This window comes from Pinus tabuliformis, chromosome 2_2, assembly GCF_031772625.1.
Source record: "Pinus tabuliformis cultivar Carrire ecotype Pingquan chromosome 2_2, CPIR1, whole genome shotgun sequence".
Taxonomy (NCBI): domain Eukaryota; kingdom Viridiplantae; phylum Streptophyta; class Pinopsida; order Pinales; family Pinaceae; genus Pinus; species Pinus tabuliformis.
In genome coordinates this window covers 859,131,208-859,203,296 of record NC_142300.1, presented here as the reverse complement: position 1 = coordinate 859,203,296, position 72,089 = coordinate 859,131,208, and the positions used below count along the sequence as shown (strand labels likewise).

The following is a 72,089-nucleotide window of genomic DNA, read 5'->3' as shown; positions in this document are numbered from 1 at the left end:
CTTAACCAAGAAAGAGAAGAGGTTCAACACAAATTTCTCCAGTATCAGGATAAGATGAAAAGTTTGTTTTATAGGAAATCCAAAGAAAGAGACTTCAGGAAAGGAGACCTAGTTCTTAGATGGGATGCAAGAAGGGAAGACAAGGGCAAGCACGAAAATTTTGATAATATTTGGCTTGGTCCTTTTAAAATTTTCGAAGTCAAAAATAATTATTCTTTCATTCTTCAAAACTTGGAAGGAGAATATTTCTCATTGCCAGTCAATGGGTAATATTTGAAACATTACATTCAATACTAAACAAGTTTCTTTCTTTTTCATTGTAAATAATCAGTATGATTTAGTTTTCCAAAGCAAGTGTGAAGTTTTATTATGACATTAACTTCATAGTCTGAGGTGAAGGCACATGGATCTGTTGGTTCTCTACATCCCATAGGGGGAGGTAGTGCCTAAGTGGAGCTGATGTTGTAACATTTTTTTGTTACAATGGAAATTTCAAAGTTTTGATTGAGAAAGGCCAAAAAAAAATCATTTTTATATGCAATTTGTAATAATCTTATGCGCAAATATTATAATGCCGCATATTTTATTTTTTATTTTTATGAATAAATGTCCCATCGTGCTTTGATTAAATATCGTTCACTTTTCACCAACGGGAATTGTCCCTACAGTGATTAATGGTCAATTTTAAATTGTGGGACCCCCTATATGCTTGACATGTAACCCAGGGGTATCTGCAAAGGATGGTTTCCCCAAGCCACAAAGTCTTACGTGGCGAGTGCTGGAGAATTGTACACCCCCCTCCATTAAATTTTCTTACCGCCCATACCCCCCACCTCGCGAGCAAACTTCCTCTGGTTTTCTTAATCCCTCTGCCAAATTTCCCTTTCTCCTATCCTTCCACTATAACCACCGCCACCCAGTTAAATTTTCCATAATTCATTTCCAACTAGCTATTACCGCTAATACACGCACATTTACTCACCTACCAACGCTAATGCTTGTTCATTTAATTGGAAACGGATAGTTACTCTCGCATAAAACTACAACATTTCCCAATTTCCATATAAGCTTTTTTATTATGTCAAAGAAATTATCTTCAGCTTCAGTTCTCAAATAAACCAGGGCTATCATTTCTAGAGTAGCAAATCATCTGTGTCTATTCTGGTATTCTCAGTTTCCTCATTTCTTCTATATAATTCAAAATGACCATGCAGAAAGGGAAGGGGAAGTCATTTGAAAAACATGTGTCATCTGCAATTCCTAAAATTGATGAATTACCTTTGATAGATTTAGATGCCAAGATTATAGAAACTAAGTGTGAATTTGATTTGTATGAGCTACACAATTGGGCCTTTCAGAATTTTGAATATAACAACGACAAGTTTAGCCTATGGGAATCTTTGTTACCATAGTTTGTTTTTCCTTAAACCTATCATTTCCCTAAATTTGTAACCTGGTATATAGATAGATATCTACCTAGTGGAAGAGAAATTATAGCTGGAAATGGCGAACCGCTGTTCTACATAACCCCTGAATCCATTCTCCAAGATTTTCATATAAGTGTCCCAAGTTCTCTACATGTCTTTTCAGATGAATCCCTATTAGAATTTTATCAAAGACTCACATTCCAACAAAGGGGTTTCATTTTTTAGTCTTTCTTTCTAGAAGCATCTAAAATTCCTCGTCAAAATCCACCCTGTCCTTCAACTATGTTTCCTGAGATGTCTAGGCAAATTATTTCCATGCTTTGTTTCCTTTTAGGATATTAGAATGATGAATTGGTTGATGAAACTATTTTGGGTTTTCTGTTAGTCTTTTCATTTCGAAAGATACTTGCTCGTTTGTTCGATTTCAGCGAGTTTATTTCCAATTACATTAATGAGCAGTTTTTAAGATTTGGCAATGAAAGGGCCTTTAAGCATCAATTCATTTTGTTTTACTTATTTCTATATCATCAGTTTAGAAAGATTTAGGATACCATTACAGAAGCATGATATGTAGGGTAAGCATAAGTTTTTCATTCACTGGACTTCATTGGTCAGGAAAAATTCAGATCAATTTTCCTTAAGTGATTTTGTTGATCAATTCCTGTATGTTTCACTCTGTCTTCTCAGTAGTGATGTAGTTCCAAGGATTTCAAATGAAATCAAAAGAATTCTACAATTGAGTGAACAAACCAAGGTTGGAGATTGGTATTTGTACCAAAATTTCACAGAGATCAAATTTTACGGTTGTGAGCTCCCACCATATAAATTACCAATATTTCTCCTAATGAAAAATTTTTCCCTTGAGTTCATAAGGCATAACTTAAATGTTGATGAAATTCATTTTGCATCAAGGAAGCAAAAAAACTCAATTCAAACTTAAGGCTCAAGTTGGTCCATTTATTGTTAATATTAGAGCTGCTAATAAAGAGGTGAATAATTTGTTAACGCATATGAAGTTCAAATTGAGTTTCAATTGGCTCTATGACCCAATAAGGAAAATTTCAACAGTAAGGGTTGAGCAAAAATTTTCTCCGTATATTCATGTGCCTAAACTAGAGATAGATAAGTTCACTAATAAAGACACCTGGGAAGAAAACACATTGCAAGAATTGGCAGAAGATCAAACAATGGGACAGTTAATGGGACCAAAGGTATTAGCTACATCTCAGGTGAAGGAAAAGGAGCTCAAGAGAACCGTGCAAAGTGTATTATAGTCATAGGTGGACCAGTTCAAAGTATATAAGAGGCAGAAAACAAAGAATGTGAAGGGAACAATGTCATAAGATGGGTCTTCTGATATTTCTTCAGCCACTACTCTGGTACTTTCAGATGAGACTGTATTCAGACTGCAAGAAAGAGAAACAACATATGAACAATCTTCTTCTTCTTATAACCAAAACATATTATTTGAATTCTTTGGAAATGAAGAAAAAAAAATGAATCTTTGAAAGCAGTAACTTATACTCAATTTTGGAAGCAAACTCCTTCCAAAAAAAATAGGTTGCTTTCAGCTTTAGATATTGAGAAAGGTTAATTTAAATTAGCATTTCTTGAAGGTAAATTTGTTGGAACTAAAGTGTTGAAGATTTTAAAACCTTTGTACATTCTTTTGATACAAAACAAATTCACCCAATAGAGCATATAGATTTGCACAGACAAACATGTGAGATGATTTACTCAACTCTAACTAGTTCTGCTATCAATATGTATAATTTACAGAATTCTTTAGTGAATATTCAAACAAAACTTAAGATGGAAAGAACATCCTCTCTTGCAAAGGATACCAAGATTAAGTCTCTTGAAGATATTGTGACTAAATTAGGCTTGAATCCTAAAGATATTAATGCAACTCAGTAGATTATCAAAAAGAAGAATGAAGATATCCAAGCACTCAGGAAAAGGTTGAAACTGCCTACAATAAAGTATCCACAAACACAGGAAATAAGTTAATTAGAAAAAGTGAAGCAAGCTTTGTTATCCTTCATAATTGAACAAAACTTGCAAATACAAAAAATGGAAGCAAATATGGAGGAATTATTAAAGGATAAATAACAAAGTGGAAGTACAATAGCTCCAACGGTAGAGACAGTTTTAGCAGGAGATGATACTTTAGAAAAATTGTTTGAAGCACTAACTTCTTTTACCCTAAAGAATGTAGATATTGACAGATTGAAATAAAACTGGATATAGTAGAACAAAATAAAATCAAGTTAGATAATGCTTTAGTGGTTGAGATACAGAGAATTTCTAATTTATATAAACAACTAGAACATTATTTGAGTAATTTTAACAGTGTTTAGTGTTTGACACAAGAAAAAGAGAAAATTTGGATGGAGATTATGTCATTTGTATTTGATTTATGGCCTTATATTGAAATCATATGGAGCAGGAGGAATTAATGGAAAGAACAAAGGAAGCCATTAATGAGATAAAAACTGAACTGAGAAATAAGCTTGGATTAGCAAGTCAATCATTAAATATTTGAACACAAATTCAAGAGAAGAACTGGAAGAGTTAGGAATTGAAGACAGAATTGATGCAATCATTCAGACCAGGAAAGTGCTCGGAAAGAAAACTCTTATGTTTTAGACCAAAGAAATGTGTGAGAATTTGCAGATGCGAATTAATTAATTCTACAGAAAATTTTCTATTCTATAGCAGAAAGGTCTTCCCTTTTTCAAGAATGCACAAGCGAAAATGGTAATAGAGGAGCAATATCAAAGACTGTTGAATAGGGAAGCACTAGACAGGTCAATGTTTGTTGGAATAAAGGGGGAACTAACTGGTCAAAATCTACTTTAGATGTTAGCTAATGATTTGTTTATTTGCTATGAAATCAAGCATTTATTCATAGTAAAACTTTCTTTCGAAAAATATATTGAAGTAGATGAATCATACATGCCAATGATTGATCTATGTAACTTATCCAATAGATGAAGAGTGGGATCAGTTAGTTAAACTAATTGGATAAGTTCAGATTTTTATTGCAGCATAATAACAAGAAATTGAAGCAGTTATTGATTTCGAGAAGCAGAAACAGAACAAATTCAGATGCAACGAACCCAATTCCAGATTTCAGAGGCAGATGCAAACATTATAGGAGTTGATTTCTATTTTTATCAAGTTGTTATTTTAATTATCCAAATACTTTGGATAATAGTTATTTTTCATTGTAAATTTGTGATAGATTAGGTATTTTGCAAAGAACTCTATATATACCTTTAATTTTTAATGAAAAAAGGTTGATACATGGAGAAAATTTTTGTAATACTATTGTAATACTTTCGACTTGCGAATAATCAAAGGGTTCTGGTTTCTACTGGTGATGACATTGTGTACTTGTGAGTGTTTCCAGTGATTTCATAATTTGTTTCTAGATATATTTGAGGTAGTATACGACATTGGGAAGGGCTAAGTTGAGTATCAACCTCCCTGGCCTCCCTCCGCAAAGTTATTTTCCATACAGAGTAAAAGATTGAACAATTTGTTTATTTGGTCGCCCAAAATTCATTAAATTGTTGGTTCTATGCTATACTTAGATGTATTTTTGTTCACTACAGAGGTTAATCTATACGTTTCTTCTCATCCTAGATGATTAGATATTCAGGGAAGATGTTTAATATTCTAATTTCTTCTTAATTCTTCTTTCAAAGAACTTATAATGAATGTATGTTGTTATTATGGAACACCAACACTTTTGATTGGTCTTAAGGAATAAAAATTATAATCATAAATAAGTATTTGTATCTTTGGGTCTTCCATTCCATACAAACCCCTTACATTGATGCTTTGGCACAGTTATTTAGTCAAAGATTTTCTACAAAGATACAACTCCCTCTATTTCAATACATTTTCATTGTGGTTTTCTAATCCCCCCCCCCCAACTACCCCCCAAGTGTCCTCAACCTTAAAATCCATGATGAGCCAATGAGGACCTCTTCCTTGCTATGTACTTGCGAATTTCTCACCACTTCACTTTGGGAAATATTATCCTCATGGGGGATGTCAACACTTGTATTAAGACTTCACATAGTTTAAATCAAGATTTGAGGATTCCCTTTGTCTTTAGAGGATCAATTCAATGTCAACGGGGCCCCATGGGTTTTAGATGAAGGCTTTGAGCCCCTTACAGTGTATAAGAGACATGTTCAAAATGGAAGATCTCATGACCTACTCTCCTAAATGGTCACTCGTGTTTTCTCGACTCTAACAATATCACTTGTTTCCCTTATGACGATAGTGCTAATTTTGGTCATTGTGTCTTGGAAAACTAGTATTTTCCCCTTCACATTTAATGCCTTGATTTCATCATCATCTCCCTCGTAGGGCATGCTTCATCATCATCTCTTGAAATGGTCCCCTCCTTCTCTACCCATTGTGTTCCACCATATCACCCTTGTACTATTGCACACTTTGACGAGGGGTTTAACAACACTTAGACTCCATTCTCTAGTTGGTCATCCATCTTCCCCGCTTTTCATCCCTTGATACCACAGGTGCAAAGGATGCGCTGCTCTCTAAGACCCTTTGAAATGTTTCCCATGATTGCTACCCCACACCATGAGGCACCTCTCCCATGTCCCTAAACCCAACCTCTTCCCCATGAATTGTTGTTATAATGAGGGGATTAAAGTCCTCCATAAACATCTTTGTTCCATTCCTTCATATTATCTCCCTTCCATTCCCAATCTCCAAAATGATTCACAAGGTATCCTTCATTATAAAAATAAAGAATTCATTTCCATTAGGAAGCATGAGCTTTGTAAAAATATTTCCCATTCTCCTTATGACTTTTGGCATACTTTTTTCCCTAAATAACTATTCTTGCCAATGATTTAGATCCTTGGTGTATCTTCTCACATGCTACTCCCTTTATAATGATGTATCAGGGCAACCTCCAATTCCTATTGCATCTCTCCACTCCTCTTGTTGTATATTCTCATTGCAACATTAGAAGAGCCATTAAGGTTATGAGCACTAGTCAAGTTGCTAATGAGGAAGACTTTCAAGCCAAGTTCCTCGAGCATGGTATTCACTCTCCCAAATTCCACAATGTTGATTTATTTAATTATAATATTTGTGCAAGCTTCTCTCAATCATTTTTCCACCATATCATCCACTAGATTTTCAAATAGATAATTAGTTCAAAGTTGAATAATTATATTGCAATTATTATTGGACACTCAATTGCCAAGCTTTGCTACAATTCTTCACTAGCATGTTTTTGACAACCTGAAGTAGAGGCTCCTCAGACCTAGAGGACAAGCAAGCTTTAGGAAAATATTAAGCACCATGCAGTAAGCCAGCCATTGGCTCATTGCCTTTCCATATTGTCCATTGGATGAGAATAAAGTGATGTTCAATGGATAGGATGAAAAATCAGTAAGCCAATCATTGGCTTACTGCATGGTGCTTAATATTTTCCACAAGCTTTATGCTACAATTCTTCACATGCATCTTTTTGACAAGTTGGATTAGAAGCTCCTTGGGCCTAGAGGACAAGCAATATTTCACTTAAAGTATCATAACATTGATTACATCTTCAAATTCCATGTCATTAATTAGGAGTAATACCAATGCCCTTTAAAAGTCCTACGTTGTTTTGGAAACTTTCAAAAGTTGTTTAATTTAATCCCAAGAAAGGCCTAGTTCAAAAGGTTACAAGACATTAGCATCTTGAAGACCCTTCTCACTACAAGGTCGATACTTTACTAGTTTGTTTCTGGTCATCTCCACAACAACCATCGCCCCTTAGACTTCATCAAAAATCTATTGATTTTTCCTAGTAATTTAGATCAGGTCTATGTCTAATCATGATCATAAACGCATTGAAATACACACAACGTCAAGCATTTGCACAGCATAAATGCAACAACAGTGAATCAACAAAGTACATGAGAATTTGTAGACCTAAAACTTGTTTTTATTACTTCCTTAATAAAACAAAAAAAGGGCTCTCGTACTAGCGATCGTAGCCGTTACACAACCCTAACACAAGGAAAAACTAGGGCTTGAATTCAACAACTTATGACTGTTAATCAGCGCAAGACAAGAAAAAAAATTAACTTGTTGAAGATGCCCTTATAAATCAACCCTTTCAGACCACTTTGTCTTGACACCTGGCATGTCCTTTACCTCCTTTCTCACAAAGAAATTTTATCCTTCAGTATCTCTGCACACAATTGCTCACAGTGATATTTACCGTTCAAGAACCATTGGATATATCAACTCGGAACAAGGTATGCTACTCAGTATATTAGTATATTTACCCTCAAACAACTGTCCAAACACACCTTAGTTGAACAAACATCAACAATACACTTTAGCACTCAACCTACCTCAACATACAAGCCCTCCACAATGTCCTCTCTTTGCCTAAGACAACTCACAATCTTTGCTCCAAATCTAAGGCTTATTTGGCCTCTTTTAGAGCTTGAATATACCTCAGAATTCCAACACAACTTCCTGAGGAAATTCAACCCTCACAACAAATTCAACTAGAGGCTAGTTAAGCCTCTTTCTAGGGCTTGGTCTTCTCCCTATGCACAAAACAAAAACAACTTTCAAATAGAGAATTTCAGTGGCTTATCTTGGCTTGGACAGAGTTTTGTTAGGGCATGGATCACACTCAGTACTTCAGTGGTCCTTTCCTCCTTACCTTGGTTTGAACAAAGCCCTAAGTAGGGCATATAACTTCCACAAAGATTCGTCCTAGCTTCCTGAGCTAATCTTGACTTCTCTTCCAAATAAGGCAGACCATAAACTTAACCTGTCTCAAGTTTCGTCTCTTCTTGAGTTTTGAGTCTCCTTCTTGGCTTGTTATGCTTCTTTATATGAGATGTGATGATGTGTTAAGACCTCTCATAGGTATTTTTTATTTATATCTCTCTAATTGATTGATAGAGGAGCCCTTAACTCCATTCAAGGTGTCCTCTTACATCAATTAGAATAAACAATAATTTGCTTTGGGTCTTTAGCCCACAACTTTGGGTCTAAAACCCATCACTTGGGTACATTGCCCACAAAAACTCATTTTCGTGGGTTTTCTTCACACAACTTAGTACCCCAAGGGTTGTGGGAGTACCTCCCAAGTTACAGTTTCAACACTTCCTCTTAGCAAGGGAGGTACTTCCACATCTCGAAAGTAACTGGTCAACAACAGTAGCCCAATATCTGGTGTCCCCACTACAACATACCCTATAGAATGAACAACACTATCCTCGGTAGTGTCCCTGACACCAGAAGTCTCACATTGCTTCTTCTCATGATAGACCTTCAACCCATTCCACGGTTCCTTCCTACTAGTTGTAGAAGTCTCCTTACTCCCCACTGACCATGCGCTCTTGTTGGGTTGTAGATTCTCCCTCTGAATCTGCAAACTCTCACTCTCACTTGACTCCCTCTGAGTCTTAGGAACCTGCTTCTTCCCTTGATTTATAGGCTTTCCCATCATCTTGTATAGACCACTCTCCCTAACTCCAATGATTGCTCCAACAGAGTTAGAGCCTTTGGCCCTGAGTATCACTTTCCCATCTCTAGCAGAGTTAGAGCCTTTGGGCCTAAGCATCACTTTCCCATCTCGAAATATCACCTCAAAACCCTTTGCCTTGATCACTAAAACAAACAACATACTACACTTGAGCTCCAGTAGCCACAATACATCTTGAACTCGTAACAGTCCACCTAACTCCACTATGAATGTCACAACACTTGACCCTCTGACAATATTCTAACTCTTATCGCCAACTTTCATGTGAAATTTTGCATCCCATTCAGTTAGATACTAAAAAACTTCCCGTGATCCTATCATATGCTTTAATGCTCCACTATCAGTGAACCATGGACCCTTGTCAATGGTACCCTCAGTGAAATGAGAAACCAGAGAAACGTATTCCTTGAACCTTCTTCAGAAGTCATCCAGCTCAGCTGAAGATGTAGCAGTCATTGCTATCTCCTTCTCATTATCTCACTTCTTTCAACGCAGACACTTGCATAATGACCATGCATGCCACATGTGTAACATTTCATCTTACTCAATTCATTCTTTGCTTTGCCCTTCATCTTTCCTGCGAGAGTCATGTTCTCTTCATTAGATTTCTTCTTACGAAGATACTCCTCCCACAATTCCTCTTCGATGAATTCATCCCATAATCTGTTCCAATCTAGCAACTTATCTCGAGAAACAATTCCTTTGATAAATGGCTTCCAATCCTCGATAAATCCCTTCAAATAAATCCTCACTAACTCATAATCTGGAACGTTGTCTCCAATGGAAGCTAGCTCATCACGAACTTGATAAATCCTTGTCAGATACAGAGCCACATGTTCGCCATCCAACATATTGGTGTTCTTGAGCTTTTCTCTCAATACCAATAATTGATTCTCGTTCTTATTCTAGAACAAGTATTGAATAGCCTTCCACATCTCTTGTGCAGTGGTCTTCCTAGTTAAATGAGGTATCAAGTGAACCTTGACAACATCTAGGATAATGAGCTTAGCCTTCACACAAAGTCTTCATATACTTCCAACTCCTTAGGGTCTGTTGGTTTTTGAATCTCCTTGTCAACAAACTCCCATATCTTGTTCACCAACAAGACTAGCCTGATCATTTCCTTCCAAGGACTATAGTTGGACAACCCATCCAACCTATCCTCATATCTCATACTAGTAATCAACTTGGCCATGCTACTAATCCTTCAACAACAAGGCAACCAACTCTCCCTTGAGTTGTTTGTTGTGCACACTCTGATTCAACTATCCCTACAAACTGGCTCTAATACCATGTTTATTTTTCCTAGTACTTCAAGTTAGGTTTATGTCTAATCATGATCATAAACACACTGAAATACACACAACTTCAAGCACTTTACACAACATAAATGTAACAATAGTGAATCAACAAAATACACAAGAACTTGCAGACCAAAAACTTGTTTTTATTACTTCTTTAATAAAACAAACATAGGGCTCTCGTAGAAGGGATCATAGCCCTTACACAACCCTAATACAAGGAAATTATAGGGGTTGAAGTTAACAACTTATGGCTATAAATCTACCCAAGACTGTTAAAATCTGAAAGTTCTATGCAGAAATTTAAAAATTATTTCAGAAAATTGAAAGTTCTATGCAGAAAATTGAATGTACTTGCAGAAAATTGAATGGAGTTAAATGTACTTTGCAGAAAGTTGAATGTACTTTGTAAAAAATTGAATGTATTTTGCAGAAAGTTGAATGTACTTTGCAGAAAATTGAATGCACTATGTTGTTGCAATTACTTAGAATGCATATTTCTTCTTCACAACTTTTCATAATAGCAATTGTAGATAAAACATAAACTTAATGATCATATGAAGACAATCAAGCACAAATATGAGACACTGAGAGTTAGGTCCAATGACCAGGGAAAAACCCACAAGGGGCAAACCCAAATGATTATTCTTCTATTAGATTTCTTCAATTGTTTAGCGGAGTATAGAGAGAGAGAGTGAATGAGAATGAACAAAGTCACCAATGTTTGATCAACTTGCAACTGAAGTTCTCTTACTCTTTGCTGGAAAATCTCCTCCTTCTCTTGATTAGATCTTGTCTTTCACACTTGCTCCAACTCTTCCCTTACTCTTACTCTTCACTTTCTCTCACACTTCTCTTGCACACACTCAACTCTAGCTCCCCTTCTTCACAATGAACATATTACTCTCAACTCTCACGTGTTCTTGCTTAAATAGATGAGATATAAGAGTTAAAAAATGAATTCATTCCATGAGCAAATAATAGGAAAATTGAATTCCATGAGGGAGGAGTTACTTGAGGAGAAGTGTAACTCATCTCAATAATAAAGAGAGGTACACTTGTTTTGAAGAGTCACAAATCGAATTGAATGAGAGAATTACATGTGCATTTAATGAGGAGTTACACTTTTGTCATACATTGAATTAGTGAGGGAGAGTTAGATTCTCTTGAGTGTGGATTTACTATTTTATTCCAAGAGAGAGGTTCAATTCGCCAAGAGATTCTCAATTTATTTACTTATTTCATGAGAGAATTCGTTTTTATTAATCCATTAAAGGTGAATGGTTTTAGACTATTTTATAAATAATAGTATCATAATAATAATAATACTATTAAGAATAAAAATATCAATTCTTGACTTGTATAATCATGATTGATTTGATATAAAGTGGATTCCATATGTCGAGATCATCCGTGATCATTTAGACATAACTTTCTATTTTTGGAAAGTCACTTCCAAATTGAGATGTATTTTTGGAAAGTCATATTAGAATTGTTAGAAATGAAATTTTATTATAGGTGGTTCAAACGGAACTGGAATATATGATTTCTTCTAGGAGAAATCCATCCATGAGCTGTCAAATTTTAACACTCCCTCTCAGCTAGGGAGGAATTTCTTTGTGCATCAAAGATCTCTGCTTCCTATGATCTTTTTCATTCATTTCAATGCAACTCTGTTGGTAACATCTGTAATAATGAAGTTGCAATTTGAAGAACCATCCACTTGACACAAATTTGTAAAGGAAAAAACCATCACATGTCACATAAACAAAGACTATACTCAACCAGTTTTCATCTCAAAAAAATAGGTGATAAAACACAGATATCATATAGACAAGACTCAAACAAGTCACACAGACAAGAATCAAACACAACCAAGTGTCAAGTGGTGGAACACTTGCATCTTATACAGGTCTCACTAAACCTATTGGCCAAATAGGTGGCTCTTCCCGCATCCCACACTGTGGGTCTGATGCATACTTAGGCCTACTCTTGTGGCATACACTACATAAGAGGTCCCTCATCCTCAAGAGATTTTTGGCATCATTTCCTAATCCTATGAGCTCTGACAGGGGGGAAGCAGCTCAGTGTTCTCAATCAGTTGTGACCACCTCCCGGAAGGGTCATGTCCATAAGTCCAAGTTGCTCTCTAAAAACCAAGAGCTTCCCTTTCGGTAAAGGCTTGGTAAGAATGTCAGTTATCTAATCATCAGTGTAGATGTGATGGAAACTCACTGCTCCTCTATGCACCATATCCTAGATATAGTGATACTTGATCTCAATATGTTTGGACTTGTCATGAAACACTGGATTTTCTGCGAGACGAATCTCGCTCTTATTGTCACATATATAACTATTGCATCTAGAACTTGTTCAAATAGTTCCCCAAAAATATTTCTCAGCCAAATTGCCTCACAACTAATCATGCTAGCAGCAATGTACTTAGCTTCAATTGTACTTAGTGCCACAGACTTCTGCTTTCTACTCATCCAAAAGATCATAGTAAATCCCAAGCTAAAGAAGCACCCAAAAGTGCTCTTTCTATCAACAGAGTTACATGCCCAATCAACATCAGTATGTCCATGAACTCTTACATTTTTAGCAGTATATTTCAATCCTAGATTTATAGTTCCATGAAAGTATCTAAGCACATGTTTTGCAGCAATCTAGTGGACATGAAAGGGATCAATCATACGCTGACTTAGAGTGTTTACAGCAAAGCATATATCAGGCCTAGTGTTTACCAAAAACATCAAAGCATCAATGAGTTGCCTATACTCTGTGGGATTTGTTAGACAGGGCCCTGCAACTTTGCCACATAATTTTTTAAAGTTCATTTCCATAGGAGTATGCATAGACTTACAATTCTACCATAGTAAATATTTCAAGAAGCTTAACAACATATTTTCATTGAGAAAGATAAATTTCACCAGGTCTTTTCCAGACCTTTAGTCCCAAAAAGTAATGCATCAAACTAAGGTAATTCATTTCAAATTCAGAAGCTAACTCCCTCTTACATTAGAGAATAAGAGGTTCTCCTCCTGTCAAGACTAAATCATCAACATACAATACCAAAATCAAATGTATACCTTGGACTGTCTTGAAGTAGAGGTTTGGTTCTGCACTGCTTCTTGTGAAACCAAACTTTATCAAGTAGTTGTCAATGTGAGCATACCAAGCTCTTGAAGCTTGCTTCAACCCATATAAGGCTTTCTTCATTTTGCATACATGAGTTTCACTATTATGCTCTTCATAGCCTTGTGGTTGTTCCACAAATACCTCTTCCTTGAAGAAGCCATGCAAGAAAGTAGTTTTCACATCCATTTCGTGAAGATTCCATCCCTGGCCAGTAGTTAAAGCAACAACAGATCGAACAGTAGTATATCAAATTTTAGGTGAAAAAATCTCATCATAATCTATTCCCTCTTTCTAAGAGAATCCTCTAGTTACAAACCTAGCCTTATATTTTTCAATACTACCATCTTCACCATGTTTAATCTTAAACAACCATTTGGAAGTGACAACAGATTTACCTTGAGGTCTAGGAACCACTTCCAAGACATCATTTTAGATAATGAACTCGTATTCTTCAGTCATGGTATCTTTCCAGACTTTTCTTTTGCGACTTCTTCAAAGGTGCATGGTCCTGCCTGAATGATGTTGTTCATGGCAACAACGTACCCTTGAAACTGATTTGGCTTCTTACTTTCTCTGAACATTCCTCTTGGGGCAGCATGTTGTTCAACATATTGCAAGGTATCTCGCAGCCATAGTGGTCTCTTTCTGGTAGGAGGATCATGTGGTGGAGGATATAGAGGATCCATGGAACCCATTGGATTATCAGCAAGCTCATTCTCAGGTTCCGATTCAGACTCAGATGCAAGTTCTTTTTCATTAACAACTTGTCTTTCAGCAATGGAAGGAGGAGGAGAGTCTCTTGCTTTTCTAAGAGTTGCATCTTCATCAAATGTTACGTCTTTGTAGAACTCAATAGTTATTTGGCCAGGTACATAAATTCTATAAGCTTCTGAATTATCACAATAACCAACAAACATACATTTCTTACATGAAGCTTCTAGTTTGTTCTTTTTCTCTTTTGGCACATGGAAGTACACAGGACAACCAAAGATTCTCAAGTGACTCACCTCAGGGATTTTAGCAATGAAGACTTCTTCAGGAGTCTTATTGTCTAAGGCTTGATGATGAGTTCTGTTTTGGACATAAACAACAGTATTTGCAGCTCCTCCCCACAAAAACTTTGTTAGATTTTGATCATGCAACATGGCTCTAACTGCTTCCATAATGGTTCTATTTTTCCTCTCAGCGACACCATTTTGTTGTGGATTATACGACACAGTGGTTTCTTTCTTTATTCCAACGTCTCTACAAAGATCATTAAACTCGTTGGAGGTGAAATCTACCCCATTATCATATCAGAAAGCTTTGATTAGATTTCTTGTTTGATTTTCAATCAAAGTCTTGAAATCTCTTAACATGTGAAATGCTTCCTATTTCTTTTTCAAAAAGAATATTCATGTCTTGCGAGAAAAATCATCAACAAAAATCATGAAATACAAGTAACCACCAAGAGAAGTAACAGGCATAGGTCCACAGAAATTAGAATGTATGAGCTGAAGTACCTAACTGTTTTTGTTCTCCTTGAAGGGAATGGTCCATTTATATGTTTTCCACTTGCACATCCTAGGAAAACTCCTTTATGATCCATTCTGATCTCAAGCATCCCAGAAACCATCTTCCTTACATGAGGTAAGGCTTTGTAGTGTAAGTGAGCAAATATTTTGTGCCATAACTCACACTGAAGATTGATATCGTGGACCAATGCATGAATGGATTTACCATTGACTTTGTAAAACTCTTCACATCTTGATCCAAGAGTAAAAGCTTTTCTCATACTTGAGTTCAAAGACCAAGTTAGAACTTTTCCATTAATAAAAACAACTTTCATTCATTTATCTTTTAGAGCAGATATGGATACAAGATTCTTTTTTCAAACCAAGTACATACAAAACTTCTTGCAAAAAAATAGATTTTTCATCATCTAATTGAAATGAAACTGAACCATAACCTTTTACTTGGTGAGTAGAATTATCTCTGAGGATAACATTTAAATTAGTCTCTCTCTCAACTATATTAGAGAGAGCTTCTTTGTAACCAGTGAAATGTTTGGAAGCACCACTATCAACTAACCATCTATCAAATGAATTAGCAAAAGAAGACCTAGAAAGAGAAGAAATAAGAAAATATTCTGATTGAGTTTCTGTTGCATTATTTCTATATCTTGGATTTCTTGTTTTCTTAGGATACCCTTTTCTTTGATTTTCAAAAGAGTCTTTTCTATAATCAGGTTTTCTCTTGAATCTAAGTGTTCTTCTTTCTTTATAGTCATGAGAAAAATGGCCATGTTTTTTTACAGTTAAAGCATCTAAATTTTGACATGTTTAGATTCGCTTTACTTGATTTGAAAGCAAATTTCTTTTTAATACTTTTCTTTTTCTTATCATAGGCTGAAAATGCAGTAGGTTCTCCTTCTTCATGATGTGAAATTCTTACTTTGGAGATCATTCTAACCTCCTCTCAGATACACTTTCCCAATGGCTCATCAAATGTGGGAATAGTGTTGATGTTGCTGATGGTGGTGATAAAAGTCTCCCAAATAGGAGAAATGCCCCCAAGCGCAATCAACACCATTTCTTTGTTGGGTACAACTTCACCAATTGTTGACAGTTGATTCATGATTTTAGTCATTATCAGGAAGTATGTCTGAACTGTCTCCCCTTTATTCATCTTGATGTCTTTCCACTGATTCTTCAAAGCAATAATCTGGTTCAAGTTACTAATTGCAAACATGCCAATTATTGTTGGAAATATTGAGAGGGGGGTGAATCAGTATTTCTTTTAAATTGTTATTATTACCAGTTTAGATTCTTTACAATTTCAATCAAAAAATTATTTTATTAAAATATAGAAAAAGATTGAATACAATATCTGATAAATTTTGCCAAGCACCAACTTGGACTTTGATAAGGCTCCAACCTCTAAGGCTTCGACCCTATCTTACCAAGGCACCAACCTTGAATTTAGGAGCACCAACTCCAAGGACACCAAACCTTCCAATTCTGAGGCACCAACCCCAAGGGCTCTGACCCTATAGTTTTACTCAAGCAATAAATGTTTGATTGTATTATATTGCTCCCTATTTTTGTGATCTTTGTAACAGATCGTTGTTTGCACTACATAACCGCTTCAGGATTGACTGCTTCTTCACGAACTCTTTTAGAGATTAACCCAACTAACAAAGTTGCTCGACCTTCGGCTTCCTTCCTTTTGTTGGACCTTCGGCTTTCTTCTTCAACGCTGGATCTTTGGCTTCCGTCTTCAACCTTTGGCTCTCTCTATTTCTTTAAGTTCACGAGTTGTGAACTGTCGATTCTTCTGTGTGCCCGATGTCGAGATCGATGCCTTTAGTGAAACGTTTTAACTCGTATTTATACGAGTTTCACTAATGACTGAGAGACACGTTTATTGGAGGGAGGCCGACTTGTATATTATTCATTCAATTATTCATTGACTTGTTTATTTAGGAAAAACCATAAAGGAGAGGTTATAACCATATTATAATAGAAGTCTGGCGGTCCCCACATGCCACGTCACCGCTAATCGCAATCGCAACTTTCGGAGGTCTCTTATTACACAATATATCGGAGAGGCCCTTTTTAATATTCATCCAAGGCCCACATGGAGGTCCCACATGCCATGTTATTAACTTTAATCCCACAATCGCAACTTCATGAAAATCAGAGGTTTTACAAGTGTGCACATGCTCTGTCTTCCGATGGAGCGGATGCAGTATAATATGTAAATAGTCATTAATAATTCTGTGGTCCACAACCTCTATCGCAATCGGCGATCCGACGGTGACAACCCTTTATTATTTGCGTAAACTCTAATACCTGGACGCGATATTACATAAAGGTGTATTCTAATGGAGCTGTCGGGTCCGCATATTATATTGCAATCCGCGTTTTGAGTGGAACATGATTATGCGAACATAATGGTTTGTGATTATGCGATAGACGCGATATTATATTGAGTTGTATTACAATGGTGCAGCAGTCCTCAATGATATCACAATCGTAGTTTTCAAGTGTGACATTCCTTTGTGATACATAACTTCCGATGCGGCAGTTCCAATATGGCGGATGCGATATAACCATAGAGCATATTGTTATGGAACCATTGGGTCCGTAATACATATTGCAGTCGGGGTATTCAACGTGACACATAATAAAGCGATAAAAACCACCGATATTGATTTCTCCGATGCGTTGTGAACTTTTATTATATGCGTTGGGAATTTTAATGGGTTTCCATGGTTTAATACTCCCTCCGCTTATTTCTTCAATATTATTGTTAACTCCTCTTAATTATTGTTTTATGCTCCTCCGTTGTGTGTTCCTATTTGCTCCTTCCGATGAACTTCTTCCTCTTACTCTTTGGCTTCACGATGATTTCCAATGGCTTTCCTAATGGATTTCCTCCTTGGCTTCTTGCTCCTGTTGCTTCACGGATCTGCTCTGCTTGGCTTCACATCATCATTTAGTATCCAGAATATTGCCATATTGACATCAATGACAATCTAGATCAGCAATCTACCCCTTTTTCATTGATGGCAATATTCTTCTTCTCTCCCCCTTTGACATCAATGGCAAAGGAATGCACAGGGACTCCCCTTGTCGAACTACTCCTCTTGTCAAACTGCTCCCCTGTCATGCGGCATTTTAAGAACCGATTTAGTGTGATGCTAAAGCAATAACACCCGTGTTTTGACAAAGATATTCAAATGCTTGTCGAGGAAGAGGTTTGGTGAAAATATCTGCAATATGTTCCCTATATTCTAACTTGATGTTTTGTCCAGCCACATGTTCACGAAGAAAACGATACTTGATTGGTATATGTTTGGTTTTTGAGTGCATCATTGGATTTTTACTGAGACTGATAGCACTTGTGTTATCACAATAGATGTTGATTGGCTATTTAGTTTCTATGTTGACATCCTTCAAAGCTTCCTTCATCCATAGTATTTGTGTACAACAGTCAGTTGCGGCTATATATTCGGCTTCAGCTGTAGAGAGAGATATAGATGATTTTTTTTATGAGCCAAGCTACCAGGCAATCTACCATAAAAAATGCATTTCCATTGGTGCTTTTATGATCATCCATGCTTCTAGCCCAATCAACATCGGTATAAGTTGTCACTATAGTATTTGTGCTTTTGGGATACCAAAGACCATAGTCAAGAGTTCCTTTCAAGTATCTGAGAATTCTTTTCACAACCAACATGTGGGATTGCTTAGGAACTGATTGAAATCTTCCCACCATTCCCACTACTTGCATAATGTCAGGCCTTGTAGCAGTTAAGTATAAGAGAGCTCCAATTATTGACCTGTAAAGAGTTGCATCTATCAAGGGGATTGATCATCTTTGCTTAATTTGCAGTTTGTGGTCATCGGTGTGTTCATAGGTGCACATTCTTCCATTCCATATCTTTTAAGCATGTCTTTGAGATATTTTGTTTGAGAGATAAACATAACTGCTGTGGTTTGCGATACTTGTAGTCCAAGGAAGTAGGATAGCTCACCAATCATTGACATTTCGAATTATTTTGACATATTTTGAGAAAACTCATGGCTCATTTCACCATTATTGCTAGAAAAAATCAGATCATCAAAATGTACAAGGGTGATTAGTAATTTATCCTCATCCATCTTCATGTAGAGATTACTTCCTACCACCCCCTTTTTGAAGTTTTGTTATTGTAGATAGTGAAACAATCTTGTGTACCATGCTCTAGGAGCTTGTGTCAAACCGTATAATGTCTTTTTTCAACTTACATACAAAGTCTTTTCCTTCTGCTAGATCAAAGCCTTCTAGTTGCTCCATGTAGACTTCTTCCTTGAGTTCCCCATTCAGAAATGTTGATTTTACATCCATCTAATAGACTTTAAATCCTTTTGAGCATGCAAATGCCAAGAACATTCTTATAGCTTCCATACGAGCTACCGGTGCAAAGGTTTCTTCAAAATCGATTCCTTCAATTTGTGAATAACCCTTACAGACAAGTCTTGCCTTATTTATGATGATTTGTCCATATTTATTCAATTTTTTTTTAACACCCACTTAGTTCCAATTATATTTTTATCTTTTGGATGAGGTACCAGCTCCCATGTCTCATTTTTCTCGATTTGAGACATTTCTTCTTCCATGCCTTCCACCCAATGAGGATCCTTGCTTGAGAAAAAGTTTTTGGTTCTATCATAGATAGGAGAGCAACATCATTTCTCTTTGGTGTATTTATCATCCTTCTTCGGGTTTGTATTCTTTCATCTACATTGCCATTAATCTGCGCTTCTACGTGATTTTTTTGGAGGAATTTCACTTTTGAAGGAGTTTGAGATGGTTGTTTTTGTTTTTGTTTTTCTTGATCTTTTTCTTCCTTTTCAAGTTCTTCTTAACTTTCTTCAATAAAGGGGTCAACTTCATGATCTTCAATTTTCTTTTCTAGAAGCCCTTCATCAATCTTCACATCAATACTTTCCACTATTTTCCGTAGTCGATTATTGTAGCACTTGTAAGATTTGCTTCTGGTAGAATACCCAAGAAATATTCCTTCGTCAACCCAAGAATCAAATTTTCCTAGTGAGTCATCATTGATCTTTATGAAGCATTTGCTTCCAAAAATTCTTAAGTATTTTACTGAACCAGGTCTACCTTTCCATAATTCATTAGGAGTCTTCTCATTATTTGGTCTTAGTCGAGTTTGATTCAAGGTATAAACTGTTGTCCCAACTACTTCCTTCCAAAATTTTAACTGCAATTCAGCTGCTAGTAACATAGTTCTTTCCATTTCTTGAATAGTTCGGTTTCTCCTTTCAACTACCCCATTTTTCTTAGGTGTTCTAGCAGCGAAGAGCTCTCTTTCAATTCCATGTTCTTTACAGAATTCATCAAATTATTTTGATGTGAATTCTCCCCCTCTATCCGTTCTAAGACATTTAATTTTGGAGTCCTTTTCATTTTCTACAAGAACTTTAATATTCTTAAAACATTCAAATGCTTTATATTTTATGAAATATACCCACATCATTCTAGTATAGTCATCAACAAATAAAGAAAAATACCTTTCTCCTTGGAGTGTTGGAGTTCTGGTTGGCCCACATAAATCTGCATGAATGATCTCTAGAGGTTTTGATGTGGAGAAGTCCTTAGTCTTGTGGTTGGTTCTAGTTTGCTTGCCATGTTGACATGGGCCACATACAACTTGATCTGGTTTGGACATCTTTGGAATGTCCCTTACTGCATTGATGTTGCTGATATTAATCAAGTTATCAAAAGTTGTATGCCCTAGTTGCTTATGCCACAACCAACTTTCATTTGTTTGACTTAGATAACATTTATCTTCTTGAATTTTGTTCAGAATGTAGACGTTATCTAATGTTCTAACTCCTTCCGCCACAAGTTCTCCTGAGAAAGAGTTCCTTATTTCACAATTTTTAGCACTGAAGACAACATTATGTCCTTGATCACATATTTGGCTGACACTCAAGATATTGTGTTTGAACCCATCTACCAGCAAAGCATTTTGAGCCTTTCATTTTCCATTAATAAGGGTAACGGTTCATTTTCCAAAAAAATTGGCTGACCCACTCCCAAAGGATACATTTCCTTCCTTTTTGTTTAATGAGACAAACTTCCTTTTGTCACTTGTCATATGTCTAGAGCACCCACTATCCACAAACCAAAGATTTTCTCCACTGTGAACACATAGAGCTAGACCACATTTATCCGTATTGGGATTTTCATATTTTTCTTCTCTACTTTTGAGGGGGAAATTTTGTTTGCAATGTCCATTATCATTACATAATGAGAAAATTGGATCAAATTTGGCCAAAGGATCAAAAGAGTTGAAGGTCTTGATTTTTCCTTGCCCTTTGAGATTACATGGTTTGTTTGTCTGATCCTTCAATCTTGGTGCTTCATTCTTATGAGCCATGCAATGTTTAGCTTGATGACCAAAATTTTTAAAATAATAACAATGCCCAAGAAAGATAGTTTGGTACCTGATATAATAGCCATGATCTGAATAAACCTTCTTTCTTGGAGTTACTGTTTCTTCAATCTTTGGATTTGAGTCGAGCCTTTGATGAGATGATTTTTCTTCTTTTGGATTGTTGCAAAGTACTTCGGCATAGCTTCTTGCAATATCATTAGCACTTAATGATTCTTCTTTAAAACCAACCCCAGACTTGTCACTTTGAGATCTCTGATTGTTGAGAATGTGATCAAGTGTTTGAGAACTTTGCCAACTTCTTTTGATTTGTTCCAATACTTTCTTGAGAGATACTATTTCAACTTCATGTCTTTCATATATGGCTTCCTCCCTTCTTTTAGCTTCCTCTTTCTCTGTTTAAGTGAGATGACCTTCTTTCGTAAATTTTCATTTTCTTCAATGGCACTAATTAGTAATTCATGTGTATCTTCTTCATTTCCTACCTTAATTCATCATCTTTAGCGAATGCCATAAATAATATTTCCTTGCTTCTAGCATAGTCATTTCTTCATCTGATTCATCATTACTTCCTTTGGATGATTTCTTTTTGATGGCCACATATTCATCCTCATCAGATTCATCTTGTTTAAAGAGGAAATTTTTCTTAGTAAATTCTTTATTTTTGTATGTCCTCCCTTTTTAATCTTCCTCATCATCATTGTCATGCTTATGAGGACATTTTGCAGCGTAATGACCTATTCTTCCACATCTGAAACAGATAAGAGGGTTCTTACCTTTTAGCTTGGATCCTTTCTTTAACCTTCATACAAATTGTGCCAATTCGGATTCAACATCAGAGTCATCACCACTGGTATTCCATCATTTCCCCTTTTTTGATTTTGAGGCCTTGAATGCTACATCTTTGGAACTTGGAGTTCCTTTTATCATCTCATAGGCAATGAGGATTCCATGAAGTTCATCCATCTTGAGAGTTTCTAGGTCCTTCATTTCTTCTATAGAACTTATTTTGGAGTCAAATCTATGTGGAAGAGATCTTAAGACTTTTTGAACAACAATGCTTTCTTCAATATTTTCTCCCAGTGCTTTAAGAGAGTTGACTACTTCAACTACTCAGAGGAAGTATGATCAATTATCTTCTTCATTATCCAATTTCAGACTTTCGAATTGCCTCTTGAGTTTGAAGCTTTGCCTTCTTAACTTTGGAGTCCCCATCATATAAGCTAACCAGCTTATCCCATACTTCTTTGGCCGAGTCACAATTCAAGACTTTCATAAACTCAGAATCAATAATTCCACTGGTAATGGAATTTAGAGCTTTGGCATTTGCAATGTACGCTTTCCTTTCATCTTGATTAGTAGGAAGAGTGGGAGGGGCATTGTACCCATTCAAAACAACGTTCTAAACTTCAGGTCCAATGGACATTAAGCAGTAAGACAATCTCTTTTCTGAAAAACCAAAATTAGTACCATTAAACAAGGGAAGTCTTCCTGTGATTTCTTGATTCGGCGTTGTAACTAAGAATCCTTCTTCCAGCTGTTAGGCTGATTCTGAAGAAGCTGGCTCTGAAACCAATTCTTGGAAATACTGAAAGGGGGGTGAATCAATATTTCTTTTCAATTGTTATTATTACCAGTTTAGATCCTTTACAATTTTAATCAAAAAAATTATTTTATTAAAATATAGAAAAAGATTGAATACAATATTTGATGAATTTTTCCAAGCACCAACTTGGACTTTGATGAGGCTCCAACCTCTAGGGCTTCGACTCTATCTTACCAAGGCACTGATCTTGAATTTAGAAGCACCAACTCCAAGGACACCAATCCTTCTAATTCTGAGGCACCAACCCCAAAGGCTCCGACCCTATAGTTTTACTCTGTCAATAAATGTTTGATAGTATTATATTGCTCCTTGTTTTTGTGATCTATGTAATAGATCTTTGTCTGTACTACATAACTGCTTCAGGAGTGATTGCTTCTTCACAAGCCCTTTTAGAGATTAACCCAACCACCAAACTTGCTTGACCTTCGTCTTCCTTCCCTTTTGTTGGACCTTTAGCTTTCTTCTTCAACATTGGATCTTCAGCTTCCGTCTTCAACTTTGGCTCTCTTTGTTTCTTTAAGTTCACGAGTTGCGAACTGTCAATTCTTCTGTGTGTCCGATGCTGAGATCAATGCCTTTAGTGAAACGTTTTAACTTGTATTTATACGAGTTTCACCAATCACTAAGAGACATGTTTATTGGAGGGAGGCCGACTTGTATATTATTCATTCAATTATTCATCGACTTGTTTATTTACGGAAAAACCATAAAGGAGAGGCTATAACCATATTATAATAGAAGTCGGGTGGTCCCCACATGCCACGTTACCACTAATCGCAATCACAATTTTCAGAGGTCTCTTATTACACTATATCATAGAGGCCCTTTTTAATATTCATCTAAGGCCCATATGGAAGTCCCACATTCCATGCTATTAACTTTAATTATGCAATTGCAACTTCATGAAAATCGGAGGTTTTACAAGTGTGCACATGCTATGTCTTCCGATGGAGCGGATGCGACATAATATTTAAACAGTCATTAATAAGTTCGTGGTCCACAACCTCTATCGCAATTGGCAGTATGATAGTGACAACCCTTTATGATTTGCGTAACTTCTGATACCCGGACGCGATACTACATAAAGGTGTATTCTAATGGAGTTGTCGGGTCCACATATTATATTGCAATCCGTGTTTTGAATGGAACATGATTATGCAAACATAATGTTTTGTGATTATGTGATGGATGCAATATTATATTGAGTTGTATTGCAATGGTGTAGCGGGTCCGCAATGATATCGCAATCGCAGTTTTCAATTGTGACATTCCTTTGTGATACATAACTTCCGATGTGGCAGTTCCAGTATGGCAGATGCGATATAACCATAGAGCATATTGTTATGGAACCATTGGGTCTGTAATACATATCGCAGTCAGGGGATTCAACATGACACATAATAAAGCGATAAAAACCGCCGATATTGATTTCTCCGATGCACTGTGAACTTTTATTATATGCGTTGGAAATTTTAACGGGTTCCATGGTTTAATACTCCCTCCGCTTATTTCTTCAATATTATTGTTAACTCCTCTTAATCATTGTTTTATGCTCCTCTGCTGCGTGTTCCTCTTTGCTCCTTCCGATGAACTTCTTCCTCTTACTCTTTGGCTTCACGATGATTTCCAATGGCTTTCCTGATGACTTTGATGTATCTGGCTTCTTACTTATGTTGCTTCACGAATCTGCTCTGCTTGGCTTCACATCATCATTTAGTATCCAAAATATTGTCATATCGGCATCAGTAACAATCTAAATCAACAAATTTTTCATACATTTCTTTAGCTTTCTTCAAACTATAAACATAAGTAATGAGATGATCACTAAGAGAATCAACAATAATTTTTCTAGCTTTGATTTCACCCTTTTTATATTTGAATTTGACAACACTTTTTCATTCTCTTATGGATTAGCTATTGTGTCTTCAACATACTCCAGAACTTCGTGTTCTTCAAGAGTGATATCTACCATTGTTTTCCATGGACCAAAGTTTGAAGCATCATTTAACTTCTCTTCTATCTTAAAGTAAGACATAACCATCTCAATCAGAAAACTTTGATAGCAAGTGGGGTCTCCTCAGATGATCTTTGATCTCCTTGAACTTGTCTTCACCAAGGCTTTGATACCATGTTAAAATCTAAAAGTTCTATGTAGAAATTTAAAAATTCTTTGCATAAACTTGAAAGTTCTATGCAGAAAACTAAATGTACTTGCATAAAATTGAATGTACTTTGCAGAAAATTCTTTGCATAAACTTGAAAGTTCTATGCAGAAAACTGAATGTACTTGCATAAAATTAATGTACTTTGCAAAAAGTTGAATGTACTTTGTAGAAAACTGAATATACTATGTTGTTACAATTACCTAGAATGCAGATTTCTTCTTCACAACTTTTCAGGACAACAATTGTAAATAAAACATGAACTTAAGGATCATATGAAGATAGTCAAGCACAAATATGAGACACTGAGAGTTAGGTCCAATGACCAGGGAAAAACCCACACGGAGAAAACCAAAATGGGTCTTCTTCAATTAGATTTCTTCAATTGTTCAGTAGAGTATAAAGAGAGAGAATGAGAATGAATAAATTCACCAATGTTTGATCAACTTGCAGTTGAAGTGCTCTTGCTCTTTGCTGGAAAATCTTCTCCTCTTGATTAAATCTTGTCCTACACACTTGTTCTAGCTCTTCCCTTGCTCTTACTCTTCACTTGCTCTCACACTTCTCTTGCACACACTCAACTCTAACTCTCATTCCTCATAATGAACATGTTACTCTCAACTCTCATTTGTTCTTAAATAAATGAGAAATGAGAATTACAAAATGAATTCATTCATTAAGCTAATAATAGGAGAATTGAATTTCATGAGGAAGGAGTTACTTGAGAAGAAATGTAACTCGTCCCAAGAATAGAGAGAGATGTACACTTGTCTTGAGGAGTTACAATTCGAATTAGGGAGAGAGTATTTGGTGAGAGTTACAAATCGAATTAAATGAAGAACTTACAAGTGCATTTTGTGGGAGTTAAATTTTTCTCATACATTGAATTGGTGAAAGAGAATTACATTCTCTTAAGTGTGGAGTTACTGTTTTATTCTAAGAAAGAAGTTCAATTTGCCACGTAAGAGATTCTCAATTTATTTACTTATTTCATGAGAGAATTCATTTTTATTAGTCCATTAAAGGTGAATGACTTTAGGTTATTTTATAAATAATAGTATCATAATAATAATAATACTAGTAAGGATAAAAATATTAATTATTGACTTGTATAATCATGATTGATTTGATTTTAAAGTGGTTTCCATATGTCGAGATCATCCTTGATCATTTAGACATGACTTTCTATTTTTGGGAAGTCACTTCCAAATTGAGATGTGACTTACTATTTTAGAAAAGTTATATTAGAATTGTTAGAAATGAAATTTTATTATAGGTGGTTCAAAAGGAACTGAAAGATATGATTTCTTCTAGGAGAAATTTCCCTGAGCTGTCAAATTTTAACAAAGACAAGAACAAAACTTGACTTGTTGAAGATGCCCTTACAAATCAACCCTTTCAATCCACTTTGACTTGACACCTGGCAGTTCCTTTGCCTCCTTTCTCACAAAGAAATCTACTCCTTCAATATCTCTGCACACAATTGCTCACAATGATCTTTACCCTTCAAGAACCACTATATATAATAGTTCAAGACGAAGTTTACTTCTCAAAATAAAATATTATTGTAATTTACTGTATATTTAGCCTTCAGACAATTGTCCAAACACACCTTAGTTGAACAGACTTCAACAATACACTTCACCACTCAATCTACCTTAGCATACAAAACCCTCTACATTGTCCTCTCTCTACCTGAGACAACTCGCAATCTTTGCTCCAAATCTTAGGCTTATTCGGCCTCTTTTAGGGCTTGACCATACCTCAGAATTCCAGTGCAACTTCCTGAGGAACTTTAGCCCTCACAACAGACTCAACCTAAAGCTAGTTAAGCCTCTTTCCAGGGCTCGATCCTCTCCCCTATGCACAGAAAAGAAGCAACTTTCAAACAGAGAATTTCAGTGGCTTATCTTGGCTTGGATAGACCTTCGTTAGGGTATGGATCACATTCAGTACTTCGGTGATCCTTTCCTCCTTATCTCAGCGTGAACAAAGCCCTAACTACGACACAAAACTTCCATAGAGATTCATTCTATCTTCCTGAGCTAATCTCGGCTTCTCTTCCAAATAAGACAAACCATAAACTTAGCTTGTCTCCAGTTGTGGCTCTTCTTGAGTTCTGCGTCTTCTTATTGGCTCGTTATGCTTCTTTAGATGAAATGTGATGATGTGTTGAGACCAATGTTGATAATATCGGTATCGAAAAAATATCGGCGAGAGTCCAGAAAACATCTTATCGAGAATATCAGCGAAAATATCGACAAATATCAGCAAGCATAAAAAATGCATAATATATTCATTTTTTCATATTTTTAAACATATAAAGCAATAACAACATGAAGTAAACACATTGGCACATAAATATGAAGAAAGCATTGATATATATGATGTCAAATAGAAATGATACATCAAACTTCAAAGGCGATACCAAATCCTGTTGATCTTTGATAATTATCCAATCAAGGACTCAAACAAAATAACATCACATATCTTGTTGATCCCTGATAATTGTCCAATCAAGGACTCAAACAAAATAACATCACATATATAAAAGTATCTCATCATCATGAGTTATAAACTTATATTTAGCAAAACAAATAAAACTAGCAGTTGTCTATCTGAGACCAGTGCCCTCTCCCTAGCAGCTATCTTTCTGTCTTGTTCAGCAATTGCTTCAAGAGATTTTTGTATAATCTCCGCACTAGAAACCATACAAGGCATTACATCTGCATCATGTGCAAGGTGTCTAGCCAGATGGTATTTCAATTGCGTAACCCCTCCTGACATCTTGGTCCCACACAATTTGCATGATATATATGCCCGATTTGCCCCACCAACAGGCTCCCCATACTCCCAAAATGGGTCCAAGGCTTTTGGCATATTTGACATTTATGGTGAACTAATTCGAATATAGGGCACATTAAAAAAAAAACAAAACAAAAAATTGGCATTAAACCCCCCAACACAAAAAATAATAAGTAATAATCACCTCATTTAAAAAAAATTACTACATTATTTGCATTTTGCAATGTGAATTAAAAATGGCAATAAGAGGGTGCATTAGAAGTTGAAAAAAAAATGAAGCTTGTTGTCCAAATATGGAGAAAACCCTTGCATTGGCTCATGGGCATGAAAATGGAAAAACAAAAAACAAAAACAAAAAAAAACAAAATGTTGGTAGGCAAAAAGGCAAGCAAGCATAACCCTAAATCGATGAAAAAATCATTAACATAGGGGTTTTTAAGAACATACATGTTAATGGAAGAAATGAAGTTTGTCTCACTATTCTTCAATCTTTGATCCACAAAAAAATCTTAGTTGGTGGTGATAATCGATGTTTATCCTCAATCCCTCCTTGACAACCACCACAAAACTCTTCTCCTTCCTTCTCCAACACTCAGAAACAAATGAAGAAAAAAAAGACAAATTTCCCTTTTTCTAGCCGCGGCCTAGCCTGCCCGGCAATATTTTCTATCATCGTGCAATATTTTGCCGAGATATCAAGGATATCTTGGAAATATCGCGATATTTTCGGGAGCCAAAATATCGCAATATTTTCTCGGCGATATTTTGGCTCACCGAAAATATCGCGATATTTTCAATTATCGGCGATATCTCACCAATATTATCATCACTGGTTGAGACCTCTCTTAGGTCTCTTGTATTTATATCTATGTAATTGATTGACATAGGAGCCCTTAACTCCATTCAAGGTGTCCCCTTACATCAATTAGAATAAACAATAATTTCTTTTGGGTCTTTAGCCCACAACTTTGGGTCTAAAGCCTGGCCACTCTGGGACTTCAAAAAGGTTTAGATCATGCAAGTCATGCTAAGTGTATCTATAGGCGCACTTGGTATTGTCTTGATATATGTTTTTTATCCCATCAGGTATAGTCAGTGTGTTGTTTTGTGATAATCTTTCTGCAGGTTTTTTGGTTTGTCAATGCCAATATGGCAGCCACATTATAGCTGAGATACCTGTAACCACTATGAGACATTCAGACACCTGGTTTTCTGAACCTGTATGTCATCATTTCACCAGTCAATATAAATCTGTTTTTGTTTTAAAAAAAATGGTTTGTAAACAATGTCGCACCATATCCATGTCTTAAATCCATGTCAAACTGTATCATGAAATACTATAATAAAGTCCATTCCTACCACTGCCTTGCATAGAAGTGAAACTCTGTTTCTAGCAGTAACAGTTATACAACTGAGCTGCAATTAAGAAGTGGCCACATTCACCAATCAAGATTGAGATTTCATTGGGATTGAGATTTGAACATAGACCATAATTACAACAAGAACCCCAACTCTCTGCTCGACCAAAACCCAACAGACTTTGCTTAGAATCCCCAACTTAGCCATATAAATATGACCATTTGTGTGCACAACTATTGTTGACAGAGGATTCATCCTCTAAGACTTGTCTGCACAAAAACAATAGTCTCATACTGACTGGCAACCCAAGTTTATTTACAATGTTGAGAATCATTCTATATATTGTCTCTATTCAAGTCAAGCGCAAACTTAATGATTCACAGTTCCACATTTGACTCTTCAGCAAGACAAACCAAAAACTAAGAAAAAACTAAAATACATTAACAAGCATTCCGTTCATTTCTTGTTAAACACAGCATATAATGGGCACAGCGAACACTGAATGCTTGTCACTTGACAATCTCACCAAACATATTTAAGTATTTTAATGAGTTTGATGCTGGGATTGTAATTGATCCATCAAAGAACCCAAAAATAGTGACTGACCAGACCAGTATCTTAACTGAAGCTAACAATTATTGGCAGTTTCATAAGGTACAACAGCCCCCTAAACAACTAGTTTTGATCATAGTATTGAGATTCGGCTTTATTGGTTTTGCAGTATGAAAATTTGGCAGCTGTGTCAAATTCACCAAAATATCTGTCCAGTAGGGATATGTACAGTCAACTTTCTTTTCCTATCTTTTGATAATAGATCTCATGTCTTTGATACCGGTCTACCCATAAGCCCAAAAAATACAGTGCCAAAACATCAAATATATTTAAAATAAAAAAATTTAAAACACCTATAAATATAAACTAAATCATCAAATTTCTAAGTGAACTTCTTTTCTCATTTATTGTGCTTTCATGAGATTGAAATTCTCTTAAATTTAGAACAAAATGCATATTATTGTATCTCTAAGATGTATACTCCATATTGGGTTTTTCTTCATTACATATTTTTCTCATACCGAATTGTATTAAAATTCGTATTTGTATTTGAATCTTGCTACTGTGGTTTTATTTATGAAACTGCTCAATTTCCACTACTGCATTACGATGACTTAAAATCGCAGTTCTATGTGTTAATAAAAATGGGGGTTTTCTTACAGCTTTATAGTACATGAAATGCCCTAATGTTAGATTTCCTTAAAACTCAGCAATCTAATCTGTGAACTATGCTAAGTAAAGAGCTGAAAACTGAACTTTAACTTCAATCCACAAATATACTGAGTTTTCTAACTAGCATGCAGCAGAAAATAAGGAACAAATGAAGACAAACACACCATAAAACTATACAACAAATTTTACCCAGGAAACCCCTAACTGGGGAAAACCTGCAAACTTGGTGGCTTTTATTAGGCTACTTCAGCAAAAGTATTGTTCAGAAAATATTACAAAGAAGGGAAAACTTCCCTTTGGCTCTACAAATTCCTAAACACACCTAGACACCCTCACTCTGCCTCACAGCCTAGTCAGCCTGCATACTGTACAAATCCGTACAACATAATACTGCCTGAGTACAGCCCCTTCTGCGCCCTGAACACTGCCTGGCTGCAGTTTAATGGATGCTGGATAAAATATAAGGCTTGTGTGCCTCTCTTTCTCCCTTAGGCTGTGCTGATCTGAAGCCCTAGTTTGCTGAAACCCTTGTCTAAAGTGTTCTCTTCTTGCTGCATTTAGCCACCAAGTCTCTAGTGTGTGAATGAACCAAGTGGGCGCCCTCTTTCCTTCTTAGAAATCAACTTGGGCCCACCACTGCCATGAAGGGCTGAGATTAGATACCCTGGATGGCTGAGATTGTTTCACTTTTTGAATAAGGAGAAATTAAAATTCTCCTAAGTAAAATGATAAGGTAAAGTATAACTGCACCTTGGTCCACATGTGGGTCCCTCTACCAAACTTAGCGCCCCTCTAACTTTTGCTGAACCCTTCCTCCTCTAACTCCATTTAACACTCCCACTTAGAGAGGAAGGTGTTCTAAACTACACCCAGTTTGTCCCTGAAATAGACCAAGCTCCCTGTAGGCAAAGCTTTGGTCAATATGTTCGTTGTTTGCTTTGTTGTAGGAATGTACTAAAGTTTGATCTTGCCATTCTAAACACAATCTCTGATATGGTGGTACCATGGAACACTAGATTGTCAAAGAGCTTAATGTAGCTCTAATTATCACAATGTGTGACTGTAGGCTCCAACCTCTGACTCAAAATCCTAACAAGTAGCTTCCTCAACCAGATAGCCTCACAAGATGCTAGGTTGGAAGACATGTATTCAACCTTCGCTGAGCTCAGTGCCAGTGATCTCTGCTTCCAACTGAACCAAGAAACATTTGTTGACCCAACACTGAAGGTGCAACCTAAAGTACTTTTCCTATTTGTGGAACCCCCTGCCCAATCTGCATCTGTGAAGCCTTCCAACTTCACTCCATCAACCCGTCTGTACAACAAACCATGATCCACTATGCCTCTGAGGTAACTGAGAATATGTTTGGCAACAATTCAGTGCACTCTAGTAGATTCAACCATGAATTGGCTCAACTGGTTCACTGCATAGCAAATGTCAGGTCGCGTGTTCACAAAATACCTCAACAACCCAATCAATTGTCATAAAGTGTGGCATCAACTCGCTCTACTCTGCTAGCATCTACCTTCCTCTAGTTTTTCACCAGAGGCGTGGCCATGGACCCGCAATATTGCATGCAGAAACTCTTGAGAATCTCTAGGGCGTACCTGCCTTGTCCCAAGAAAATTTTTCCATCACCCTACCAAACCTCTAGCCTAAGGAAATAGTGCACAATACCTATATCCTTCATGTCAAACTCTGTTGCCAGATCCTTCTTGTCGTCATTGATGAGCTTCTCGTCCCTTGTCAATATGAGGTCATCAACGTACAACACAAGAATGAGAGGTTGGCCCCAAACCACAATGTAGTATTGGTTAGGGTTAGCTTCACTCTTGGTGACGCCCAATCCCAGAAAATAGTTGTCAATGTGAGAGTACCACACTTGCGGGGCCTCCTTGAGCCCATATAGAGCTCTCTTTGTTGAAGTTTCTAAGTCTAACAGTTAGAAACCCTCCATGTACTTTCTGATTTATTCCTTCCTACTTGTTTTGATTAATTAACAAGTTATTTACCATGTAAATACTGAAACTAAACACAAGTTCATGCTCAACACATTACAGATCATCAACTGAAGGAAACAAAAACAAGCACACAAATGACACCGTTATTTTTGGACTAATGTCCCTGGAAAAACCCAATGCGAGAAAACCGGTGCAGCTATCTAAGGGTTTGATTTATTAAGCAGTTTCATAATACAATTTGGATGCCAAATCCGGCTCACCCAACAGAGAAAAATCTCGGTAGTAGTACCTCTCCTTTGGAGACAGATGCTCCTACTGAAACCTCGGATAAACACTCCAGCAGCTCCTCAGCTCCAATCTGCCCCACAAAAAACCCCAGCGTCAGCCTCTAGGGACTGTGTCAACCTCTTCTGCCCTCTGCGTCAGCTTTCCTGACAATTCTGGCTATTCCCGGTCGTTCCAGCTTTTGCCCTCTGCGTCAGCTTTCTCCGCTGCTGCACTGATCCTCCCGGCACTATCTCTGCCTCTCTGCTTCTGTATTCACTGCCCCTTAGCTGCAACTCCAGATCACTCTCTCAACTTTCTTAGCAAACCCAGCCCCAGAAAGTCGAAATCTTGATCTCTTGGTGTGTTCTCCAAGTGACCCTCAAGCCTCCTCTTATACTTTTCTCGTTGACAAATCAACGGCCGAGATTAAGTCCCTAATCAATGGCTAAGATTATATCTGGCTTGATCCATGACTTTTGGACCATTCTAACACAATTTTATATTAATTCACATTAATATTTTAATTTCCCTAAGTTTAGACTTAGGGACTCCATTAAAAATATTAATTATTTTAATATCTCCCAAACTGTTTAGAATCTACCCAAACCCTTTCAGGGTATTGGAGATCTCATGTGCCTTAGCCTCGCCACCAAATTTCATGGCTAGAGCACATCTGATGCTACCCCAAATCAACACTCCCTCTTAGCAAGAACTATGTTGTAGCAATACTCTTCACTGAGTATTACTCTGATCATTCGGCATCGGTCCCTGATGCTAGGCCTGCTGCCCATCATTTGTACTGCTGCATCTCGTACTGCCACTGTTGCATCTGTACGACAGCTCCCTCTGCATCCGTGTTGTTGCCCATGGCCCTGCCACTGCCACTGCTACGTCTGCACTGCATCCCCTCTCATCATGCTGCATCGTGCTGCCCATAGCACTGCCACTACTAACTGATGCACTGCAACTCAGTTATCGAGAAGTAAGTAACTGATCTCCCAACTCTGACACCTCTGTCAGGCTAGAGACACTCCCGATGTTGAAGCTCCCTCTGTCGCTGACAAATGCTCCCTCTCTGACCTCTGCGCTGCTGCAATAACTCCCTGCATCTCGCACTGTTGCACACCTCTCTGTGCCATCCTGCACTGGTGCAACACTCCCGTGCCTCTCACACTATTGCAGCCTGCTAGCCTTGCATTGTCCTGGGAATCTTGCACTGTAGCTCTCTATGTTGCTCCATCCTCATCCGTTTCTACCAACATCCACCAGTCCTGCTACTCCTCTTCGGGGCTCCCGTAGCCAAGTATAATCCAAGAGGTTGGGTACCTCGAGAATCCTGCCCCTCATCTACTGTAGTCCTCCTGACTACAGCTCGATGTCTCCCTACTTTCGCTCAAGTGGTGTGTGCGCACTCATGGCACAGACATCGTCTGTCTCCACTTCCTTCTCTACCCTTGTTGGCGCTGCCTTGGTCTCGGAAGCCTCTCCCTTGCTCTTCCTCCTCGGACACTAGGTCACATAATGACCCAGCTCCCCACAGTGGAAGCATTTGACCTTGGAGAGGTCCTTCTTCTTCCGCTTTTCTTGCTTACCCTCAGATGCTACGGTAGCATCCACCACCTCCTCCTTCTTGGTTCTAATCCCCTTGTTGTTGCTTCCCGTCTTGGTCACCCTCCTGATCTCTACTTGGCGAAGATCTGCCCACAATTCCTCCCAATCTAGAAGGGTCGCCCTGCCCAATATGCTCTGGACAAACACCTCCCAGTCTTCTAAGACTGCGTTTAGGGATGTTCTCACCATCAACTCTGGATCTAGTATGGGCCCTATGGAAGTCAGCTGATCTTGGATCTCCTTCAATCGACCGAGGAAGGTGTCGATCTATTCTCCCTTATGCATCTGGTATTACTACAGCTGATTTTCTAGGAGCATCTTCCTCTGCACGGAAGCATGCAGATACAACTTGGTCAGGGCCTCCCACATCTCCTGTGTCATATTCTTCTCGGCAATATGTGGTACTATATGATCCTTGACCCCGTCAAGAATTATACTCTTGGCCCTCGCCATTGCTTCCTCATACCTGTCATTGTCAGTTGGGTCACCTGGGGCCGCTATCGTCTTCAAGGCGAAGTGCTTGACACGATTTCTGTCAAGTACGGATAAGATTCTGGCCTTCCAGACTACGAAGTTTGAGGCTCCATCTAGTCTGTCCTGGTCTCTTACTCCGTGTAGTGCCATTCCGCTGCTCTTCTACTTCCCTCTTGGAAGTTCTCGATGTGACTCCCTCTGAGCCTCAATTTCCCTCCTAGAAATCCTTCTGCCGATGTCGAGATGCCCCCTACTCTGATCGTCTGTGCAACCACACCACTGATCCGAATTTCTCCGCTAGAAACCCTCAATAGCAACTCCCTCCTCCTTGGCCTTGCCCTGATAGGTATTGTTCTGACAACAGTGCCCCACCAGCTACACTCTGCAACTTATCCATAGCCTCTTAAACCCCATCAACCTGAACGTGAGAGCTCCTAAGCTCTGCGCAGTCCCAGCACCGACAAACTAGCTCCCTAAGCCAACTATGTTAGCCCTCCTAGCCTCTACGTGAGCTTGTCTTTGTCTCCCTCAGCCTCTGCGCAACCTCTTCTTGGCCCGAACTTGATGACGCAGGCACTATGTCACCCCTTCCTTGCTATTTTGCTGCTAGGAACAACTTCTGTCACTCAGGATAGTTTTTTTCTATTGTTGTTGCTCTGCTCGACTGATGTCCTCAGTTTTCCTGTGATTTGCAACCACGCTCGGATACCATGTTGAAGTTTCTAAGTCTAACAGTTAGAAACCCTCCATGTACTTTCTGATTTATTCCTTCCTACTTGTTCTGATTAATTAACAAGTTATTTTCCATGTAAATACTGAAAATAAACACAAGTACATGTTCAACACATTACAGATCATCAACTGAAGGAAATAAAAACAAGCACACAAATGACACCAATATTTTTGGACTAATGTCCCTAGAAAAACCCAATGAGAGAAAATCGGTGCAGAGATCTGAGGGTTTGATTTATTAAGCAGTTTCAGAATACAATCTGGGTGCCAAATCCGGCTCACCCAACAGAGAAAAATCTCGGCAGTAGTACCTCTCCTTCGGAGACAGATGCTCCCACTGAAACCCCGAATAAACACTCCGGTAGCTCCTCAGCTCCAATTTGCCCCATGAAAAACCCCAGCGTCAGCCTCTAGGGGCAGTGTCAACCTCTTCTGCCCTCTGCGTCAGCTTTCCCGACAATTCCCAGCGGTTCCGGCTTCTACCCTCTGCGTCATCTTTCCCGGCAGTTCCGGCTTCTGCCCTCTGCGTCAGCTTTCCTGGCAGTTCCAGCTTCTACCCTCTGCGTCAACTTTCCCAGCAGCGTCAGCTTCTGCCCTCTGCGTCAACTTTGTTGGCTGCTGCGCTGATCCTCTCGGCACTATCTCTGCCTCTCTGCTTCTGTATTCATTGCCCCTCAGCTGCAACTCCAAATCACTCTCTCAACTTTCTCAGCAAACCCAGCCCCAGAAAGTCGAAATTTTGATCTCTTGGTGTGTTCTCCAAGTGACCCTCAAGCCTCCTCTTATACTTTTCTCGTTGACAGATCAATAGCCGAGATCAAGTCCCTAATCAATGGCTAAGATTAGATCTGGCTTGATCCATGACTTTTGGACCATTCTAACACAATTTTATATTAATTCACATTAATATTTTAATTTCCCTAAGTTTAGACTTAGGGACTCCATTAAAAATATTAATTATTTTAATATCTCCCAAACTGTTTAGAATCTACCCAAACCCTTTTTGGGTATTAGAGATCTCATGTGCCTCAGCCTCTCCACCAAATTTCATGGCTAGATCACATCCGATGCTATCCCAAATCAACACTCTTGAGCCTACACACATGCGTCTCCCTGTTATGTGCCTCAAACCCCTCTGGTTGCTCAATATAAATCTCTTCCTCAACCACACCCTTAAGGAAGGTAGTCTTCATGTCCAATTGGTGGATCTTCCACCCCATCTATGCTGCAAATGCTAAAATGGTCCTAATGGACGAATAGCGGGCCACGAGTGCAAAAGTCTCATCATAGTCAATGCCCTCCACCTAAGAGAACCCTTTGGCTACAAATCTAGCCTTGTACATCTCCACACTCCCGTCAACTCCGTGCTTAATCTTGTAGATCCATCGGGATCCAATCACAAATATGCCCTTTAGCCTTGGCATAATCCCCCAAACATCATTCTGCATGACAGAAGAATACTCTTCCACCATGGCATCTCACCAAACCTGCTGAGAGGCTACCTCCTTGTAGAAAGAACGCTCTGAGTCTAAGGATTCACTCATCAATGCCATATAACTTGTGTATATTTCTGGTTGTTTGCTTTGCCTAAATGTAGAGCTGAGTGCCCAACCTTGTCCTAAGCCTCCTGAATCAACTGATCATCCCACCTCGGCTTTTCTTCTACATGTGCTAGGTGTCATTGCTAGAATGGGCCCTGCTCGCTACTCTCTCCTACTCGCTCATCTAACTGTTGTATGGCCTACCCAACAACTGGTTGTGATGTGGTTTGAGGAGCTGACTAAGCCTCCTGCTTAGGAGCCTACAAGTCCTCCATTCGTTTTGTAGCCTACTCACGCTCTAAGGACTTCCTAAGAGCCTTTTCCTGCTCTTGCTCACGCTCTAAGGACTTCCTGAGAGCCTTTTCCTCCTCAAACTTGACATCACACCTGATAATTGTCTTCTTCAGTGCTGGTACATACACCCTGTACACGTTGGACGTCTCACTGTAGCCCACAAAAATGCCCTTTTCGACTATAGACTCCACGTTCTTCCGACCCTTTGAAGGCACATGGCAGTAAAACAAACTGCCAAAAATTCGGAAGTGAAAAGCATAACTCTGGTGTAACTCATCCAAGCACCTTATGTGGACTCCTGTTATGCCAAAAGACTGCAGTGTTGCATGCCTCTGCCCAAAGAAATAATGGTAGTCCTTGGTCATGCAACGTGGCCTTGGTCGCTCCAACGATACTTTGATTCTTGCACTTTCCCGCTCCATTCTACTAAGGATTATAAGGTGTGATGAGCTCCCTCCTAATGCGCTCCTTGGCACACAAGTCCTTGAAGGCATTGGAGATGTACTCCCCACCATTATCTGATCTCAACGCTTTGACCTTCTTTCCTGTCTAGTTCTCCACCAAGGCTTTGAACTCCAAGAACTTTGAGAACACCTCGTCTTTCTTCTTCATGAAGAAGATCCATGTCTTCCTCGAATGGTCATCAATGAAGGTGATGTAGTACTTGTATCCCATGAGGGATGGAGAAGAGAATGGACCACAAACGTTTGAATGAACCAAGTCCAAGATGCCCTTGGCTCGGTTGTCACTACTGGGAAAGGACGTCTTGGCATACTTGCCAAGTGTGCAACCCTTACACACGTCATGCTAGTCTGTGTTACATTGTGGCAACCCTGTGGCTATCTCCTTGAGGATTTTCAGTGCTCCATGGTGTAAATGGCCCATACACCTGTGCCATAGCTCCCCAAGGTCTTGGCCCTGCTCACAACCCTCTTTGCTACTCAAGGCTGCAACTGTCTCAAATTGTACCATGTAGAGGTTCTTCACCCTCACTCTAATCCGCTTCACTGCTCCGGAATTGAAAGGCTTGATGAAGGCCTTTCCTTTGCTAAAGGTAACCTCATAACCCTTGTCCTCTAAGGATGAAACTGAAACAAGGCTCTTCTTAAGACCTAGAATGTAGAGGACATCCTTGAGATGAAGAGGGTTACCAGACTCCCTCTCAAACTTGGCAATACCCACGCCCTTGGTCAAGTACTTGCCATCATCTCCCAGCTCAATGTGAAACTACATGTCCTTTTCCGTCAGTTGGTTGAAATATTCCTTCTTCCCGATCATATGGTGGGATGCTCCACTATCAATGTACCATATGTTGCTTCCCACTAAGCTTGCCATGCAAGCTATGAGTGAGAACTCCTCAAATTTGGAACTGAACTTGTCCACTTGTGCTGACGCTGCCCCCTGGTCCTTCTTTGTTAAAATTGGCAACTAGGGCCAAACTCCATGTGGGTCATCTTATTAATGGCAGCTGATATTTTTATTGGATCCCTCTCATCGAGAGGTGTAGGATTGATCTAAAGATCATCCGATTCCGATAAGTATTCATGGAGATATGAATTTATTTGTGTTATGGAACGATTCGTCAAGGTCGGCCAGCAACCAAATAAACCCCACTTGTGCTCAACGTTTTAGTATAAATAAAGGAGGACTTCAAGTCATTTAGACACTCATCCTCTTGGTGATCTCTTCCTCTCCACTTGTCTTTGGGTTTTGGTGGGAGGAGAGACCTAAAGAGGATATGCTGCCCTAGAGGATGCCCTATCCTATACGCTGTCATGAAGGAGACCTCTATGCTGCCCTAATGAAGATCAAGCTTCAGCCATGGAGAGATCTATAGACGCAGGCCCTATAGACGCAGTCAAGGAGGATCCTTATACGCTGTATAAAGGAGGCCTTAATAAGCCCTAGCCGCAGTCACAAAAGAGGCATAGCCGCAGTCACAAAAGAGGCATAGCCACAGTTGGAAGGAGCCCTACTACAAGTCCTATTATGCAGCAAAAGAAGGTCTAAATACAGCCCTATATCCGCAGTTGAAGGAGGCTTCTATACGTTGCACAAAGGAGGACTAAACGTTGTCAAAAGAGACCTAATCTATCTGCTGTTGAGGAGCCCTAATCCGCAATCCTGAAGGAGACTTATACGCAGTCAAGGGAGGACCTATATGCTGCCTGAAGAAGCTCCTCCTAAACGTTGTCAAGGAAAGGTCTTAGACACAATTTAGGATGATGCCCTAGCCACTGTTATGTGCAGCCCTTATTCCGCAGCAAGAAGACCTTATACGCAGCTCTAAGAGACCTGTTACAGTCATCTAAGCAGCTGTCATAATGCCACATTGTTGTAGGTGACAGCGTGGCCTATTTAAGGACTGTTTGGGCAAGTTAATGTTATTCTTGAGGGGCAGTAGAATCCGCAATAAGGAGGAACTAGAGGTTGTTGTTTTAGGGTTGTTTGGATCCCTAAGCTACAACCAAGAAGTGCCCTAACCAGTCATCATGACAACATCAAAGACTGTGTCATAGAAGTGTGGTGACAGTGCAGTGATGAGGCTGTTCATGAGGACAATTTATAAGGTTGTCATTACAATGAAGAAAATTGTCCTTGTGTATATTCAGATTGAGTCAATCTTGTTGGACTCAATAATCATAGGCTTAACTTGCTGCTGGGCTAGGCCGTAGGCCATAGCCAGCAGCACAGTTTGATCTAAGGATCGCTCAAGTGGTAGAGCCTCACCTTGAAGACCTACATTGTTGACTGTATGAAGGAAGAGCACTGAATGTTGATGACCTATCTCATAAAGTAGTGACAGCTAGTGCAGTAGCATGATGTGTGCAGAGTGATGATTAAGAGCAGCAAGTTGTGTACAGCTTGATGAGGTACAGCTCAGCGGTGGAGCAGCATGGTGCAATTCAGGAACATGTTATGATGTTGTAGCATGGTGCAACACGGTGAGGTGCAACATATGGACGAGATGCAGCACAATGATAGGTGAAGGAGTCACCTTGGAGAATCAGTTGAAGCAACATGTCTTCAACTGATCTCATGTAGAGATGATCAATTGTCTTATCTAGAAAGTCGAAGTGTTGACTTTTGTTGTAAATGTACTATCTCTCTCTCTCTGTTGAACTATTGAAGAACATATAAGAAGAATTGATCAAGGGTTTCCCCACATTGGGGTTTGTCCCTGGCTAGCGCCACATCTTGTGTTCTCTTGTCTTGGCATGTCTTTTGCGATTTATGTTTATGTTCTGTCTGCAGTTTACTTTAACGCTGATGTGATTGCTAATCTGGAAAAGATATTGAGCTAACTATGAAAATTGAAATACATTGCTCTAAGCATAGAACATACCTAAAATTAACATTCTTGGACCCCTTCTTCTGAGGACACTTGGCGGCATAGTGTCCGAATTGATGGCAATGGGAGCATTTTATCTTCCTAAGATCCTTCTTTTCTTTCTTGCGTTTGGAGCTAGACTCGGCCCCTCCTGCGCTCTTCTTGCTCTTGGCCTTGCTCCCTTTACCATCTAGGGCAAAGTTCTCCTCGTCCTCATGCTTAACATGAGCTCCAGATCTAGCCTGCATATGAATCTCCTCCTGGACACAGTCACCCCACAGCCACTCCCAGTCTGGAATCTTTTCTTTGCCACTCACTGCGTCCTGAAAGCTATCCCACAATTTGTGAAGCCCTAATATTACAAGACTCACCGTGTCTACTTCAGGTACTGTCTCCCCCACACCAGCCAACTCGTCCTTCACTTGGGTGAACCTGGTGAGATAAGAGATTATGGGCTCAGACTTGCCCATCTGGATGTTTCTGAGTTTTTCCTCGAGCACAAGTTTTCTAGCGTCACTTGAGCCTTGGTATAAGCCCAAAATGGTTGTCCACATTTCTTTGGCTATCTTCTTGCCAAAAAGATGTGGTATAATCTGGTCTTTGACTCCTTCAAGGATAATCCTCCTTGCTCCAGCATCGTTCTTGTTATGCTAAGCCAACTGTTGAGGGTCATTTGGTGCGGTTGGTGGGTTCTCCACAAACTCCTTCACACCCTGCTCCTCTAACACCACAATAATCTTCTCCTTCCACAGGCATAAATTTGCTACTCCCTCCAAACTATGCTCTAGTCTCAAACCTTGGTAAGACATTATGTTGGTCAGACTTTTCAGAAACCCTAGCGGATTGGTCTATCTGCACACTATGGTTCAAAACCCTAGGTCGCACTACTAGAAACCCTAATGCAGCCTTCAATTGTTTTGCGCCTCTCCTACGCATTAAAACTTAAACCTATTCCTGAGGTCGAAACAAGGGTGTTGGCATTCACTCAGAATCAACTCTAATACCATGTTAGATTTGTTTAAAACTCAACAATCTAATTTGTGAACTATGCTAAGTAAAGCGCTGAAAACTGAACTTTAAGTTCAATCCACAAATATATTGAGTTTTCTAACTAGCATGCAGCGGAAAATAAGGAACAAATGAAGACAAACACACCATAAAACTGTACACAACAAATTTTACCCAAAAACCCCTAACTGGGGAAAATCTGCAAACTTGGTGGATTTTATTAGGCTGCTTTAACAAAAGTATTGTTCATAAATATTACAAAGAAGGGGAAACTTCCCTTTGGCTCTACAAATTCCTCAACATGCCTAGACACCCTCGCTTTACCTCACAACCTAGTCAGCCTGCACATTGTACAAATCCGTAGAGCTTAAAATGGCCTAAGTATGGCCCCTTCTGCGCCCTGAACACAACTTGGTTGTAATTTAATGGATGCTAGATAAGATCTAAGGCTTGTGTGCCTTTCTTTCTCCCTTAGGCTATGTTGATATAAAGCCCTAGTTCGCTGAAACCCTAGTCTGAAGTGTTATCTTCTTGCTGCCTTTAGCCACCAAGTCTCTAGTGCATGAATGAACCAAATGAGCGTCTTTTTTCCTTCTTATAAATCAACCTGAGCCCACCACTGCCACAAAGGGCTGAGATTAGATCTCTTGGATGGCTGAGATCGTTTCACTTTTTAACTATAGAAGAAATTAAATTTCTCCTAAGTCAAATGATAAGGTAAAGTATAAATGCGCCTTGGTCCACATGTGGGTTCCTTTGCCAAACTTAGCACACCTCTAACTTTCGCTGAACCCCTCCTCCTCTAACTCCATTTAACACCTAATTGTAATATCCATCTTCACAATATCGATTTTTTTGTCAAATTTAATGACTAGATAAGATCTAAGGCTTGTGTGCCTTTCTTTCTCCCTTAGGCTATGTTGATATAAAGCCCTAGTTCGTTGAAACCCTAGTTTGAAGTGTTATCTTCTTGCTGCCTTTAGCCACCAAGTCTCTAGTGCATGAATGAACCAAATGAGCGTCTTTTTTCCTTCTTATAAATCAACCTGGGCCCACCACTGCCACAAAGGGCTGAGATTAGATCTCTTGGATGGTTGAGATCGTTTCACTTTTTAACTATAGAAGAAATTAAATTTCTCCTAAGTCAAATGATAAGGTAAAGTATAAATGCGCCTTGGTCCACATGTGGGTTCCTTTGCCAAACTTAGCACACCTCTAACTTTCCCTGAACCCCTCCTCCTCTAACTCCATTTAACACCTAATTGTAATATCCATCTTCACAATATCGATTTTTTTGTCAAATTTAATGACTTTAAATGACAAATTTGTATCATTGGGTTGTTCACGAAAACTTTGTCAGCAGGCTACCAAAGGAATCTATCTGCAAGAACTACTAGATAGATAAATTGTTGCTGGAAGAAAAAAGACATCCATGAATGCTACTAGCTAGATTGGAATAGAATATGCTAACAAATGCTGAAAACCTTTCATATTCATATAGCAGCTGTCAAATTAAATTGGAAGATCCCATGGAGGCGGTTATGGATTTAAATTTTATTTGCTGAAGTTTTTGTGATCAGAGGGGTCTTCTCGCTTTAAATGATTGGAACAATCCCATCAGTCCTCTAAGGCCAACGCGTAAGGCACGATCAGGTGATAGTCAGCATTCTCAACTTTGAAATCCAGGTACTCAGCCGTCAACTCACAAGTCAGTAGTCAGGTTTTGGACTTTAGTCTTGTGGGAGAAAAGACATGCACGTTAAGTTCATGTATATGAATGTTTGGTTAGGGTACAAGAGAAATGTCAGGCTACAAGTCAGGAATATTGTGAACACTGAGAGTAGGTCAATCGGATTAATGCTTTGAACAATATGGAACTCAGCGTGATTCTCTACCATTCACAGCGGTTCACCATTCACAGGACTCACCAACAGAGGCAACAGCTAGCAACAGCAGAGCAACAATGAGGAGCAGGGCAGATTACTGCAACAGTACAGGCAGATTACTGAAACAGAATAGGCAGCCCGAGGATGCACGTCAAGTGTTTGACGGAATCTACTCACTAAATTTGACAATGACTCTAATACCAAGATGGCGATAGATGAGTTTTCTCTAAATCCTTTGATGAATTTTACTGTTGAGGAACAGACAAAGACAAAAGAATGGGTTCCAAATCCAGGGATTGGATTCATGCAACAAGACGAATTGTGCCAAGATGACATGTTTAGCCTTGCTGAATTATCAGCTGTTGAAAACCAACAAGAGCAAGTGGTAGTCAGCCCGGAGTCTGATTTCTCATTCTGGACAGCCTTGGTAAAACAAATGCTGCGGAAAATGGAATTTCTCGAAACTGAAAACAAGCAGCTCCATTCAGAAATACACACCCTCTTTGCCAGAGTTTCAGAGGTGGAGGGGGATAATTTATCCCTTAAGAATATGTTACATGAAACTAAAGAGCAGGAAATTCTCCATCCTCCAAATGGTGCACTGCAAATAGAATTCTTGACCTTAAAAGCAAGCAAGAAGAAATCTGATCCCAACAAGCCACCTTCAAACAAGAAACGGAAACACACATCAATTCTTAGGTACAGGTGGTTAGAGGGAAGGATAAAACTCCTCCCTCTTTTGCAGCAGTTGAGGAGGTGGTGCAAGCAAAACTTGGCAAAGAACGCAACAGACGTGCAAGAGAATTGAATCTCAAGGTGAGCGGTCTCCCCTTACCCCACCCCTCTCTAGATCCTATGGAAGTGGGGGCTTGGTTCCTTCGGGACACCCTTAGCCTCCCCGATATAGCTTTGTACAGAGCCTGGATGGGTTATGACTCCACTCTCTTCCTCAGGTTTCGGACTGCATTTGATCAACTTTGCGCCCTCAGGGCTAAGTGGAAGTTGTTTTCTCTTCCCAACAGGATTTTCTTGGATGAGGACCTCACTCAAGCACAGGTTGTGGAACTTAAACAATCCAGAGAACAAGTTATGGCAGCACGACAGGCAGGGAAATGGGTGGTTATCAGGAATCTCCAGGCAGTCATTCAGGACTCCTTCCCACCTCGGTGGAAACCCCGAACTGGAGGTTCCAAATGACTGGCCCGCTTGGGGAGGCAACAAGGTACAGGTATTTCTATCCGTTGTTAGAATGGCAACGGATCTTTCTGGTCATTGTCGGGACTCTTGTATGATGCTCTTGAATCAACGGACATCCTCTTCGTGACCGAGACTCATGCAAGCCCTGTTCGACCCCTCCCAGATATTGCAGGTTACCATTGGATCTTAGTTTGCAAGCAGGAGACGAGGAGCTCAAGAGGGGTCAAAGGATCAGGTGGAGTTGCTTGTTTGGCTAGTGACTCACTCCAGAACAGGGTATCTTTGGTAGCCGAAGATGAGTTTGCCAAGTTTATGTGGATTCAGATTAGCATCGAAGTCTCTCCTCCGAGGGACATCTACATTGCAGTTTGTTACTTCCCCCCAGCCTCTTCACCATTTGCTGTCCATAATGGCTCAAATGGGGATCCCTTTATAGACTTGTACACCGACATCACCCGGTACTGTGTTGTTGGGGAAGTCATCCTCCTAGGTGACTTCAATGCTCACACTAGAGATCTCTAGATCCCTCTCCACAATCGATCAGAGGATGTATTTTGTACCCAAGGGATAGATCCAAATTCAGTAGGGCTTCACCAGATGTCAGATGATGCTTTAGGGCCCATTACAGTTTATGGTAAACATCTATTGCAGTTGGGGGAATCTCAAGAGTTGTTGATTCTAAATGGTCTCCCCTGTTTCCTAGACTCTCGCTTTTTCACTTGTCGACCATATGGCGGGGGTGCGAGTGTAGTTGATTATGTACTCGCTAGCCATAACTTGCTCCCTTGTATTCGCCATTTCTCAGTCTCCCCCATCCCCCTTGTTGATCATGCACTTCTTTCCTTCTCTCTCCGGTTTGACCCTCCCCTTCCACCCCATCCCTCCCCTCGGGGCCCACCCCGAACTACCTTCCGATTTGACAAAGGAGACCCTAACATTTTCTCCTCTACCCTATGCAAGATGCTCCCATCGAAAACCTAGTTCTCCTTGCTTGATTCTGCTTCCACTAAATACACCTGTCTTTCAGCTTCCATTTGGGAAGCAGCACTCAAATCCTTCCCCCACTCCACTCGTTCCACTTCCACCTCCCCTAAAGTTGGATCTTGCCCCATGAAAAAATGGTACGATGATGAATGCAAGACTCTACATCGAGAACTTCGATATGCTTTCACCCACTCTCAACCCTTCTACTTTGACCTCAAAGCTTCTTATCGTTGTCTCCTTCGTCACAAGAAACAACTCTTTGTCTCTCATAGAAGACGAGAACTTTCTGCTCTCCTTGCCCACTCCCCTAAACAATTTTGGCGTACCATCCTTCCCCGACGCTCCCCTCTTCCACCTGACCTCGACCCTACATCCATGTTCTCTCGCATTTCTAACCTTTATGATATTCCCGGGCAGGCCCAAATTCATGTTACCTCCCCACCCTCTTCCTGTTATCTATTCTTAGACAGAGATATTAGAGAGGCCATTTGGGTGATGAACAGCAGCAAAGCAGCCGATGAGGAAGGCTACCAAGCAGAGTTCTTTAAGCACGATTTCCATGCTTTGGTTAGCTACTTGGTTGATCTCTTCAACCATGTAGTCCATGAAGGTTTTCCACCGACATGGGCACACCACATCATCCATCCGATCCACAAGTCAAGTTCTAGCTCAAATCCCAAAAGCTACAGAACAATCATGGTGGGTCACACGTTCTCAAAGTTGTATGCTACTGTTCTACATAGGAAGCTCTCCAGTGACCTTGAGCAGAGACAACTCAGAGCTAGGGGATAGGTAGGTTTTCGACTGGATCATCAGACCATTGACCACATCTTCACCCTTCGCATCGTGATTGAGGAGGCACGACACCACTCTTCGAAAGTCTACTGTTGTTTCGTAGATTTTCAGAAAGCTTTTGACTCTGTTTTGAGGGAGGCCTTGCTCCAGAGACTTAGAGATATTGGCATCTCTGCAACCCTATTGACCGCTATTATGCACCTATATGAGTCCATTCTTGGTCATCTTCATGCAACCCATGGGATGTTTGATTTCATTCGAAGCACTATTGGGGTTAAACAGGGTTGTCCACTGTCCCCTACCTTGTTTGGGATTTATATTGATGAGTTGGAAGCATTTCTACACGAGCATATCCAGGACACTGATGGCTGCCTTCTTCACCAGGTTCTGATATCTATTCTACTCTTTGTTGACGACATGGTCCTCCTCTCCTCATCCCCAAAAGGATTACAGAGGCAGCTGGATGCCTTAGCTCTGTTTTGTGACCATTGACAGTTGACGGTCAACCTAGGTAAAACCAAGGTTATGATCTTCAATGGGGTGAAGAAAACCTCAGACCTTCACTTTCTATTCAGAGGGGAGGAGATTGAGATCACCAGCATGTATACTTACTTGGGGGTGTAATTCTCAGGTCCCCGCTTCAGTTTGCGACCAACGCTTCAACCTTGGATCAACAAAGGATATGGATCCTTAGCCCTTCTTGAGAGACAGTGCTTTTGACATCACTTCCAGGACATCTCGTCCAAGATGAGCCTCATGGACACCTTGATTCGTCCCACTGTTCTATATGGCTCAGAGATTTGGGGACCGTCTTTACTTGAGTCAGACTAGGCTTCAGCTAAGAGAGTCCAGATTCTTCTTCTCCGCTGCATCATTAGGTGCAAACAGACAGTGCTGCAACACATCATCCTTGCAGAGTTTGGAGCTCAGCCCTTTCAACTTGAGACAGTTTTCAAATTGGTTTCATTCTTGCATCGTGTCTAGGGCTTGGCAGACTCGATAAAGAGTAGGGACCATTATCCTTACTTGGCATATTGCTCTTCTGAGACTATTGCCCGTTCTACTCCCTTAGGCCGAGCCAGATGTTGGTTTATAGGAGTTTCAAACCTCTTAGAGTCAGTGGGAATTCAATTGGATCGTCTCCCTCCTTTCTGATATTCCTTAGATGCTCCTGGTCACCTTTTACCTACTAGACAGGAGCTAAACAATATCATCAAGGAGGACATCTACAGGCAGTTTGTCCAAGTCACCTGGGTCAATCCTCCAGGAGGGTTACACCCAAAGATGGCCTTCTACGCTGAGCGCTTCTTGGAGTTGAGAGACGTGCTCATTGTTCGACCCCAGTATACGTTTCCCCACTGGATGCATGCTCTTCGCATTCCTCTAGGCCAGTTCAAAGTAGGTTCTCATAGACTTCAGGTAGAGACAGACCACCAGGTGGATAGACTAGACAGACTCTGTCAGGTATGTCATTTACAGGAAGTGGAGACCGAGGTGCACTTCATCCTTGGATGCCCTGTCTACTACGAGATCAGAGGAAGGTTTCATTGCTTGTTCAAAGATTCTCGAACCCTCGCCAAAGTACCCTGATCAAAGATGTTTGGCCCTATATATGCAGGAGGCTCTTAGGTTCCGAGCGCATATTCTTCAGCCTCCCATTAGACCAGACCCCACACAAAGGATCACGACATTTTTCAGGGTACTACCTTCAGACAAGGGCACCAAGAGATCGATTGATACCAGTACGTATCCAAACTCCAGATCAGTGAGGATCTGTGGGACCTCACCCTGCCACACAAGATCTCAGCAGCAGTTTCGTCTCAAATCCATTCCTGGGAGACAAACTAGGTCCTCCAACATTCAGCAGCGTGTGAACCCCCCTAGGATACGATTTAGTGGACAGTCTGCACTTGCCATCGGCTCTTCATCGGGCCAACAGAGTTTGTTGAGTTTCTTCAGTGTTATTCATTCAGCCTCAGATGTTAGGAGAGATGGGTCTAATCCTCAGACCTATTAGCTCCTGGATCTTCTCCGCTAGGGCCAGATGTTGATTTACTTCATGCATTGTATCTTTTATAGGAGACCGTTTGGTTCTCTCGCTTTGTATATACATCAGTGTACTCAACAGTCCCTTTGACCTACTTTGTGGTCATTAGTTGGACATAAATATAATTATCTTATCTTATCTTATCTACCCGATTATGTACTCTGATTGTAAGGGCTACAGTAAGTGTCCACATATAATATATACTATGGTTGAGCTTATGCTTCTGGTTTATATGAACGGTGCTTTTAACTGTATGTATAGGTCTACACATGCCGGTGATAGGAAAGCATGTAATTGTTGCGATTTATTTTTGCTTTTTAGATGGATGAGTGAGCTTCTGTATATGCTTAAATCGTATCAGCTCTTTATGTCTTTTTGTGTGTTAGAAATGGTCTTTAGACTGTAAAATTTAGATAAAGTCACCATTTTATAATCATTTTGGTGACTTCTGACGCAAATTTTGATGTCAGGAAGAAGCGACTATTTCTGCCATTAAGTAACATATACACTGCTTTGAACTATTCATGGAACAATATTTTCGAGAGGGAAGAGAAAAACTATATAATCAAAACTCCGGTTATGTTGAAGACCAACACAAGAGCTAACAGAGTAATTTTGGCTTCCTGATTGCGCAAATCTGTGAAAGAAATAACCAATTATCAAAAGAGGTATTAAATAGGTGACAGATAAGAAGATATATAACAGTGTAATGATTACAGAATCAACATAATTGGTCCTCTGAAATAAATTGAGGGCAGGCATACAAAGGTAGTGGGAACTGTTGTCAGTTGAGTCTACTTTGGATGGCTGGGAGGAATGATTGTTATCTTTCTTATTCAGGTTCAATTCCTGCCAGGTACATGTTGAGCTCTTAATGGATATATTGTTGTAATGTCGTTGAGCTTTTGATAAATCTGGTTTATGCTGGGTACCATCCTCGAAAAAAGGGAAGTACTTGGTGGGGTTTCTGGGGATATGTGTTCAATAGTTTAAAAATAAAAATACGAATAGTGGGACCTGTCCCCCCATCAAGATGTACAAAACAATAATATGGGTCCAAATTGACCAAAATAGCATACTCAGAAAACACTAAAGCAAAACAGAATAAATAAGGTGATACACAAAATGCTAGCCAAAATACTGAAACCTAAAAAGAAATACGAATAGTAAGACAACCAAATAACATATACAAGAATCGTCCATTGAAAAGACCAGTAAATTTAATCTGATCAAGACTTCCACACATAAAAAGAGAGATTACTCTCAAAACAATTGTGTTGGAGACTGCCTGATCTAATTCATGCTTCTTTTCTTTAGGAGAGAGAAAATTCAGCTGCCTGCCTAAATCTTTTTCTTCTGATGTGACCTGCCTGCCGCCAAGGGCTGACCACAATGAAGATATGAGGTAGCTCTCATACCTTCCCTTCACTGTTAGATATGGAAAGAACTGGATGCTGCTTGTACAATCCAGAGTGTTCAAAGAGGAAAAGACGTACCCAACATCAATGAAAAACCAAACCAGGATCTTCCTACAATCCTCACAAAAGTCAAGATTTCTGTGATGATGCCTCCTGCTGTTTACACAAGCATATCAACCTTGCACAAGAGAAAGTATTTCTCCTCTCAAATAAGATATGTCTTAATTCATATAGTTTACTCTTTTAGATACCATTCAATGTTCTTTCTGTAAATTAATTGTCAACCTTCTTTGCATCTAACATCCCTGTCGTTCTTTCTTTAGCTGTCTCATTTTCTGTAAAAGACATGCTACTCTATCCTCTTTACCCACTTTCAAAAGACAATACCTCATCTTATCGTACGTTCTGGAAGAAGGCCAGATCCCTTTCCCTACCATCTCCTCAAAATAAGCATAGGCTTCTTCCCAGCGATCTTTCTCCAAGAGCCCATTTATAAGAGCACAGTATGTATGCATGCCTGGACACACCCCCTTCAGAACCATATGTTTCCAAGCTTTCAGAGCAAAGTCTAGTTCATCATCTTCAAAGAACATCTTTATCATCATAGTGTATGTATTCAAGTCAGGATCACAGCCACAGTTTATCATCTTCCAAAACTCTTCTGAAGCCTGTGTTCTTTGATCAAACTTTACCATATAATGCAAGATGATATTATAGGTCCTCGCATTCGGGGCACCACCTCTCTGCTCCATCTCATCCAATAAGTCATATGCATTCTTAAACTGTCCTACGGTACAGAAGGCACCAATCAATGTATTGTAAGTATGAATGTCAGGCACACACCCATTCTTCTTCATTTCCTGGAAAAACATCAGGGCTTGATCTATACGCCGCTCATTACCAAGCCAATGGATCAGAATGCTGTAAATGTGAGGGCTAGGATGGCATCCCCTGCTCTGCATTTCTCTAAACAAATTAATGGCATCATCCACCCTGCCTCCTTTACATAAAGCATTCATGAATATGCCATAGGCTACCGTATCTGGCTCGAAGCCTTTTCTATTCATCTCCTCAAAAATATTCTCTGCTTTATCCAGATCTGGCTCGTTTGCCCAGCCTTCCAGAAGAATACTATAAGTCTTTATATCGGGGCGGAAATTCTTTCCCTTCACTTGATCAAAGACTTCCTGTACTGCTTTACCAGCCCTATTTTTGCTGAAAGCACTCAGAAGACTATTAAGTGCAGACAAATCTGGTCTCAGACCATATTTCCTCATCCTTTCAAAGGCATCAGTGGCTTCCTTTACCTTTTTGGCCCTTGCATACCTTCGAAAAATCAAAGAAAACGTCTCCTGTGTCAAAACCCCGCGCTTCTTCATCTCGTCTATTAAATTCCACATCAACCTGTACTGCTTAATCTTCCCTAGTGAATCTACCATGATATTATAGGCTTCAGCGCTGTGACGGTACCCCTGCTGTTTTTCAGCCCATCTAAAGAACCTGTAGGACAGCATTCCGCCATTGCTGAACTTCTTCAATGTTTCCTCCACTAAAGCTGAGGAAATATTCACTCTGCAGCTGTCGAGTGCACTTTGAAGATCGGAATTAGGGGGAGACATAAGGACTCCACTAAGCTTCTTCAAATCCCCCCAAAATTCGTCTCCGTTCACGTTCGTCAACGTTTTCGACCGTTCAATTTCGATTTCAGGGAAATCATCTATTCTTTCAGAATATTCCACAGCCATATAAGATGTTCCGTGCAAACTCATCCGTGTTTCACTTATCCTCCTCATGCTTTCATAGAATCCTTCTCTTTTCACAGTCGTATGAAGTCTCGACGGCCTCATGCCAATTCTAAAAAATTCCCGCAATTTATCGCAATGGACTGAAATATAAAACAATTTCGAACTGATTTCGCATAACTTGTTCACTCTTTCGCGGAACATCAGGCTTGCAGCAAAGGGCACTCTGTTGGGCCGTATTTCAGGCCACGGTAAACAGGTTTCAATCTATTTCTTTGTTTTGACAAACACATTGCTTCTCGGGTATAGCTTTAAGCATTTTGTACCATTTCTAAGGGCAGCGAATCCGTAATATCTTTAAACTTAGTTGCAACAGAGGGTCTGAGAGTCTTTGCATACCTGACCAAGAATTTCCTATTTCAGTATTTGAAACCGCAAACGCTGCAAATATTTCTGTGTTCGACGGTAAAAGCTTTTCACGACATTGTCATCGACGGAGCCATGTTTCCGCTAACCTGAACTTTGGGTTTTATTGCACTCGGCGGGGGTCACAGGTTCGATCCTACGTAGTGTAAACATGCCATTTAATTTGGGAACATTTAAAGTGCCTTTTAATGATTGGTGGGGCAAAAGGAAAAACAGGGGCAAAAGGAAAAACACACTTGGATATAGTGAAATAATATATGGTTTAGTAAATGAGGTATTTATTTGAACATGTGTTTCATAAATAGTAAAAAGATAAAATCATTTGTTATGGATAAGTTTCACAAAAGTACTTGGGAAAGAAAGAAAGAAGAAAGAAATTATTTTAACGTCCACTCGGCTAAAGATAGTCTATGGGACACATTGTTTTTTCATCTGCTTGATGTATTCGGCCCTTTTTCTGTGAAGCTTCAAAATAAATGCTCCAAGCTTTTTGACAAACCCCTTGCTAAATAGATTATCCCAAGAGCTAGCTGCCAACATATCTTCATAACTTTCCATGTTGTCTTTGAAGGCCTCACATTCTAAAATGAAATGTTTTTCTGTTTCCACTTTTCCGGAATAACAAAAAATGCATACTCTTTCCTCCCACACTTCCTTTGGCATTTTCTAGCGCCTTGTTTCACAACGGAGTTGATGAGAATTAGCGCCTTGTTTCACAATAGAGTTGATGAAAATTAGTCCTTAACTGAGCAATAAGAATTTTGGCTCTCCAAGAGATATTGGCCTCCATGTATGCTTTTGGTTGATGACTATGTGTGGGATTAAACACTTCAATATAGTATTTTTTCTTTCTTCCTAGCTCCTTATCCCAAGTATGCTTGTGGAATTTTTCCATAACAAAAGTTTTTATCTCTTTGTTGTTTATGGGACACATTTTCAAGCAAATACTCCATTTACTAAACCATTTGTTACTTTGCTGCATCCAAGTTTTTTTGCTCTTGCACAATCTATCATTAAAAACAACCTTATGCCATCTACCATCTTCCATTTGCTCGATTTTTTTTAAACACCTTATGACTCGCACCATAGCAATTGCTTCAATAGGAGTAGTCTTTGTTTCACTTAACAAGATATCATAAGGAATTGCACTTTTAATCTTAAATTTGTTTGTATCAAACGCTTCTGAATTTTCTCAATTTGTCTCCACTGCATGTTGGATGTACTGCTGGCCCATAGTTCACAACCATAGAGAATCACCGAAATCACTAGAAGCCCAAAAAGAGTTTGAGTGGTTTTTCAGTCCCATAACTCTACCTCTCTACACCTATTTTGAAAAGCATAAAGTGTTTTCCAACCCCCCAAAGTTCTTTTCTTTCTACAACCATTCCAGCTTAGATTTTTGTTGAAGTCAATTATGAGGTATTTGTAATCCGCAACTTCTTCTAGAATGTTGCTTCAAAATAGAACTTACGTTGGTTATGTTTTCTTTTCTTAGAGAATATCACTACTTTCGTTTCGCTGATATTGACTTGCATCCCCGCACTTCTACAAAAATGCTCAAGGGATAGTAAGTGCTCTTGCAAACCAAGAGCCGATTTAGCAATCAGAAAAAGGTCATCTGCATACAAAAGAAGCCTTATAACAAACTTGCCCAAATAGATACCATCACCCCTTTGCGAATTTAACCACTCCTCAAGCTTGTCGATATATAAACCAAAAAGGGTAGGAGATAGTGGGAAACCTTGCTTGACCCCGATATCGCTTCTAAAACTTTCAGAAATGCCTGTTGAAGTTCTAATTTTGACTTTCACCTCTTGATACAGCCTATGCACATCTGCTCTCAAATGTTTAGAAACCCCAAGTTCCTCCATTATGTGTCAAAGCTTATCCCTAGGAATCGAGTCAAACGTTTTTCTAAAATCAACAAAGCAACAAAAGACTTCTTCATTTTTCTCCCAAATTTTTTCAACGATGTGCCTTAAAGTTATACAATGATCAATTATAGAATGTTTAGGTCTAAAACTTGCTTGCCCTTTAGCACGCTTATCTCTTTCTTTTGCCCACTTGTTAATTTTGTTTTCTAGTATGCTTCCAAATAGCTTTGCAAACAAAGGGTTTATCATGATGGTCCTATAATTGGAGGGATTATTGACGTCACCACTCTTGAAAAGAGGTATTGCCAGACTAGTTGTCCAATCTGTGGGGAGCCATTGTTGTATGATGTTGTTGAAGATTTTTGTAATGTAAGCTGCAAGAATCTTTGAGCCCCACTTTAGATATTCTGCTTGGAGTTCAGCTAAGTCTTTTGCTTTTCCAACACCCAACTTCTTGATACCCATCTCTACCTCTTGTACCAGTATCAATGTTGACCAAGGGGGGAGGGTCAACCTTGTGAACATGCTCATAGAATTGTCTTGCATAGTCAAACCATTTAGAAGTTGTAATATTATTTCCAATTTGTATCTTTTTCGGTTGGAGCTCCTTCCAAAATAATTTGGGATTATTTTTCCCAAGGGAAATTAGTTCTTCCCTCCTTGAAACCGTGAAATCAGCCTTTTTCTTGCTTAATAATTGTTTGTAAGCTTTGAGCTTTATGTTATCCTTGTTTGACTTTTTCCACATTCTCCTTGCCTTTTTGCATTCCTCGTCAAACCAAGCATTAACTGGAAAGAAATTTGTTTCACACTTCTTAATTTTTGCTCTTTTGCACTTTGCAAGTGCGTGTTGAATTAAATGTGTTAATTCATGACTATGAACGCTGTGAATTGTAATTTTCTCTTTCTCGAAGAGCCTCTCTAGCATCATTTTGAAGGTATTACAATTTTCTGGGGTCAAAAGAATTCTGCCCTGTGGGAGATTTTGTTGGACATGCTGAATTTTTTACTTTAATTGTTTCTTTCCAATCCAAGAGAAACATAAATAAATTGGCTTGTGATCTGATTTCAAGTCCCACAGCTGATCTCCAATCAAAACTTCCTCCATTTTCTCACACAAACTGTGCGAACAAATTACATAATCTACCACATTTGCTCCATTGTAAGTATTGCAAGTGAAATTATCGGACTTTGCCCATCTAGTCAAGCCATTACAAATGACTAAATCAAAGGCCCCACATAGAGTAAGCAATTGTTCACCAAAGAGATTGCAACGCTTGTCCTTTGAAATTCTTTCCCACTGATGATTACTTTCTTCTGTAAGCCAAATAGGGTCACAATCATCTTTACAACAAAGAATGCTAGCTTGCTCACTTGTAGTCCTAGCATTGAAATCACCCACTATAAGGACTTCACCTAGCTGCGAATATGTTGCAATATCCGCTTTTAAGGCTACAAATGGATCTTTGTGGTCAAGCCCTCTACCTTTGTAGATTTTTGAAACCTGAGGCGCAAAATAGCATGCTGCAATTCTATTGTGGCTTCTATTTTCTGATATTTTACACCAAATGAATTGCTTATTTGAGTCTTGTTTTTCTAACTGAATGAGACGACCTTCTTTCTCCCTTACTAAGACCATGATACCCACATGCCCTTTTCGATTCCCTACTGCCTTGTTCCACGCTGCCATCTTCCAATATCATTCAAACATAGGTGTTTTGCACCCTTCATGCTCATGTGTTTCTATGAGGAAAATTATGTCTCTATCTTTCGCAATAGGCCCTAACCTAGGTCCTCGTCTCCATGGGTAACCTCTGTAGTTCTAACAAAATAATATTAAGGAAACCTTGGTATGACTTGATTGCTATTTATTTTGACATGCAAGACTCACATTTGAGTCTTTGTCACTGCTTTCCCATATTGACCTTGCTTTTTTATTTCCTGTTGAAGAGTTTGTTGCATCTTCTTTATTACCATCTTGTTGCTATGTTTTGGAAGGAGGTCCAAATCACGCTATCACAGCTTTGTCTTTATAAATCCATGCTCTCTTGCCTTCATCTCTTGCTGCCCTAACCTTTAAAATTTCCTCCCTTCTTTCCTCATGTTGTTTTACAGTTAAATCTTTTTCTAGGAAAAAAACAAGAACCCCTCAAGAGATGTTTCTTGCTTAGAATGATATATTTATCACGCGAACTAGGCATAATGACTTTTATGGGCCTGGCTCTCTCCATGTTAAACTTACCCACCCTCCATGCTTCGCATATTTGTCCTTGCCATATCAACTTGTCTTTCAAGAAGTCTCTTGCAAGGTCAAGAGTGCATTCATTTTTCCCATAGTCTTTCACCCCTTTAATAATTATGTTTGTTGCCCTATTTTGTCTTTCCTTGCCTTCACTATCTTGCATATTGTCAACCTGAATATTTATTTCACCTTCCTTATTAGCAGAATTGCTAATAACTTGAGCCCAAATTTTGGAAACTTTGGTGGAATCTCCTTTCGTTTCTTCTCTTGCATTCTCTCCATGGTTGTTTATTTGGGCATTCATTTTCCCTTTATCCTGGGATGATTTCACATTCACCACCTCTATACTTTCCACTACAGATTTCTTTATGTTTTGCATATCCGCCTTCATGCGTTGCCATTCTGTCTTCCCTATCAGGAGAGCTTCCTGTAACAATGCCACTTGTTCTTTTAAAACTTTATTGCTTTATGCTAAAGCCTTGTTCTCGGTTGTTATTATATGAATTTTATGATCTCTTTCTTGCCCTTTAGCTTCTAAAACCTCCAACCTTTGTTTTGCATTTAACAATTCTTTCACATAAAGATTAGATGACCAGGTGAGAGGTGTTGATGTGGGACTCTATAAGGCAAAATCCTCAATGACTTTTCCTTTGGACTTCTTGTTGCCTCCTGCTTGTAGAGGAGACTTGTTTGAGTGTTTTTTGCGAAGGGCTCGAGTACTTTTCTTTTTAGACCGTTTCTTCCTTATTTGCTCCCATTTTAGACGACCTATTCTTCGTTTTAAAATGCCCTGATATTGTTTGGCATTAACCCAAACCCACTTCCCAGCTTTGGCAGATGAGGCAATTTTCACTTGTCCTAAATCATTTGTCTCCACATGTTCTGAAATTTCTTGTTCCTTTGTCATGTTTGAATGCATTTGTCGTCCAACCTATTTTGAGAAATATGTAGGTCTATAAAATGTCAAGATTACTTTGCACTGCTCCCTACTGTTCAGATTATCGCTGCTCAATACTTCTGCTGCATAAAAGCTCCCTCGTCTCACACCGCTCACTGTTCACTGCTCGCTGCTCTCACTGCTCACTGTTCATTACTCGCTATATTATATAAAAATCTAGGGAGAAAGAAAAAGTATTATATAAGAAAAAGTGTACATATAGACCAATATTTCTTGGAGAGCCAAAATTATTGACTAATTCTTATTAACTCCCCACTGGAAAAATCCAAAAGAAGTGTGGGAGGAAAGAGTACGTATTTTTTGTTATTCGAGAAAAATGGAAACAAAAAAGCATTTCATTTTAGAATGTGAGGCCTTCAAAGACAAATAAAGTTATGCAAATACCATGGCAGCTAGCACTTGGCATAATCTATTTAGCGAGGGAAGAAGTGTGGGAGAAAGACTATGTATTTTTTGTTCTTCAGGAAAAGTGAAAAGAAAACAACATTTCATTTTAGAATGTGAGGCCTCAAAGACAACACAGAAAGTTATGCAAATATTATAGCAGCTAGCTCTTGGGATAATCTATTTAGCCAGGGGTTTGTCGAGAAGCTGGGAGCGTTTATTATGAGGCTTTATTGGAAAGTGGAAACAAAAAAATATTTCATTTTAGAATGTGAGGCCTTCAAAGACAACACGGAAAATTATGCAAATATTATGGCAGCTAGCTCTTGGGATAATCTATTTAGCCAGGGGTTTGTCGAGAAGCTCGAAGCGTTTATTGTGAAGCTTTATAGGAAAAGAACCGAATACATCAACCAAGTGAAGAAGCATATGTCTCATAGGCTGCTCAGAGCATTTACTGTGAGGCTTTACAGTAAAAGAGCCAAATACAAATACATCAACTAGATGAAAAAGCAATCTGTCTCATAAACTATTTTTAGCTTCGTAAACGTTAAAATATTTTTCTTTCTTTCTTAACATATATCTCCAATTTTCAGTCGTTGTCTGCCAAATGTCTACCTTGTTGAATCCTTTTCAATCAAAATTGGGTTAAAAAGTTAATTTAAAAAACCATTTTAAAGGGAAAATGTAAAATTTTGAAATTATTGGATTGAAGGGTTAAATTTTTAATAATATTTGATAATCAAAATTGCATTAAAAAATTAATTTAAAAAACCATTTTAAAGGGAAAATGTAAAATTTTGAAATTATCAGATTGAAATCCTCGTTCGGTGCAGAAGTGGGTTGAATGGAACTAGTCCTCTTCAATCAGTGGGAAAATCTCGATTAGGTTTTGTGGAAGAGGCTATTACACATTCCATTTTGAAACAAAAGAAGACAGAGACTTGATATTCAGAAATGGCCCATATTTCATGGACACTAGGGGCCTATATTTAAATAGGTGGACACCAGATTTCGATCCAGAGTTGGATGTGCCAAATGTTGTGCCAGTATGGGTGTGCCTCCCTCACCTCCCCCTCCACTGTTGGGGAGACGAATCAGTCAAAGCAATAGGAAATGCAGTGGGAAAATACATCAACAGAAGCGAGCCAAAGGAGAACATGCACGCGTGTGCAAGGATATGTGTTGAAGTAGACCTAGGAAAAGGCCTCCCAGAAGCAGTGAAGATCAAAGTCGACAGTTGGATGCACATTCAGCAGCTGGACTACGAACAAATCCCATTCAAGTGCAAGGTATGTCATGAATACGGTCATTTCGCTAATAGATGTCCGAAAAAACAAGAAAACAAAGAAGTAGATGCTCAGGATCCAAAATGGGAACAAGTAAAAAAGAAAAAGACAACCAGTAAACATCCTTCTCAACCCTCTTCATTCCCTCAAGCTCCCCCTCTCTCAGCCCCTATTCTCTCAAATCCCCTCCCTACCCCCTCTTCTCCATTGCCTTCTTCCATCCCTCCCCTCCCTTCCTCCAACATTTTGGTCTCTAACCCCTTTGGCCCTCTCGAAGAGCCTGTCATTCCCTCCTCTCCTCCTCCCTCCTCCCCGCTTCTCCCTTTCCCTCCCTTTCCCACCCCCTCCTCTCCCATCCTCCCCCTTAGCCCCCTCCCCCCCTCTTTTGATCGAATCCTAACAAGGAATCAATCATTATCCTCTCTGGACAATCACAAAAAACAAGGAAGAAAGTCAAACAGAGATCTAAGAGATGAAGTTGCAGCAAAGGAGATGGCTATGGGTACACAACAGCCTATGGATACCTTCCTCGATAAGAACACAGGAAATAAGGAGAAAAACCCCCATCCTTCCAGAGGGAAAGGACCCTCTGCTTCCAATCAAAATAAATAATGAATCTAGTCTCCTGGAACTGTCGAGGAATGGGAAATCCCCTGAAATTCAATGCACTCAAAGACTTATTAGCAATGGAAAATCCAGACATCCTCATGATTCAGGAGACTAAAATAAATGAACATGATTCTGAGAAAATGATCCAAAAAATAAGGAACTATGAAGGAGTAGCTCTTCAAGCAACAGGGGCCTCGGGAGGTATCTGCACTTTGTGGAGGAAAGGAAAATGGGAATTAGTACATCAACTAAAAGATCAACACTGGATAAAGACTGACCTAAGAAACAAAATCACTGATGAGCAATATTGTATGATTAATATCTATGCGCCAAATCATTATAGAGAGAAAGAAGTATGCTGGAACTCTCTCAAAGATATCTTATCTCAGGTTCAAAATAGAAGCATCATTGTTGGAGGAGACCTCAATCTGGTCTTGAATGTTGATGAGAAGTTTGGTGGTTCCTTTCATGCTGACCCTTCAAGGGATTCAATTGAAAACATTATGGAATCCTTCAACCTATTGGATATTCCTCCCAATAACGGAAAATATACATGGAGCAATTAGAGAATCGGAAAAAGCAATATAAAAGAAAGGCTGGACAGAATTCTAATCCAGGACACCATATTAACAAACTTCAGTTCAATCACTTCTAGAATAGTCCACACAACAACATTAAACCACAAGCCAGTGGTTATCTCCCTAGGGACTATGGGGAATCTCGGACCAATCCCATTTCGATTTTGCCCTTCGTGGAATAGCAATGAGGAAGTAAAAAAAATAACAACAGTGGTTTGGTCCCAAAAGATCACAGGTTCTCCAAATTTTGTTTGGGAAACCAAATTAAAAACCTTGAGGAAGGAATTGAAAATTTGGGCCAAGAATAACCATAAAAAAACTCAAAAAAGGAAGGCAGAATTAATAAAAAAAAATGGAATCAACTCAAGAAACAAAAGAAGATCAGGAAGAAACAAAATAAAGTCAATTTCAGGAAAAGAAACTTTATTGGGAAATATATAGAGAAAATAGAGCAGAGGAAGAGGAATGGAGATTAAAATCTCGCAACCTCTGGCTGAAGGCGGGAGACAAAAATACAACCTTCTTCCACAACTCAACAAAGATGTGTAGAATCATAAACCAGATCGATAGTATAAAGGTGGAAGAAGACAGATAAATCAGAGGTCAAGAAGCATTAAAAAAGGAAGCTTACAGCCACTTTAAAAAGCTTCTAACAACAGAAATAGCAAATTCAGATTTCGGAACCTTCACTCAACATATCCCCAAAAAAATAAGTGAAGAAAACAACTTGGATCTCACTAAAGAAGTCGATGAGAATGAGATTCAATCAACAGTGTGGGACCTTCATCCGGACAAAGCACCTAGCCCAGATGGATTTTCTATTGCATTTTATCATTTCAATTGGCACATTATCAAAAAGGACTTTATAAGAATGATCAAAAATGTTTTTAGGAAAAATAAGTTAGGAGGTTTCACCAACTCTTCTTACCTTGCTCTTGTCCCAAAAGAAGCAAGGCCCTCCACTTTCAGTTGATTCTGACCAATCTCCTTGTGTAACTCCTCTTATAAAATTATCACAAAAATCCTAGCCAATAGAATAAAGCCCCTCCTCCCTAATTTGATCTCAAAAAATCAAGGAGGATTCGTACCTAATAGATAGATTCTTGACAATATTATGATAGTCCAAGAAGCTCTGCACTCAAGTGTATCAAGGAAAGAGCAGGGCATCATTGTAAAATTAGATATGGCAAACACATTCGATAGAGTTAACCTATCCTTCCTATCAGCAGTCCTCAAGAAATTTGGATTCTCAAGTGAGATAATAGAAGTAATTAGAGCTTGCACAGTAGGACCTTGGATTGCCCCTATGATCAATGGAAGGCCAAGTGAGTTCTTCCAAAGTTCACAGGGTTTGAGACAAGGATGCCCCTTATCTCCTTTTCTTTATATAATAATGGCAGACTCTGAGCAAATCCCTAGAAAAGAGCAGAAGAGATCGCATGTTAACAGGCCTCTCCATAACCTCTCGAGTCAAAAGCATCAACCACTCTTTGTTTGCAGATGATACACTAATGATGGGAGGGGCATCTTGCATAGTAGCCCGAAGGATTAAAAAAGTGTTGAACAATTTCATGGAGGTCTCAGGAGGACTCCTAAACAACAAAAAATGTAGAATATATGGTTGGAATTTGCCTCCTCGTACTCTTCAACGAATTTCTCAGATTCTGAACATTCCCTTACAAGAAAAATGGAGTCATTTTCTCTATCTAGGCCTCCCTATATCTAAAGAAAGCTTGAAAACTGATATGTGGAACAATCACATAGAGAAAATGAAGAAAAAGGTACAAAATTGGGGGATGAATTGGCTCAATTTAGCAGGCAGAGTGATCTTAATTAAGTCAATGCTCACAGCTCTCCCAATCTACCAGTTTGCAACAATTTTAGCTCCTGCTAGCATCCACAAGCAAATCGAGTTAATAATAAGGGGATTTCTATGGCAAGGAGGGAAATTTGAATAAAAAAAGTTCAGTTTAGTAAAATGGGATCAAGTTACCTTACCATATGAAAAAGGAGGTCTATCCATAAGACTCCCAGCTCATTTGAATTTGGCCCTTGGGGCAAAAATAGCATGGAGGCTTATCACAGGGAAGGATTGCTGGTGGAAGCAAGTCTTGGAATCTAAGTATATGAATCATGCTCGATCTCTCCTCCTCGCAGAAGGAATCTCGATCATGCCATGCTCTCAAGTTTGGAAACTAGTTAAAAAGTCCTCCCTCTCATCAAGGAGCACACTTCTAAACTCTCGGGGAATGGAAAATGTACAAACTTATGGGAAGATAGAATAATGGGGAATCCTCCCCTAGCCTCTCATTCTCATCTCCTAAATTTAAGAAGATGGATGAGCTCAAAGGGAATAAGCACACTAGAAGCAATCTCTCTTTGGCAAAATAGTAATTGGGAAGATTGGAAGATCCCCATCCTCCCTCAAAATCTCAAAAAGCAATGGGACTCTTTAATCATCCTTCTCAAGGGTGCTGCTCCAACTAATCAAGACTCCCAAGATTCATTTATATGGGACCCTAATGGAGGAGAGTACACGGTGAAGTCAGGATATTTGACCATTCAAGCTCAACAAGATAAACAGGAGTGGGCACCTTGGAGAACGGTGTGGAAAACTGAAAGTTTGCCAAAGGTAAAAAAATTCATTTGGACTCTTCTAAAAGGCAAAGTCCTAACTATAGATAACCTAAAAAAAAAAGGAATTTCAGGGCCCTCCAGGTGCCCTTTGTGCTTAATGGCTGAAGAAAGCATTCAACACCTTTTCCTCGACTGTCCCTTTGCAAAAGAATGTTGGAACCTCCTAGTCAGTCCCCTGGAGATCAATCTGAATCTAACCCGGCCATTCAATGACTTCTTCACAACTTGGAAAAAAGAATATCCATATTCTCTTAAAAAAAGCTCTCCATCAAAAGGTATTGGACAAGTCTCCCTACCTTCCTGTGTGAAATTTTCTGAATCTAACACATCAGAGACCCCTACTGCAATATCTGGTTTACTATCTCCTACTTGTTCTTTACATTAACAAGTTATTTAATAACATAAACATCGAAGCAAACACAATTGCAACCTTCACAAATATAAAGATCAACTACTGAAATAAACTGAGACAACACAAGGGACACCATTATTTTTGGAAAATCATCTGCGGAAAAACCCAATTAGGGAAAACTGGTGTAGCATATATAATGGTTTTATTATTAAGCAGAGTTATGAATACAATTAGGGTGCCAAAAATGGCTCACCCAATAGAGAATGTCCTTGGCAATAATACCTCTATTCAGAGACAGATATTTCGGCAAATCAAGAACCGGATGATCAACCCCACAATGACTCTCACTATTCCCTGTGCTGGACAGAGAAAGTTACTCCAAGCACTACTCTGGAACTACGCACCCTCTCTGGAACTACGTCACCCTCAGCCGGCTCAGGATCTACTAATTAGCTCCCAGTTTTCCCCACAAAATCTCCCAACGTTGCCTCTGAGGCCCTCTGCATCCTCTACGGCTTCTGCGTCAGCCTCTATGGCCCTTTGCGTCCTATGCACTGCCTCCTTCAACCTCTGCGTCAACCCTTCTTGGGACTGGATTGTCTTTCTCGGCACTTCACTACCTCTCTGCTATGTATTCCTCAGCCTTCGATGGAAATCCCTTGTTAAACTGCCCCTCGCTGTAATTGCTCACTAACTCGATTTCCTCAGCAAACCTCGCCCCAAGAAATCGAATTCTTGATCTCTTTTGGTGTGTCTCCAACTGACCCTCAAGCCTCATCTTATAATTTTCTTGTTGATGATTCAACTACCGAGATTAAGTCCCTAATCAATGGCTAAGATTAGAACTGGCTTGATCGTTGTCACTTAGAACTTTCTCACCCATTTTATATTAATACACATTAATATTTTTCTTTTCCTAAGTTTAGACTTAGGGACCCATTAAAAATATTAATTATTTTAATATCTCTTCATCCGGGTGGAATTTATCCAAACAATTTATGGGTCTCAGAGATCTCATGTGCCTTAGCCTCTTCACCAATTTTCATGGCTAGAGAACATCTAATGCTACAAAAAATCAACACTCCCTCTTAGCGAGGAATGTGTTATAGTAATGCTTCGCCATAGAAACATCACATTGATCTTTTGCATCGATACCTGTGATGATGCTTGGCCTGCTGCCTCACATCCCCCGCAGTGTTGGCCATGACACTTCCACTACCATTGCTACATTTGTACTGCAGCTCCCTCTCAACATGCTGCCCATAGCATTGCCACTGCTAACTGTTGCACTGCAACTCAGTTACCGAGAAGTAAGTAACTAACTTCACCCAAACACTGACATCCTGGTCAATCTGGAAGCCTTGTGACGCTAAAGCTACCTCTAATGCTATCATGTGCTTCCTTTGCTACCACTATGTTGTTACAAACACCTCTGTGCCTCTCGCGCTGTTGCAACCTTCACTCCATTGCTACAGACTTCTGCACTCTAGCACTGCCTTGCCACTCCACCACACCTTGCTCCACCCGACACTTGTCATCATGCTATTGTCGTTAAGGGCTCCTGTAGTCGTATGCGATTAAAGATTTTAGACACCTCAAGGATCTTGCCCCTGCATGTAGTCTTCTCGACTACAACTCTATGCCTCCCCGCCTCTTTCCTAAAGGTGCATGAACACTCATGGCACAATCGTCATTAGTCTCGACATCCTTCTACGCCTTTGCTGGAGTTGCCTTTGAGTCGGAAGCTTCTTGCTTTCCTTTCTTCTTGAGGCACTGAGAGGCATAATGTTCCAGCTCCTCATAGTTGAAAAGCACTTGACCTTGGAGATGTCCTTCTTCTTCCTCTTCAGAACCCTTTGTTGTCCCGCAAATGCTAGAGGTGCATCCTCCTCCTCCTCTTTCTTGATTTGAACTCCCTTATCGCTACTCCCTGCCTTGGTCAACCTCCTGATCTCTTCCTGTCTAAGAGCTTCCCACATCTCCTCCCAATTGGGGAGAGTCTCTCTGCCCAAAATGCTTTGTACAAACGTCTCCCAGTGCTTGGAGACTTCATTCAAAACAGTCCTGACCATAAACTCTAGATCCAGTGTAGACCCCACGGAAGTACGCTGATCACGAATTCCTTGCAACATGAGAAGAAAATGATCTATCTCCTCTCCTTCCTGCATCTGATATGACCTTAGTTGATTCTCCAATAACATCTTCCTTTGCACGGAAGGTCTCCCACATCTCCCTTGTTGTTGACTTCTCAGCAATATGTGGTATTACATGATCCTTGACCCCATCTAGGATCATGCATTTCACCTTCTCCATGGCCTCCTCATACCTCTCATTTGAATCAGGGTCCACTGGGATAGCTATGGTTTTCAAGGCATAGTCCTTGATGCGATGTTTATCCATGATTGTCAAGATCCTCGTCTTCTAGATGACAAAATTGGAAGCCCCGTCCAATTTGTCCTTATCCCTCAATCCATTTACTGCCATCTTTTCTCCTCTTCTCTAGACTCCCTCTGAGTGCTGATTTCTCTCTCAGAAATCCTCGGGCCAACTGTCGAATCACTCCTCTCCAATCTTCCTTTGCGCTGCAACTCAGATCTAGATTTCTTGGCTAGAAATCTGTTGAGGTAGTGCTTCCCTCTACCTTGGTTCCATCTCCTTAGACATTTTTTTGCACAGACAGAAACAATGTCCCACCATCTCCTCAAATCACAATATGCACAACTCCCTTAGCCCTGGAAATTGAAGAACCTGAGCCCTTCAGGCTCTGTGCAATCACGATGTAGGTTGAATCTACTCCTCTCAGACAACTGCGTCAATCCTTCTTGGTTGAGAAGGATGTCATGGCTCTGCATGAGCCTATTCTGCCCCTCTCTACCTCTGCGTTGGCCTTTCTCCTAGTTCAGAATGCGGATACAGGCTCTGTGTGAGCCTTTGCGTCATCCTCTTTGCACTACGTCACTCCTCCTCTTGCCTCTTCAACTCTGGAACAACGTTGTCTCTCGGGACAATTGCTTCTTTTCCGCAAATTCTCAGATTTCTTTGGCTGGTATCTTCATTCCTCTTTGATATGCAATCCCTCTCATACCATGTGAAAATCTCCTACTTGTTATTTACATTAACAAGTTATTTAATAACATAAACATCAAAGTAAACACAATTGCAGCCTTCAAAAATATACAGATAAACAACTGAAATAAACTGAGACAACACAAGGGACACTGTTATTTTTGGACAATCATCCCCGAAAAAACCCAATTCGGGGAAATCGGTGCAGCATATATTAGGGTTTTATTATTAAGCAGATTTCTGAATACAACTAGGGTGCCAGAAATGGCTCACCCAACAGAGAATTTCCTTGGCAGTAATACCTCTATCCGGAGACAAATATTCCAGCAAATTAGGAACCGGATGATCAACCCCATAGTGACTCTGACTGTTCCTTGTGTTGGACAGCGAAAGTTGCTCCAAGCACTTCTATGGAACTGTGTCACCCTCTCCCGGCTTAGGATTTGCTGATCAGATCCATTCTGCACCACATGATCTCCCAGCACTGAGGCCCTTTGCATCCTCTATGTCAACCTCTACGGCTTTTGCGTCAGCCTCTACGGCCCTTTGCGTCCTTTGCGCTACCTCCTTTGGCCTTTGTGTCAGCCCTTCTTGGGCTTGCGTTGTCTCTACCGACACTTCACTACCTATCTGATATGTATTCTTTAGCCTTGGATGGAAATCCCTTACTGAACTTCCCCTCGCTACAACTGATCACTAACTCGATTTCTTCAGCAAACCTCTCCCCAGAAAATCGAATTCTTGATCTCTCTTGGTGTGTCTCCAATTGACCCTCAAGCCTCCTCTTATACTTTTCCTGTTGACGATTCAACAGCCAAGATTAAGTCCTTAATCAATGGCTAAGATAATAACTGGCTTGATCCTCATCACTTAGAACTTTCTCACCCATTTTATATTAATACACATTAATATTTTTACTTTCCTAAGTTTAGACTTAGGGACCCATTAAAAATATTAATTATTTTAATATCTCTTCATTTGGGTAGAATTTCTCCAAACGATTTCTGGGTCTTGGAGATCTCATGTGCCTTAGCCTCTCCACCAATTTTCATCGCTAGAGCACATCTAATGCTATGAAAAATCAACATCTTGTGTTGGGAGTCGTGGTTAGCAAGAAACCAACAAATCTTCAATGATCGCCCTCTAGTCATTGGCAAAATAATGTCTAGGACTTGGGGTCTTACATCTAAATTCCTCTCCTCAAAAGGAATGAAACCAATTGATACAAATCAACTCCAGCAAGAGGAGAGAAATTGGATCAGCTATGCAATTAGTATGCCTAATTGGCCTTGCACCCCCAAGTTAAAGTCAGCCCTTTAGAACTGAAAATAAGGCTAAAAAATGAAGAATTCATCCTATGGATGAAAAATTTGAACAAACCCTACCTTTTTTTTATGGCGCTTCAAAGGCAAATCCAGGCAAAGCAAGAGTGGGTGGCATCCTCCTAGAACCAGGTGGAATCAACCCTACCACCTATGAATGGGGTCTTGGAAAAATCACAAATAACAGGGCAAAGGCCTATGGTATTTTGTTGGGCACGATGATCCTAAAAAAAAGGAATATTCATAATCCAATCATATTGGGAGACTCAACAATAATCATTCAAGCAATGGTTAAAAGAAGCAATCCTACAAATTCTTCTCTGAGCCAATCCATAATAAGAATCAGGCAAAATCTAATAAATTTGGGCCAGGTCTCTTTCAAACACATTCTGAGAGAAAATAATAGCTCAGCTGACATCCACGCCAACTTGGTAGTGGCACGGCCTCCTGGTGAATCTCGTATTCAGCATGATGTTACACTTTTTCCAATCCCATGAAATCTCTTGCAGATCGATCCTGTCCTTGTCTCTTCGAAAATGGATAGGAGTTTGACCAAGTGCAATTTTATTTCTCCTCCTCTGATCTCATATCTCCCTCATATCCTTATCGTATTTCTCCCCTGCTCATGCCTGAATTCCAAGTCTGAGATGTCCCCTCTTGCTTCTGTTGATTTCTCTTTGTTCTTATCCTCCCCTTCGTCTCCCCTATGGCTTCACCCTTATATCTGCCTCTATCTCGCTCCATTCTCATCCCTTATTGTCCCTGCAGTCCTGATTTCCTCCTTGCTATTGTGTCTCTCTCTGCGCATCCTCCCATTGCACTCTAGATCGCCTCCCTCCCCCTCTTTTGTTGGCTTGTATTCTCTCCTTTCAGCTTTTCCCGCTCTCATTTGTTGGCCTCTCGCCCAGCTAGTTGCTCTCTGCATTATTCGTCAGCATCTATCTTCCATTTCGATTTCCTCCATCAGGGAGTACCCTTCGTGGATCATCCTTTCTCTCTATTTTTGTTCTCTCATCTCCCTCTTACCTCCAAACAGTAGAGAAGTGTTTGTCATCCTCCCAACACAACAATGGAAATGAATCCACTAGATTGAGCTTCCCAAAACGACAAGTGTGTTGTGTGTAGAGCAAACAAATTCATGATAGATAATCTCCGCGAAACAGTGAAGGAAATAAGGTAGCAAGCGAAGTCAGAGAACTCTCTCCTGAAAAGCAACTTAATGATCAGAACTCTGAAATTGATTCGCTCAAAGACAAATGCTCCCATCTTGAGGAATCAGTCAGTTATCTCAAGGGTCTCATCATCAACCAAACTGGTGAAAACTCAAACTTCCAAGGCAGCAGGATCAAGTCTCAGCAAGAACCTTCAGTCAACCAGTTCTAAAAGACCACAACATTGATCCTAAAGCAACATTCTCGACATTTATCTTAAGCTTTACTCATGTTATGTAAATGTATATTTTTGCTTAATCAGTTTGTTAGATAATACAATCAGAATGTAGTTGGAAGCTCAGGTTATTTTGGCTTCAATGACCAAGGTAATCACCACTGCACTCCCTCTACTTCCACCAATAGTGAGATAATCTCCAATATTCTATATGTAATGGGAGCTTGCTCCAATTTTCTTTTGGAATAGAAAACACAATAGTCGATCATGTTAAAAAAAAAGCAAGCCTCTAAACAACTTAATGTAAATAATTCATGAAATTCCCACTAATACAATAGATAATGAAATCTCTCAAGAATCCATTAATATTTTACAAGTTTGGTTAGGTTCATCATAAACCTAATGTATAACTTTTCTTTCTATTAAAATTATTTAACGATTAAGTTTGAGATTAATTTTTTTAGCAATATTGGTAAAATTTTGTAATTTGTACATTCTGGATTAAGTTTAGATATGAACCTTGTCAACATCACAAAATATAAATTTGGGATTACAACTATGAGAATTGCGACTATTTTCATTCAATTTATGGCATCTTCAAATCATCACTTGTTTGTTTTCCAAAATGGTCATTCCCAATTCATGATTTTATGCATCTTTATCTATCACACTCTTTCACCTTCTTGTTGTTGTTTCTAGTAACATTGACATTAGGGAAATGATACTTTACAAATGTTTTGAGAATGCCCCATAGCTATATTTCCCTTTACCTCATCCCAAGCCCAAGATCAAGGAGACGTATCCTTGGTATCATTGATGACAAAAACAACATTTTTGAAGTTGGGTGACATTTTAAAGAAAGCTAGGGAGAAGTTAACATAATTTGTATTATCATCAAACTTATGCATCAGGGATTATGCTCTAACATCTCACTTTTTCATGCAATTTTTTATGGCTCGAGAGATAAAGTAAACAAACAAGACCCTCAATAAAAATAAGATACTTAGTGGTCTCGATGAGTAATTCTTTTAATTTCATGCTTCTATGGACCTTGGAAAGCTCTAAATCATAAACATCTTAGCCTAAATAATAAGAAATCATGTAGTCATGCTAGATTTTCATGTTCCTAGTGGCTTACAAAGCAATTGGAGTATTTTCATTACCTTTATAGTATTTTGATAAAATTATCATCCTTCAACAAAGATCTCAAATTTTACAATAATTTTTATTTTCTAATGAGATCTATAATAAACATGAACAGGATTGGGATATGTTTCAAAATACGAATATAAGGATGGATCATATGTATACATATTACATCCTCTCTATATAGGTGTCTACAAAAATATTTGATTATGTCATTATGTGTAAAGTTTTATATTGTTATTTTTAACATTTTAAAATTCCAAATGTGACTCAATGTTAATGAATTATTATTAATGTATATATAATCTATTTTAAAGTTATATTTGAAATTACAAAGTAACATTCTATATCATTGGAAGGATGATATTTTATTTAGAATATGTTTTTGAAGTGTGTATCTAGTTTACCCTTATCAATTAAAGTACAACTATCTTTTTCAAATTTTGAGTCTATAAAAATTGAATGAATATATACTCTTTAACTTAAAAATAAACCACAAATTTTCAAATTTGATCATTAGTCATGGCCACTAACTAATGAGGCGATCACGATCAAAGGGAGTATGTTGTGGACAATCAATATGCATATTATAACAAAGCATCTAATGTTGTATATGTTGGGATATATTCCATTTGATATAAAGGTGCATAAAATTAAACAATGTATATCTCATTATATATTACATTAAATGCTTTGATGTCATCTTTAGATTGGACAATATATATATCCCAACATATACAATGTTAAATGCTTTACTGTGGGGTGTATATTGTTTACAATGTGTTGTGTCCTATTATCATAGATATTGGATTGATGTTTGTAGGTTTTAACCTTATACAATTAATTGTTGCAAACATGTTCTTAATAAAATACAAAAGATGCAAGGACAAATACACACATTAAGAAAAGGGTTTTACCCTAGAAACCAAAACCGGGAAAACCATAAAGTTTTTTCCGTATATTTTCCTTACAATATCACAATACAATATATATATCTCATGACATCCATAAACTACCAATCCATTTACCGTGGATTAGAATACAATCATAATTCCTTAGCCAAAACAACAAAAACATAAACCACCATGTGCCAAAAAACTACTAAAATTGAAAACCATGTGTCAAAAATAACAAAAATAGATGCAAAAAACTGCTAATTTTTTTGGGGGGCATTGGTCTTAACCCCATGCAAGCTCCCTTATGACCCCATTGTTATGCCCAACACAACATACAACACATCGGGTAGCCACGCAACGAATATAACACATAACCAACAATGTTCACTTTAATATGTATGTAACTTTTGAAATTGTTATATATATATATATATATATATATATATATATATAATTACAAGATTTTAATTTAAAACTAAGTACCTTACCTTCTACTTGGTAGGCAAGAGTAAGATATTCTTTAACTTGAAATTTGATAATAAAAAAATTGGATTGATGGAATTGTAAATATTAAATATTAACATTTCATAATCTTGTTTTAATAGAAGCACATCAAGGTGTTAAATCTATTTTTTAATTAAAAATAACAATTCCAAAATTATAATTTTAAATAATATTACATGGAAAGATTTAAATTCACAAAAGTTTAGCCTTCTTTTTTTATTTTATTTTTGTTAGTGTAATAAACTAGCAATTGCACCACATGTTGCAATGGAAACGCCGTAAGGCTATAGTATGTTATAAGAAATTTTAGAAACTGGATAAATATTGAAAAGAAAGTATTTAATTGGATCATCCATATGAAGTTTTCATTGACTTCTTACTAAAAGAAGATTTTTACAAAGTTATAAGGGACATAACGAAGATTTTTATTAGTATTAAAAATGATGAGCTAAGCCATTATAGAGTAATTTAGTATGTTTTTGACTCGTGATTACATCATTTGATTGTATACTAAGTAATAATGAATTTAAAAGGAAATCATAAATGTGGGCACATCACTTTTGTGGCCCATGGTCTTAGAGCCCGTGGATTATATGTGATGAAGTTGTTAAAA

General features: G+C 39.0%; 1 protein-coding gene across 1 annotated transcript; it reads right to left on the bottom strand.

Moving 5' to 3' along the window:
* Positions 1-49,827: 49,827 nt before the first annotated feature.
* Positions 49,828-52,429, bottom strand: LOC149195692 (uncharacterized). Its single transcript, XM_089405406.1, has one exon. The coding sequence runs from the start codon at positions 52,009-52,011 to the stop codon at positions 50,362-50,364; it is 1,650 nt and encodes a 549-aa protein (XP_089261532.1). The 5' UTR covers positions 52,012-52,429; the 3' UTR covers positions 49,828-50,361.
* Positions 52,430-72,089: the final 19,660 nt, after the last annotated feature.

What these genes read in the sequence shown, in the direction of transcription:
- LOC149195692 (XM_089405406.1), bottom strand. Translation starts at nt 52,011, where the DNA reads ATGTTCCGCGAAAGAGTGAACAAGTTATGCGAAATCAGTTCGAAATTG.